Source organism: Neodiprion fabricii, chromosome 4, assembly GCF_021155785.1.
Source record: "Neodiprion fabricii isolate iyNeoFabr1 chromosome 4, iyNeoFabr1.1, whole genome shotgun sequence".
Taxonomy (NCBI): domain Eukaryota; kingdom Metazoa; phylum Arthropoda; class Insecta; order Hymenoptera; family Diprionidae; genus Neodiprion; species Neodiprion fabricii.
The window spans coordinates 11,904,689-11,976,777 of NC_060242.1; the positions used below are offsets into that span (position 1 = coordinate 11,904,689).

The 72,089-nt window shown below is 39.7% G+C and overlaps 1 protein-coding gene and 1 long non-coding RNA gene across 3 annotated transcripts; both read left to right on the forward strand.

Annotated features, from left to right (window-relative positions):
- The first annotated feature begins 28,445 nt into the window (after positions 1–28,445).
- On the forward strand, positions 28,446–31,561 carry LOC124180635 (uncharacterized protein K02A2.6-like). Its single transcript, XM_046566385.1, has 4 exons — positions 28,446–29,555; positions 29,814–30,105; positions 30,757–31,490; positions 31,535–31,561. The coding sequence occupies exons 1-4, from the start codon at positions 28,446–28,448 to the stop codon at positions 31,559–31,561; spliced, it is 2,163 nt and encodes a 720-aa protein (XP_046422341.1).
- Positions 31,562–47,918: 16,357 nt separating this feature from the next.
- On the forward strand, positions 47,919–48,933 carry LOC124179699. 2 transcript variants are annotated; one of them, XR_006870139.1, is made up of 3 exons: positions 47,919–48,034; positions 48,300–48,449; positions 48,876–48,933. It is a non-coding gene; the product is annotated as an uncharacterized LOC124179699 (long non-coding RNA). The 2 variants fall into 2 exon arrangements; XR_006870138.1 differs by lacking the exon at positions 48,876–48,933 and adding an exon at positions 48,617–48,673.
- The last annotated feature ends 23,156 nt before the right edge of the window (positions 48,934–72,089 follow it).

A 72,089-nucleotide genomic window follows, 5' to 3' on the forward strand; every position in this document is an offset into this window, starting at 1 on the left:
ATCAACTAATGAATTCCTAAACGTAACTTGCGAGAGAATACAAAATACAAAATTATGAGAGGGTGAGAATTTCGGATAGTTTACAAAATAAAGAAATACACTAAATACACCGCAGTACAGAAGAATAATTCGCAGAACGTAATTTAACAAGATACAGAGAAAGAAAGAACAGGCAAAAATAGTATAAAATTGCCAATAGCAATAAAGAAACAGTGCGGTAATATCTGGGGGCTGATTCTACGCTCGGTTGTACTCCAAGGAACTCGATACATGATACAATAGGCACAAAAATAAATAAAATATAATAAGCAATAACAGAAATAAAATATGAAGCACACTACTATTACAAAAGAGTATGAAATGGAATATAAAGCCAATAGCGCTCAAAATACGATAGAAAGTACAGAAGCAGGCTAATAGAGAATCACAAATAATCAGAAAAATCATCAATACAAGAGAAATAATTATTCGGCAGTTACGAGGTCGCTCAGATTCGAGAATAATAAATTACTGAAATCATGCAGTCACACGGCGGCTAACTGCGACTTCAAGCCGTGGACCATGATTCACACAAAGTCGATAAATACCATAAGAAAGAATAGAATTTATGAGCAACTTCGTAACGATACACTTCAAAGGCAGAAGCCTTACCTTGACTGTTGACTTTAGGCACACAAACTGACTCTAATTTGAATCAAACTTAGAATAATAAAACGAAAGTAGAAAGGAAGGAAAGGACTTGAATTTACAGGAGGAAGTTCACGATAGTGCAACGATAGAGAGTATGGAAAAACGGTAGAGACAAGAACGGTGGAATGAGAGGAAAAAGGATCGGTAGCTCAAATCGAGAGAATAATCGGAAGGATGCGGAAAACAAAGCTGTCGCTCAGCAGGTCAAGCGTAGAATAGGAGGTCGTAGTTCGTCTCGCCGATCTCGCGGTTGTCGTGAGGTGATTCTTCTTCTTTGATTGGTTGGTTGACCCCCACCGCAAATAGGCCATCCCCCTGTGGCAAATATTGGTTACGGCGTGGTCATAAGTTTTCCAAAATTACCGCTAGATGTGGCGTAATGTGCTGCTCGCGATTTCGTCGTTGACACCAACTCGTACGATTTTGTAGCTGCTTCGGCTTACGGACCAGGCTGCCTATCATCGGGGACTTCTTTGACAGAGGCATACACAGGGTGCCCCTCGGCCAAAGTTACCGGGTGGAGAGTAACGCCTCATTGTTCACCTCCACCGGCTTTTTGCATTGACAGTAGCTAGCTGCCTGTATCTGAGGTCGTGCAGTCAGACGGTTGGCCAAACCGTCGACCACGACCCACACAATTAGTCCTTGCCGATAGGAAGGCAGCGTCGATCCTCGGAACGATGGCTTTATCAACCTGAACGTAGTGGTTTGGGGTCGGTCCGGCACCAGGCCGGTAAGTCGGAGGATGGCAGGCTACGGTCTGCCCTTCACGCCAACCTCACGGCATCCGATAGAGCTGGCGGCTGGTTCCTCTTCGAGAAACGGTACGCTCGGCCGCCGGAAGGATTTTTATCTCCCTGTTCACCGGCAGTCGAGGCGATACGGATGGTACGGGTGGATGCTACCCAGGTGTATATAATGGTGCACCAAGGTAGCCAGTATAGTCTGATTAGACCGTCGGTAGACGTAGTCGTCAAGAGCTGCAAACGGTAGCTAGTGATCCCTTGTTGGTCGGGATCGTTGTCGTCCAAGTACCTTATCAGCTTGCGCCGAAGCGCGAAATAAAGAATTCACAAAAAAGAATTAGTTAAAAGTAGTTATTGCCTATTTTGTCTCAAGTTCGGTTGGAGTACCCTGCTGAGGACGCGTAAGCTAAAAATAATAACGGTTGTGTGCCCTTGTGACGGGCGATTCTGAAACGCCACGTTACAACTCCCTCCCCCCAGGGGGAGACCGGGCAGGTCTTCTACCTAAGTAATGTCACGAAGGCTCTCATTAGAAATTATGGAGGCTGACCCGTAAACTGACGAATAAGTGGTTTTGTTGTCCATTGACAGTACTAGCAAAAAGAATCAACGGAAATTACGTAAGAGACGATAGAAACGGAAAACGCGTATGCCTACGGTAGTTTTTAACGTATGATAGTGTGCGTCAGTTAATAAAATCAGAAGAGTATGGTAAAAGATCACACGAAAGGCGAGTTAGGTAATTTTGGCTCGTACATCCGAGCGTTGATTGTTAGTTTTTGCTTTCGGTTCAGGAGTTTTTGCCCTTACCTCAGTCAGTGACGGTTTTCGCGAGAAATCAGTTGATATAGAGGGTTGTTTAGAGTGATTACGAGACAGGTAACGTCGACGGAATAAGTCAGAATCGGAGTTTTTTCACGGTAGCTTAAGTCGGTAGAAAGGACGTTAAATTTGCACGACAGCTCGGAACTGAAGTAAAGTCTTAACGGTAGCTTAAAACGGTAGAAATGAAGTTACGCATTTGAGGATAAATCAGACGGTAGAAATTAGGTGGAATTTAGACAATGACTCGAACGGTGAAGGTAGAGTTAAGTTTTCCGATAGCTTAGCGTTGCGGAAATCGAGTTAGATCTTTACGGTAGGTTGACGGTAGCTGAAAACGGTAGAGACGGTAGAATCGGTAGAGGCGGTAGAATCGATAGAGGCGGTAGATACCGTAGATAAGAAAAATCGGTGGTAAAAAAAATGGGTTTACTTAGGGTGGCGGATCCTTAGGCTCCCGGCGCTAGTGTGGGCCCGTTAAACGAGGGTTGTCCGCCTTGCGGGGCCGGACCTGATATCTCTCTAAGAAGTCGAGCGCCCAACCGGCGCGGCACCGCGGACACTCTGCTTTCGTAAAGCCGGGCTGCTTACACCCGTAACAGAACTTCCGCCTCGGCTTCGTACATTGACGGGCAAGGTGTCCCACCTCGTCGCAATTACAACATGCCCGGGGGTCGCGTACCGCCGGGGCTGGCGCTGGTGCCGATGTGGATGGTGCGGGTGGTGAAGCAGCTGCGGCCTTAGATTTGTCCTCATGGACCTTCGGCGTAAAGCCGAAGTCCGGCGACTCAGACCGTGATGGTAGTGGCCTGGTCGTGTCCCTTTTGACGGCCCCGGACTCGGCGAAGCTGACCGTTCGCCTCGGCTTGCGGCTAGTCGATGGTAGCGGGGTCTCGTTGAATGCCTCTTCCTGCTTGTCGCTTATTTCGGGAGAGGAGACTAGGAAGGAGGATGAGGAGTGAAGGGGGACGGTAGTATCGGAAGAATCGGTAGTACGGGTGGAGTCGGGAGAGGCGGTGAAAACGGTAGACGGATAGGGTTCGGTAGAGGAAGCTAGAACGGGAGAGGGATCGCGACAGCGGCAGCAGCACGGCGGGCAGGCAACCGTCTCATCCAGTGGTGCGGTCTGGACGGCCTGGTCCACGCCCTCTGGCATCTCTCGCACAGTTCCCCGGGCCGCTTGGGCCGATTGAAGTATTCGGCAGTCCCCCTCGGCCTCGAGGTACACCAGCCGGATCTCGTAAGCGAGATCCGGGAACCACATGGGCATAAATCGGATGAAGTCTGCAAACGGTTCCAGCCGGCGCCAGCCGCGCAGGACGTAGGCAGGCGAAGGGGCCTCGTCTCCCATGATTTTGGCTTGGCTGTTGAGTTACGAAGGCTGAGTTCTATAGGTCTTTGGGGCTTTTACATGCACTTTTCCCACTACATTATTCCCATCTACTTGTTGTAGTTCAACCACCACCGGAGAGAGAAAACGGGAGATTCGGTAGGGTCCACTAAATTTTGGCGCCAGTTTGGCAGCAACATGTTGAGTAGCAGACGACAGCGTATACTGTCGGTTTAACACAAGGTCGTTCACAGCGAAAGCTTGATCTCGTCGTCGGAGATCATAGTATCGCGCTTGCTTAGCGAAGGCGTTGTCAAGGTTTTCCGTGACCCAGTCCCTAAGAAGTTGGATATGTATCATTCGCTCTGCCCATAATTTCGGAGGTGTGGGTTCTATCTCGATTTTATCGGTAGCCGATCGTCGGTAGGAATTGATCGGTTCGGGTACGCGGCCCAGATTTAGGAAAGCAGGACTTGTATTCAGTGAGGTATGGGGCGCGGTGTTGTACGCGAATCGGAAGTCTGAGAGGTGTCGGTCCCATTCTCGGTGGTCGTCGTTCAAAAAGGTAACTATCATGATCTTTAGAACGCGGTTAACCCTTTCGACCGGGTTGGCTTGTGAATGATACGGTGGTGTCGTGGTATGTTTTAGGCCATGGGCATCCGCAAGTTCCTTGATTGTACGGTTATTAAATTCCGTTCCATTATCCGTGAGCAATACCTGGGGAGTTCCCTACCTCGATAGTACTAAATCTTGGAACGTTTCACTAATCTCTTGTCCGGTAGCTTTTCTAAGGGGAGCGCGTTCGATCCATTTGGTAAAGAGATCTTGCATTACCAGTACGTACGCAAAGCCAGATTTACTCGGGGGAAATGGTCCCATTATGTCGGCTGCTACGACGAGCCAAGGTTGTTCTACGACGCGCCTTCCCATTAAACCCGCGGGGGCAGTTTGGGTCACTTTACATTTTTGACAAGTATCGCACTTTCTCACGTATTCGGTAGCGGTATGGTACATTCCGGGCCAATAATAACGGGTAGCTAAACGGCGGTAGGTCTTCTCTATTCCCGGATGACCGGACTGAGGGTCATCGTGAGCTTCTTGTAAAACGGTTTCGCGTTGCTCTTCGGGTATGACTAATTTCCAGGCGTTTAAGTCTTGTACTAACGTGCCGATTGAAGGGTCCGTGCGTCGAACGTATAGGTGACCGGTTTCGATTTTCCAATCCGGGAACTTTCCGGGAGTGTCTTCGACGTCGCGTTTCCGGCGGTCGTACCAGGTTAGTTGATCTGGTACGATAGTGGCGGTAGCTTCATCGGCGGTAGAAAATGAATTTAAAGTGACGTCAGATTCCGGGATTCGGGAGAGTGCGTCCGGCATGTGATTCAAGGCGCTCTTTCGGTATACGGTAGTTAAATCAGAGCCAAGTAATTCAAGTGACCATCTAGCTAATCGACCGGTAGGATTCTTTCGCTTGTAAAGCCATTGGAGGCTGCTATGGTCAGTCACGACCGTGAAATGGTACCCTTCGATATCCGGGCGGAATTTTCCGATTGCCCGGATAACGGCGAGGCATTCTAGTTCGGTAGCGGAGTACTCCCTTTCGGCATCCGATAGGGCTCTGCTCGCGTATGCGATCACGTGTTCTCCGTCTTGGTCGGTTTGAGTTAGGATAGCGCCTAGTCCGCAATTACTAGCATCAGTTTGTACGACGAAAGGATTATTGAAATCGGGGCACGATAACGTCGGAGCGGTAGTTGGTCGATTTTTAATTTCTTTGAAAGCGAGAGATTGCGATTCGGCCCAAGTCCATAATTGGGTCTTTCGCAAGAGCCGCGTCAGTGGTTCGGTTATCGAGGCGAGATTTGGGATAAACCATCGGTACCAAGAAGCCATTCCTAAAAATCGACGTAGTTGTTTCACTGTATGTAGAAGCGGATAATTTACAACGGGAGCTATCTTGTCTGGATCTATTTGTAATCCATATTCGTTAACTAGAAAGCCGAGATATTTAACTTCAGAGCAACAAAATTCGCATTTATCAGGGTTGACGGTGAGGTTCGCGTGTCGGATAGTTGGTAAAACGCATTGTAACCACTCGAGGTGTTCGTCAAATGTTTTTGTGGCAATGATAATATCATCCAAATAGGCGAAAGCGTCCACGTCTGGTCCGATTAGGCGATCTAGCAACCATTGAAACGTAGCCGGTGCTCCGGTTAATCCGTACGGCATCAGCGTAAAATGATAAAGTCCTTTACCGGGAACAATGAAAGCAGTTACTTCGCGACTCGCTCGAGTTTAAGGAATTTGGAAATATGCCTGACTTAGGTCGATAGTTGAAATATATCGGGCGGATTGGAGTTTGTCCAGAATGCTGTCCATTCGCGGTAGCGGATACGCGTCCTTTTTGGATGGCTGATTTACTTGCCGGAAGTCAATACAAAAACGGTAGGAGCCATTTGGTTTTTTAACCATTACAATCGGACTTGCCCATTCGCTATGCGAGGGTTCGATAATAGTAGTATAGCAAAGAGGGTTCTACACGCAGATTCCTGTTACCGACACTTACCGACCAAGCCGACCAGTCCGCCTATACATTCTCCCCATACTCAAACCCTTTTTCGCGATGACGTCACAGTCTGCCGTACCGAAGGTCGAAACCGTGCAACCTTACCGACAGTTGTATCGATCGAGGATCAAAATCGTGCTGTTTTACCGACAATCTTACCGACCGAAGGTCTGTAGTGCTCGCCTGCCAACGGTAGGGGGCGCAGCGGGGGCGAGAACTTTTTTACCGTTCCGCATTCTTCTCCCACGATAGGACTGCTGATGTGTAACATGAACCACTCCGAATTCCTTTCCCACGGTAGGACTGTTGATGTGTAGCATCAACCACCTCACATTCCTTTCCCACCTTATCAACCACGCGACATTCCAAAATTAATAGTTCGAAGAATTGTTTTTTATCCACTCGGATATCGCTGACGTGTAACATCAACCACCTCACATTCCTTTCCCACGTTATCAACCACGTGACATTTCAAAATTAATGGTTCTGAGAATTGTTTTTCACTTACTCGGATGTCGGTTTGATATCCAAGGTCGACCGATAGTCGTGGTACATTCAAAGCCGTGGATCTGCGGTGTTGGGTTACTATCGCTCTTGGAATGCTAAAAGGTGCGCGCGCATACACAAACATACGTATTTGATATCAGCCCCGTGACATTCCTTACCCTCCACCAAATTATGTGGTGGGGGAACGTTATATAGGCAAAAAGTGAAAACTTCATTGCCAGTCTGAAGCTGTTTTTCTTGCAAATGAGAAGTGCTCTGGAACAACGTGAATTGAAGAAACGACTAGAACTGCTCCTCAAGAATATTGGAGAAGTAAAACATCCGCTGAAAATCAGATCTGACCTCAATCAACTCACAAGAGATTTCGAGCACCTACAACTCGACCGTAACGATCATGGACTTTTCAAAATTGAACGAAGTCGCTCGCCTGGAGACATTTCTGCCGTTGAAAAAGCTTTCGGACCTTGAAGTCTACTTCGAATACCGGGTCAGTGGCGTTCGTCGGGTCAAAACGAAATTTGGAGACAAAATCGATCTGGACTTGGATGACTCTTTCACGATTTTTCTGCCCAACCGACTGACCAAGGCCCTCCACGAAAATGAAGATTTGTTCCAGAAGGTGACGACAGCCAGTAAGGAGAAACGGTTGCATCTACGCTATCTTGGCGGACCGTACGGTCAACTGGAATTCATATACGTATAATCTGAGTATCGCATTCAAATATCCAATGTTCTGTGTAAGTCTTACGTTCAATAAACAAGAAAAAGATTGGAATTATGAATATTTTTCCATTTATCCATCTTGTATACCTTTGATCCTACGTACGTTTTGTACTTTGTAATTGTATCTAGAATTAAGTCTCAACATCTAAGAAAATGCTACTCCGAACACCACTAAGCAACGATGGAGGGTTTCGAGCTGCGTCATGTAATGTGAACTCTACGATGAGTATTTGGACGGGTTCAGACCAGAGTGCAAGGTCGGCCGATAGCTGCGGTACATTCAGAGCCAAGGATCTGCAGTGTTGGGTTACTATCGCTCTAGGAATGCAAAACATAACTCGGTTTGAGTACAGCTCGGTCAAGGATGGAGAGCAAGGTCGAATCTTACATAGGCTTCGTATTGTAAAAAATTCTCTCTTGAGAGCTAAGGTGAAGGTATAAAATTATTTCATAAATATTCTTTAAAAAAAACAGTTTTATGGAGTACAATTTTTAGAGTACGGTTGACAATTACTTCACAAAAGTAGCACAATAATTCTATTCAACAGTATCATGACCAGGGTGATATATTCGCCAGGAATGCGGGACCGTTCTTGTAGACGCTTCTGCGCAGTAACACAAATCGTACACCCTCACCATCCGGACAGTACGATGATTATGTAGCCAATTCTGAAGTATGCAAACGTTTTGTGCTGCACAGATTGCGTTGGGTATTGTGTAAAGGTCGCATCTCAGAGACACAGCTGAAGTTTTTTGCAGGGTTTCAAGTGACGGGCAGTCAAAGTCAAGCATATCGATGATTCTAACTTTCGGAACGATTTTGAGCAACCAATCTCGTTTTTCTTCTCCTTTTACGTACACGGTTTGAGCTTTGCACAGCCTGTCTTGAATGGTCCGCTCAACTTCCTCAAAAGGTATGGTTCCACAGCTACAACGTAAGCCGTGAAAATCGCGTTCTAACCAAGAATTTTGGCTTTTGTATTTGACGTCCAGTAAATTCCATTTGTGAGGTGGCTTGAGGAAAAACACTGATGGAGATGCTTCCGAGTAGATTGAAATTATAGCCAATTCTTTTAATGTGAAGGTATTGTTGAAAGGTCTATGAAAGCCTTGTATGTCAACGATGAGCTCCATCTTTGAACTGTGCAAGATGGTGGGAACGGGTCAGCTTTTATACCAACTTTTTCACCCCACCATTGAGCGGGTTGTATTCGACAATACGATCGTGAACGATCAAGCAGTACGCCGATGTTTCAGCGGGAAAGTTGGCTTTAGCTACAAATTCAAGCCGGATGTCGACGGGTCCGTACTTCAAAGATTCGTTTTGTTTTGAACAGTCGATAACGAATAAGGGGACGTCTCGAAGGAATTCACTCTTTCTCAGCAACGGCTCGGGGTTCTTGTCGTAGTAGGTAGCTTGGAAGTTTGCGTACTTCTCGTACAAGAGCGCGTACAGATTACGACTCATGTTGAGGTTCAGGTTACCGTACGAATAAGATTGAGAGTTTAAAAATAGCTTGACGTCCGTGATATTGCAATGATCGAAATGACTTGCTTTCTTGCCGGTCTTGTTCTTTCTACTTGTTTGGAAACTCAAAATGACGTACCGAGGTTTTTCAAGCTGAGTGGAAGTTTTCACAGTCCAAACGTGTTTCGATGTTGTGGGAAGTAAGGGATATTCTTACAATTCCCAACTGCGGAAACTCATCGAAATAGGCGGATCTCTCTGAATGAAATTTAGTAGGTCAACTTTTTTCTGATCCGCGAGTTTCAAATACGGTATTAGCCATTCCACTGCATTGATCGTGATTTTGAATTCCTCCTCCTGAGTCTGCATGATTGCGTTGACGTCAGTTTTTGATCTCGTCAAAATTAACTCATGTTTAGCGTTGACAACGATCTTGCGGTAGTCTTCAGCGAAACCCAATATCATGCTGAGCGGTATCAGTACGTCAAAATTACCCTCGGCAACGGTTAATTTTTTCTTCTCTTCCACATCGAGCTATCCAGCGTTCTCCATCAGCCAAGTCTGACCATGGTGCAGGGAAGCGTAACCCTTCATGAGACTTGTCAAGCCAACGTTCTTGCTTCTATCAACCTCAACTGCGTTAATTTCGTAGCGAATTTCTTCAAACAGATAACAGATGGCGTTGTTTACGAGCTGTGTGTTCACAGTAGCTGTACCATCAGGTTTGAGGAGTCGTCCGTGGATATGTACCGAACTTTTGCTGGGTAATATGCACAAATCCTGATGCTGAACGGTGATTCGAATTTCATCGCTGTTGTTGAAAGTTGACGAGGCGTAAGGTTTGTGAGCGTGAATCTCGTAATGCGCAACGGATTCGTCAAAGACGACTGGTGTTTGAATGCTCAAGATTTCCTCCTCCATGGCACGTAGCAGATGATAAAAAAGCAAAATCGGATTTTTATTTGTCGGAAATTCCTCTTAGAAAAAGTGTCAGTTTCAGACCCAGAGCTATCAGGAACTCCACGTTTCGAGGTGTTAGCGGTTGGGGAATCGATCGACGACTGACTTGATCGGGGCATGTCGACTTACTGATATACCTACTCTTTGACAGTCTGTTATATACAATTCCCATCGTTTATTGCGATTTGATGTGTAGTCTCACAGTAATAACTTTTCCACGAAAATTAACCAGGTCTCTGTCTTGATCCACTAACCGGAGCTGAACGTGATCTATGGTCTTGACGGTGATCGGAAGGTTTATGACGTGCGACGGTACTTCCGCGATCTTATATCCTGGTGGGACGGTCGGGAAAAACTCGTGAATAGTGTGTACTTTGTGTCCATTGACGTAGGCGCCCGTTGTAATGCTACACTCGACTCGCAACGCGCTGACCTTGAGTATAGTTACAGGCACGTCTGATTCGTGAGTTTTATCAACCTCCAATACACGTGGTGTAAATCCCAAAAGTTAAGCAATGGAATCGTTCGGCTCAAAGTTAATCGTGTGGTTGCATGTGATTTCGCTGCGTAATGTATTATTGTTGGGTTTGATGGCGAGCCTGATATCTGTATTTCGTAGCACGTTTTAAAGATACTTTTCTATGTCCTCGATCTCGTAGCTGCCGGTAGGTATGGTGATCACTTTGTCAGCTACGTAAATTTTATTGTGTCCGACATCAACGTTGGGAATCGAATTAAAGGTTAACAATTCTACCAAGCCAAGAGCATAACTTTTATCACGAGCAAGTTCGATCGGTGGGAAATATTGTGCCTCGAGTGTCGAAGAGGTTCCCGAAATCGTTAACGTTAACGAATCATCCATGACTGCGAGTGGTAGACTGACTCTGACGAATCACGCACCATGTTTATATAGCTCACCACTTAGAAATTTCAGACACAAGTGTCCGCATTCAAATGTATCGTAATCCTGGTACCTCTCATGATTGTATTTGACGCTACCAACGCCGAGGTATTTTATGAGGTCTGAGGGTGGTTGAAGGTTGCCGAAACTGTCAAAGTAATCGATATTATTGTCGCGTTTCTTGTATGCAACCCAGTGTGTTCCCGAACCGTCTTTGTCGTCAAGGTTGATTATAGATGACTCGTTTTTTCGTGGACCGTTTTCGGGCATTTCGTTTCGCATGAAAACACCGCGGAAATGCGGAACCCTCAAGATTTTTGCATATTTCAACAAGTCCCAATCAGTCAACGCTCAACGTGGTAGCATCGCATCTAGTTTTTTGAAAGATGGAGACCAAGACCTGTTTTGTACGGTTTCATATGAAGCCCTTTGCCCAACGCGATAGCTTTCATAGTTTTGTTGTGTCGTTTGCTTTCCTCCAATTCTCGTTTAGCCGCGCTCGCATCGTTCACAGCTTTTGCTATACCTGCTGCACCACCGGCTAACGCACCCGTAGCGCTGAGACCGGCAAAAATAGGAATCAGAAACGGTAGAAAACCACCGACTTTCGAAGGTACTGGTAGGATGCGAGGTTTTCGCACTTTACATTTACCACCCGCTTTTTTTAACGGCGTTCTCAGCTCCCTTCAGCGCAGATTCGATAGCTACTTTTGCATCGTTGCTTGGAACCATAGAACGTTTTGCAGCATTTACAATTTTTCCCAAGGTCACATTTTTTGACTTTCGCATTCCCATTCCGAGTTTTGATTTGACTTTCATTGTATTAGCTATTGCTCAAGCGGCGGCCTTCTCACCCAAATTTGCGTCATTTGCGAGAACCCGTTTCCAAGCTTTCTCAGCCAACACCCTATCAGCCTCGTTTCTAACCTCAAGGTTCTCACGATTTTTCGAATACGCTATATCGTGGTCCTTACACGCTGCATCGAGAGGATTGATACCGGAATCGCCTCTCGCGAGTCTTTTCGTCAACTTGGTGCCAGGACCGCAGCACTGGTAACCGGGAACATGCAACTCGATCGGAAGTTTGTTGATGATTTTATTCATCAGACCCTTGCCACGATGTTGCCGCCTGCTGCTGCTTCGTTTACTTCTGTACGCGATCATGTTTGTGCGTTGACTGAAGAAAAGTCCTTTGAAACGGGGTATTTATAGCTAATCCGTTCAGTCATGTCCGAGATGCGGTTTGAGAAACAACCCACCAAGCTTCCCATGATGAATTTTGACAAACTTTCGGAGCAAAATGTCAAAAGGCACAAACGGCACGGTGAATTACTCCCGAACAGTGTACGTGCGATATTCTGTGGACCGTCGAATTGTGGTGAAACTAATGCGTTGCTCACACTTATAACCCATCCCAACGGACTCAGATTTGAGAATATCTACATCTACTCGAAATCTCTCAACCAACCTAAATACCAATTGTTGAAGCAATTGCTGGACCATGTTGAGAATACGGAGTATTTTGCGTTTACCGAGCGTGAGCAAGTGATTTCACCGAAAGAAGCACGGCCCAACTTAATAATCATATTTGACGATGTAGCGTGCGAGAAGCTGGACAATATTAGAGCCTACTTTTGCATGGGTAGACATCACGACGTTGACTGTTTCTATCTCTGTCAGACGTACGCGCGTATTCCCAAACATCTCGTGCGCGACAACGTAAAGTTACTCGTGTTATTCAAACAAGACGATATGAATCTGAGACACGTATACAACGACCATGTAAACACCGATATGTCTTACACAGAGTTCAAAGACTTGTGTGCGGCATGCTGGAACGGTGACAAATATGGGTTTCTGGTGATCGACAATGACAGTGAGCTCAACGAAGGACGATACAGACGGGGATTCGATTCTTTTGTTAGCCTGGAAAAGGAATAAAATCTAGCGTTTTCGAGCGAGAGACGCAGTAGCGTTGCAGACTCAGTTGCGTCAACATGCAGAGCTCTGAAATTTCTAAGCGAAAAGATGTCCTACATCAGATCGCTCAAGCAAGTGCTGCGATCCGTCGAAAACACAGATTGCTTAAGTCGGGCAGGGAATCTACAACTCAGAAATTGAGTGACGTTTTCAAACCAGTAGTGACTCCGTTGCAAGAACTGGTGAATGTTACAAAAGATACCAAACCTGTCAAACAAGAGGTGGAAGAAATTAAAGAAGAAATAAAGGAGATGAAAAATGAAACGAAAAATGAAACTGTCTCGGAAATGGACGATTCCTTTGCTTCGGCGGGGGATGAAACAGTCGTAGAAACACCGGTCGAGGACGAGTATTTTGCACTGATGAGAGATGCGAAGACAAAAGGCGAATTGGACAACGTGTACGGTGTACGCAATCTCTCAAACGGACTAATGATTGGTGATTCGTTGATATCTTTTTGAGAGTGACTACGTTAGTATTGGCGACACGCGTTACCCGAAAACGAAGGGTTTGCTGGAACTTTTGTTCAAAAAGAAGCCTGACGGTTCTTCTGTGAGCGCCGGAGATCGGGAAAATTTTAAAAACATAATCCTCGCAACGAACGCGCATAAGAAGTATTACTCATCCGATGGAGCTGTTCGAAACGATAACAGTTACAAATTTAGAAAAGTCATTGCCGAATCAATGGATTATTCCCCATCACCTCGCCGAAAGGGTAAAGGTCTACTTCTGCAAGCTATGATCACTCGACAAGGTGTTGAAACGATATACGTCTACTGGCATGATCCAAACGAGTTAGTGGAGCGTCTTCGTTTACTCCTGGCATCTCAGGCAGCGGGAAATCCGAGTCACAATAACGAAATAATCTCCATTATCGAAGAGCTACGCGAAGCAGGAATCATTTATTAAGCAGCTCCCGTCATTTTTGCATTCATTACCGAGATGAGCGTCGACGTGTTTGGACGTCAGCTGAATGAAAACACGACCGCGAGCACTCGCGGTCCTCCGGGTGTCGGGTTTCAAATAATAGCGGACGGGCATTACGATATACGGAACAAGGAACTGTGCAACGTCGCAGATCCCGCAGAGCCGAACAATGCTGTAACTTTAAAAACCTTAAGACGAAAATTCAGCGTGCTGCAAAAACAAATCGTCAACCTCGATCAAATGATTAAAGCTTTGGAGATCACCGCGAAGAAAGCCTTGGATACCTTCTACACAGACTTTGAAACAGACAGAGACTTGTCGATTCGAAACGCGGAAATCATTCCCAAATTGGACACTAGACTAATAGCGTTGGAATATGAACGAGAAAAAGCAAGCACTGGCGACGGAACTGCATAAGCCTGCACGCCGGAATTACCCGCGTCGACGTGTAGACGTGCGCGGCATCGACGAGACCTGGCAGGCGGATCTTGTTGATATGACGTCGTACGCTGGACAAAACAAAGGTTACAAGTACATGCTCACAGTCATTGATATCTTTTCAAAGTATGCGTGGGCTATACCGATAAAGAGCAAGTCTGGAGATGATGTTACGAAGGCAATGGAATCTGTGCTTGTCCAAGGACGGGTACCGAAAAATTTACACGTCGACAGAGAATCGGAATCTCACAACTCAAAATTCGAATCGCTTATGACACGCTACGGAATCAAGCTTTACTCCACGTACAGTAATTTGAAGGCTTCGATCTGTGAACGTTTCAATCGCACGCTGAAAGGTAAAATGTGGACACGGTTCAGCATGCAAGGAAGCTACAAGTGGCTTGATATCTTATCCGATTTGGTTTCGGCTTACAACAACGTCAAACACTGAACCATGAGAATGAAACCGTCGGATGTCACCGTTGCAAACGAGAGGCTGTTATTACGACAGGCGTACGGAGGGCTTCGAGCGATACCTACCGTATCGACAAAGTTCAAATCCGGCGACAAAGTTCGAATCAGCAAATTCAAAAATGTTTTCGAGAAAGGTTACACTCCCAATTGGACGACCGAAATATTCACGATAAGTCGAGTGGAAAATACTCATCCTGTGATGTACAAGCTCAAAGACTATCGAGATCAACCCATCGCTGGTGGTTTCTACGAACAAGAGCTCCTCAAGGTTAAGCATCCGGATATCTATCTGGTGGAGAAGGTGCTCAAGAAGCGTGGAAGAAGAATATACGTTAAATGGTTAGGTTTTGACAATACACACAACAGTTGGATAAACGAATCGGTCATGTAACTTTTGAATAAATGAATTTTTTGTAAAAACGTATGTCCCTCTTTATTTTATATCCGACACACAACAAGTATGCGCTTTATTTTTTTAGACAATCGACAGACATGGTACAGTTATAAATTACAAAGCTAAGGTGTAGGCTTGTAGCCCCACGGAAGCGTGTCGGTTGTATTTTGAAACACGATCCGCTTGTCGTCATTCCAGCTCAGTGCTACTTTCTGCTGTTCTACGGTGCATACCTCGTGCTTTCGACCCAATATCAAATGCTGATTTAACGATAGATTTTCACGGTTTAAAACACATTCCAAATAATCGTTAAAAGTTATTTTTCTCAACGCTGATCCTTTGAGACCTTTGGCACGTTTATTGTCTTTCTCATCTCCCAAGACTCGGAATGCGTACAACTTAGCTCTTAATCCTACAAATTCGAGCATGATTTTTCCATTATTCTCATCTTTCATCAAGCCGAGAACTTTTTTGTTTGTTCGAGGTATTCCGTAAACGTTGTCAAGCGGATAATCAGAAGTATCGAATTTGTGCAAGTCCTCCTTAAAGGACAACACCACTGTGACCCCCTGTTTTTCTGCCGTTTTTCAAGAATTTTTTTTGTGGGAAAAAAAAGAGATATTCTAAATTTTTTTTTTTTGTTTTGTTTTTTGTTTATTAAAGATACGTAAAAAAAATTTATTCATTCTTCACGCCCCATGGTGGCGCTAGGAAAGCTCCGCGTCAGGTGCTGTTGCCTCTGCAATGATTCGCGGCACGCAGCAGAACTATCTTTAAAGTCGATCTGAAAAAAAATACCGAGTGTTTTCGTTAATAATATGATATTTTGAAGAGAAGTACACAGGGATTTGAAAAAATATTGATTTTTGAAAATTAGGCACGCTTCTGAAATTCAAGGTCGGTTTTCGAGCAAAATTTCTCGTCGAAAAAAGGCTATAATTTTTTTATTTATTGAGATATCGAAAAAATCCTGTGTACTTCTTTAGATAATCTAGTTTTATAGATGCAGTCCAAATTTGAAGTCGATCGGATAAAAATTGCTCGAGTTCTGCTGCGTGCCGCACTCAAAAAAGTGGTTCTGAGAAAAACGCGTTCAAAGTTTGGAGTTTGTGGGATCGTATCAGCAGTGTGGCCCTTCAAAAAATCACTGATTTTCGCGATTTGTTTTTTTAATGTTAAAATAAACTATTCGGTCCGGTTTTTTTCTTCACAACCAAATACATTCATGACGATTACGAAATGATTTTTGTTACGTTTATTTAATAACTCAATAACAGTTAAATAAATTGTGGTAATGACACGCAAAGAAAAAGGTCCTGCACGGTGACCACTATTGCGGCCGCAATTTTGATCCGAAACAAAAATTTCAAAAAGATCATCAATCTGTACAAAATTTGCTATGAATTTCGATTTGAAAATTTCAGAGAATGTTTATTGAAGTCCGATAATGCATAAAAAAAAATCGATTTTTTGAAAATTTCAAACTGAAACGATCCCTCAATTTATGTGATAAATTGGAAAAAAATTTGTTAACCTATTCAGCGATTCCGGCACCATACATCTGGCCTTCAAGAAGCAAATCGAGGTCCCCAGCATCTTTTCTCGAACTTGTACAAGCTCTTCTTGCCTCTTTAGCAGCCTCCTTGAGCGAGCGCTCCGCCTGCTTGATCCGCATTGCGTCGGTTTCGAAGCAAAAATTGGAACAATTCGGGCCGATGGTTACCCCCAACGTCTCCATAACTTTCATCAGGCTTCTCAGGCCGTCGCTGAATAATAACATCGCGATATCAGCGGCAATATCGACGATTCTTTTGCTCCCGGACTGACACTTGGGGGCTATAGCCCAAACTGATTTGTTGTAGCTTTCGTTATTGTTTTGCGTAAAGCCGCCCAAACAATGCTCCAGCAAATCGTCTCTGCTCAAATTTTCACACACTGGCGTAATTGCCTGCAATACTTCCTTAGGAAGAGGCGGCTTAAGGCGATATTCAGAAATATTACCGCTTGCTGAGGTGGCGCGGGACTCCGAGCGTCACGGAGCGCTACATCGCTCCACAAAATATTTAATATCTCCCAAAATAATTATTTTTTCGACCTGGGACCAACGGCATTCTATTCTTGAATGTATTCTAGATTTTTCTAGATGGTTTTCAAAAAATCGATTTTTTGAAGCCATCACAGTGGTGTTGTACCATGTGTTCGTAGATGTCGGGGACGGTAAAATTGTAAATCAAACTGTCGGTATCCGTGTACATTAATTTTGCTCGGTTGCCGAATTTCTGCTTAATGTAATTGTAATGAAAATCGTAGATTTATGTTTTAGCCAGATCCATGATGGAGAAACCTGCGTACAATGGTTTATTCAACTTGACTTTCGTCTTACTCATTTCAACGATAATTATATCTTTGTCGAAAACGGTGCAGCTGTGAAAATTGGGTTTGGCTATAGTAGCTCTAGCACCGTATCTTCCATCCCATTTCGTAATCAGCCTGACATCTCTATACTTTCGCACGTTTTCCATAGTTTTGCCAAAAACTGCGTTGTTCATTAGCTTGTAAAAATTTTTCTCAAATTCGTTGTCAGATTTTTTCCGCAAATCGGTATTCAAATCTATATATTTTTTGAGCCACGGGGTTTGCCTGAATTTGAGAACTCTATGAATTTTGAGTAATTTTAAGCCTAATTGTAAGCATTGTTTCAAAACCCTGTAGTGAACAACGTAGTTTTTCTTGGAAAATAGCGTGGGCGTCAATTTCGGTTGCTTAATATTCGAGATCGGAGGTATGTAGTGCTCTGGACACAGTGGTAAATCCTTATGAATTTCATGCAGTTCCTCAGGATATTCCAAATCAACCTCCAGTATGTAATCAAACTCCGCGTCGTCCGAGATGGTAAGAACGTCGCATTGTCCGAAGTCTGATAACCATTCGAAGGAACTGTATGGCAGAGCAAAGCTCATAGCAGCACCGTACAAATTATTAACGTCAAAGTACATGAGATAAGATTCTTCGACCTCAGGATCGAATTCCTCTCCCATATATCTATTGTTGGCCTTCGCGTATCTGTTCGAACACTGTGACACACGACCTCAAATACCCTTTTCAATAAACATAACCATGTCTATATCGGTGAGAAGCTCGAGTTCGATGCCTGTACATTTTAACATTGCATCAAACGACAGACCGGGCGCTGTGTAGTAATGTAACGGGTCCAGTTTGTACGTCGTCCAACAGCTCTGTCGAAAGTTTTGAAAAACGTCGGCCAGTAAAAACACGTCCGTCTGTAAATACAAGTCCGAATACTCTCCCAAAGTTTGAACGTTAAAAGTTTGCCAAACTTTACATGCATGTGCATAGTCGTCGTCTGATATATCCCGATCATTTAATTTTGAGTAAAATTGTTGTTTGGATGGTAACCGTGTGTCCTCGAGCTTCTCCCAACTGTCTATATATTCGTACGGGAACACTCCTTTTCTGGTCAATAACTGAAATTTATCTGAGCTATGATAAAATTTTTGTCTGATTGATTTCTGATCATCACCGAGATACGTTGCTAATTTTTCAAGACTACTGGGCATGAAGCGGTACGAATCTACGAATCTAAACTTTATATCTGTCCCCTCGACATATTTTGTAAATGAAATGTACTTTTCTTTGTTTACGGGTAGAAGCTCAGTTGTGCCGTCGAACGATGTAGCCAGTGCTTTGATCAGGAAATGTGAATCGTAACCCGACAGATTGTGGAATATCACTGGGATAGTGTGCGAATTTTGGTAATTTAGATTGCAACCTCGGTGAGCAGCACCACGGTACTTTCCCGTGAAATGGTAGTGATCACGATGTTTCACGTCTGCGAGTGTAAACGGTTTTTCACAAATGTGACACACTGTTGTTGAGTGAAATTCGTTGATTTGATTGAAATTGAGCGGTTCCATCGGTACAACAGTTTTGAAATAAACTTCCAACGAATGTGCCAATTCCGCTAACTCGTTCACAAACCATTGATCGCAAGTCTCTCCACGATTAATTTTGAATTTTGAAAGCGAATCGTCAAACGCGCAATGTTGATAGTAAGCTATACTATACGGAAGATGCTTCTGATAAATTGTTCTTGTACCCATCTTTTTGAGCGTAGGTTCCAGTAAAAATTCGAGATCCGCGTAAATACAGAATGGAACGGTTTCTTTGTGCTTGAAATTTTGAAATTTTAGAATTTTTTTCTCATCAGTAGGTAAAATAACTTTGGTTTTGTTTAAATTCATGCAATCTACATTGTGCTTTGTCAAACACTCTTCAGAATGAAAGTAAGTCAAACATCTATCGCACAACCAAGTACGACCATTGCGTTTAGAAATTTGGGAACTCGTTAATCAAGACAGATTTCGAATCCATGTAAAATAAAAGATTCTAGTCTTTTCATAATTTTCCATATCTACATCGTCATTGTCGTTTTCAGACTCTATTACTAAAAGATGGATTATAGGTTTATCAGACTTGTTTCGGCTCAAATAAATGGGTACAATTTCACTGCGCTTTTTTTCTTCCGCACTATCTATACGATAAACGTTAATTGAAGGCCGATAAGCTTCTCAAATTTTGAAATGGTGTTTTTGTCTAGAGACATAGGAAACTTTATACCGTCATACCGTAGCACTGAGCTGAAATGTGGGTACGAGCTGGTCGCGTTAGTATGGTTGTTGTCGGCTGGGAACAGAGCTGCGGTGACCGACCAAAGAAAGCAGTAAGAGTCGTTGTTTCTGATGTTTACTACAGCCTTCTTATCACTGATATGCTTAGGTAACGGGGTGTATGTGAAGACACTGCCTCGTAGTGGCACGTACTTGTTGATATTCACAGTCAAATTGATTATTTCAGTCAGCGACCAGTCTGAATCCTTTTCCTGGAAATCTTCCACCTTTTTCAACAAACGCTCCGTCGCGTTTTCGATGAACCATTCGTTGATATCCGTTGTCTGGACGATGATTTCATTTCTCGTATTAAAAAATTTCATCTCTCCCACCGTGCGATCAACTTTTCTAAGTTCAAATTTACAAGCCAGGATAACGTTGGCTTTCAAGCTCCTGTCTTTCTTCAGAGCGTTTTTCAGCCTCGTCACAGCTAGTACCTTTGCGTCTTCTAGAAATCTCTCCACATCTTTATGCTTCAAATTGACGATGGATCCAGTTCAAATTCTACTCTCGAAAGTTGATTCCAAATCTTCCCACCGTACTCGATCGCTCCTTCGTCGGCTTCGTAATCCGTCACCCACTTTCTGCAATTGTTGAAATTTGACTGTCAACGATTTCAGAATTCCAATTGTAGTCAAAATTCTTGTCTTCTCCCCGATCGTTGAGGCGTTGTTGCGTAAGATTTTATTCAAAAGCCTGATATTTTGGCTTCCGAGTCGAATCCATTTTGCAATTTCTGCCGACGACGATTTTTCCGATAAAATCTTGAACGCCGATTCCATAACATCGATCAATCTCAAACACTTCGCGGATTCCATCTTGAGCCTTTTCCTCACGTATACTTGACAGCTTGTGACGTAATGATCGTTTGATGTGATGAGCGTCCTTTTTATAGGGCAGCTGTACGGATGCGCGCGCACCTTTTGGCATTCCAAGAGCGATAGTAACCAAACACCACAGATCCATGGCTTTGAATGTACCGCGACTATCGGTCGACCTTGGATATCAAACCGACATCCGAGTAAGTGAAAAACAATTCTCGGAACCATTAATTTTAGAATGTTACGTGGTTGATAACGTGGGAAAGGAATGTGAGGTGGTTGATGTTACACGTCAGCGATATCCGAGTGGATAAAAAACAATTCTCCGAACCATTAATTTTGGAATGTCGCGTGGTTGATAAGGTGGGAAATGAATGTGAGGTGGTTGATGTTACACATCAGCAGTCCTATCGTGGGAAAGGAATTCGGAGTGGTTCATGTTACACATCAGCAGTCCTATCGTGGGAGAAGAATGTGGGACGGTAAAAAAGTTTTCGCCCCCGCTGCGCCCTCGACCGTTGGCAGGCGAGCACTACAGACCTTCAGTCGGTAAGATTGTCGGTAAAACAGCACGATTTTGACCCTCGAACGATGAGAATTGCCGGCAAAGCAGTGCGATTTTCACCGTCGACCGATACAACTGTCGGTAAGGTTGCATGGTTTTGACCTCAAGTCGGTACGGCAGAGCACGTTTCATCTGACGAGAGTGGGGGTAACCTTCAAGGGTTTGCGTCTGGGGTGCGCGGAGCGGAAAAGGGTTTGAGTCTGGGGAGAATGTCGGTAAGTGTCGGTAACAGGAATCTGCGTGTAGAACTCTCATAGCTATACTAATTCTTAGCCACTTATACTCCAACATTCTCTAGTTTACATAATCTTGTTTTCAAATTTTGGCGTCCCTTACTCCGATTGGTCACCTGCCTTTGAAATCCATGACTTTCGAACATAGATCAAGATCACACGTGATCAACATAGATTTACGGATCGATTCCCGCTAACCTTCACTTCCGTCCGAAATGCTGAAATATTAACAACACCCAAGCATGTACTGGTCGTCATTTTTTGTGAGTAATCTTCTCAAATTCAACTGATCTCTTCCTCAATTCTAATTTCCACATTATTATTAAGTACTTTTTCCGACATAATTCATCTCTCACTAACGTATTTTTCCTCTATTTAACCATCCTTTAAAACCTGACACTTAACCTAAAACTGTCACTCAGACATGTTCTTGCAACTGTTTAATTTTTCACCTATATTGTACAACAACAAGTATTCGTATGAACATATTTCCATGCTTTAATCCAGAATTGTGTTTTGAAGCATCCTTTTTGTTAATTATTATAGAAATTTTTCCTGAGGATGGTCGGCAGGGCCCGGCCGAAACGTCGATTATTATTTTCACGTTTTTCAAATTATTAAACGTTCTTCTCCTGACCGGAATTTCGACTAAATTCATCTTCAATCTACCTCCTGGTCACGAACTTCTTTCATAATCCGTTAGTATTAAGTTGGCGATTAACGCCATTCTGTAGAGGACGATCGCGAGCCGCGCGTCGGGTCCTATTTTGTTTTTGGTTTTTTTTTTTTTTGTGTGCAAATTAGCGGTCACGATTAGTATAGCGACTAGCGCACGTAGGCCGTAGAGGTCTTCTGGATCCCTTCATTTTTTTTTATTAATTATTTCGTTTGCTCGTTCTTTTTTTTTTAAAGCTAAGCGTTTGCGTTTGTGATTGGGAAGACAAACTTTCGCAGTATTGTTAATATTTTATTTTTTTGTTGTATTATCGCTATTTTGAAATATATTGTCTAATTTTATTGCTGCTTTGTGAAATAACTTGTTGGCGTACGTGTGGCGTATCTCTCTCTACCCAAAAATTACCCCTCCCCTCTCCACGGTACTGAGCTACCGAGCATATGGTCACGGTATATCGTATTACCGACTTCGAAGCGTGTTGATCAGGCCAGGCGCCCAACTAATTTCGCGGTATTATTTCAGGTTCAGGGGACATCGTGGACGCTGAATTATTGTGCGCGTGGTAAGTTCTCGGTCATCTTCTCCGAGTGACCGAGGAGCGGGAAAAATCCACGTCACAACATATATATATATATATTAGGGTGCTTTTTTTTGGACTATTTTTTTTTTTCGGTCCCATCGTGAAATTTTTTTGGAAATACAACAAAAAAAATTCCCTGAAAGATTGAGCCCTTAATATTAAGTGCTCGCCCAAGGCATGTAAAGATTTCCCGCTTAAAATACACGTAAACTTCAATTTTTTTCTTCAAAACATTTACAGTTCAGAGGCATTCTATGGTGTAGTCTAGGACGTCAGTAGGTTTTCTTCGGAATGAAATGCTCTACAAAAGTGCTTGTTGCGGTGAAGTCGTAACTCACACCGGTGAAGTCGTACGGGCCACCCAAACCCAATTTTTTCATGAAATTCTTGTCTTTTTGCCCGTATCTCGTAAATAACAAGAGCTACAAAAAAAAAAAAATATACAACAATCAATAATTCTACAATTTAACTCAATAATTCATGAAAATTTCATACTTCCTCACCTTAAAAGCCCAATATCTCAATGAATATCGATGTTAGCAATTTGGTTCTCTGGAACTTTTTTGTAGGATATTAAATTTCCTACAAATTTGTTGTATATTTTTTCTGTAGCTCTTGTTATTTACGAGATACGGGCAAAAAGACAAGAATTTCATGAAAAAATTGGGTTTGGGTGGCCCGTACGACTTCGCCGGTGTGAGTCCCTACTCCTACTGACGTCCTAGACTACACCATAGAATGCCTCTGAACTGTAGATGTTTTAAAGAAAAAAATTGAAGTTTACGTGTATTTTGAGCGGGAAATCTTTACATGCCTTGGGCGAGCACTTAATATTAATATTAAGGGCTCAATCTTTCAGGGAATTTTTTTGTTGTATTTCCAACAAATCTTCACGATGGGACCAAAAAAAAAAAAATAATCCAAAAAAAAGCACCCTAATATATATATATGTAAGTTTGACACCTTATCAAACTTATTGTTAGTCTTCCAGTCCGATACATCATGGATCTGTTATGTACACAACTGAAGGAGACGTTGAGTATAATCAACACAGGCGCTCGTTAGCGGTCATACGGCATAGCTCAGTATAAAACTATACATAATCATTACGAGATACCGACGATTATGATTGATTCAGGTGCGGTGCTAAAGCTAATGTAATACTCATCTGTAATATGAGTTAATGTAATATTATTCAATTGTCAACGTCTTCTTATTAGTTATGTGTGTTTTAAATACAGTTATTTACTGCAACTTCACATATCGTGATTTCTCCACCTTGCCTCGAATTTATCAAGTCTGTGATTTCGACATATACATATACATATATATTAGTGTGGTCGTTATTTGGAGTCAAAATTAATTTTATCCCTTTCGCCCCCCAAATCGGTTCGAAATACGTAAAGAGTAACGCTGTAATTTCTTAAGATTTTTGAAAGAACACTTAACCCTTGACCTCAGGGGTTGAAGTTTTCCATTTAAAACGCATGGGGTTTTCCTGCGTTTGGAGTCACTATTTTACTGTGGGCCTCAATATGTTTGTAAAATCCTGAAATTTTCAGAAATTAGTTTACAAGCATGCTGCTACATGGAAAAAATTTTCTCAATTTGTGTCTTAATTTGCTTCCTCGTTTTTTTTTTATAAATGTATTTAAAATAGAATAATTTCCTACACGAGTTACAAATTCTTAAGTATTGTCTGCTTTTTTGCATCTGGATGTTTTTTTCGATATTCGCTTACCCATTCGCGAGCAGTCCTTGGCCTTCTCGCTCGACCACGACGCGACGCCAGAGGCATTCGTATTGTTTTTTCGCCGGTTTTTAGTCACGGTGCAATCTTATTATCGGTCGGAAAATAATTCATATTGACGCTGCTCTATAATTCACTCAATTATACAATATTTCGGTGCTATCTCAATTGATAGAGCTCTCGTATATTCGGCTTTCGAAATCGCACTATCTTGAACACGATAGTTAGCACTATTTTAAATACATTTGTAAAAAAAAAACGAGGAAGCAAATTGATAAAAAAAATTGAGAATTTTTTTTTTTTTTATTATTATTATTATTATGATAATGTTATACATTATTTTGAGGGCAGGCGTTTCGAAAATTTTTTCCATGTAGCAACATGCTTGTAAACTAATTTCTGAAAATTTCAGGATATTACAAACATATTAAGGCCCACAGTAAAATAGTGACTCCAAACGCAGGTAAACCCCATGTTGTTTTAAATAGAAAACTTCAACCCGTGTGGTCAACGGTTGAGCGTTCTTTCAAAAATCTTAAAAAATTACAGCATTACTTTTTACGTATTTCGAACCGATTTGGGGGGCGGAAGGGGTAAAATTAATTTTGACCCCAAATAACGACTACCCTAATATATATATATTGTAACGTTCTTGACGTTACGTTAATAAAATATGGATCCGCGAGTTTAATTATCAAGTCAAAAGAAATCAAGAGCGTAAATAAAATATTGTGAAAATGCTTTAATGCGTAATATGTGTTTCTCGTTTAAAGTCTGAAACAAGACTGTTTTTGCAATAATGTTGGTTGGCGCAGCAACCTTATTCTTTTTTAAAGACATAAGAGGTTTATAAACGTCCTTTATCTATGCTGACTACTAGATCATTAAAGAGGGGGCAAAACGGGTGATTTCACCCTTTGTAACACTACTCCCCCCCGAGGAAAAGAGTCGTCCCGACTCGGGAAAGATAAAACAATTATAAAGGTGATCTAGCAGTCAGTGCTCAAAGGTGAGTTGGAGCTGTGGCTCTGAAAATTTAAGAACTCCCTTTTTTACTATCTGGCATTTGCCCACAGTCTCAAAGTAAACCACAGAAAACCTTGAGCAGATAGTTGAGCGTTAAATAATTTCAAAAATTTATGTGCCTTGTTTTTTACAAAGGTAAGTGTTATCTAGTGTCATGTGGCTTCATGAATTTGAAGACAACAAAATCATCCGGATCGTCGTCGAAAAGAAAATTCATTCTTCTTCAGGGAAAATAGTCTGGTGAATCAAACACATGAGTTCGACGAGGCGGAAAACCATAAATGGAAGAACTCTGAGTCCTAGGCAACATAAAGGCTGATTCCCTCTGAGAACCGGCTCAGGAAACAGGGAAAAGGAATGGGTGACTGAATCCAAGGCTTCTTCAGAGACAGCACACCCTAGAGTTTGGAGGACAAATGTGAGTGGTGGTATAACAATTCAAATTCACTAAGTGAATTTGGGAGTTGGTGAATTTGGGAGAATACACGAATAAAATAAATTAAATATGTATTCAAAAGAAAAGAAACGATCTTATCTGAATCATTTCTGCGTCCTTCTTCAAAATAAGTCCACCTGTCATCTTCGGGCATCGGGGAAAGATTGGATGGGAAAAGGCTGTGTCAAGTAACCTGAAAAGTACTCACAAAAACTGACACTTAAGGTTAATAAAACGTGAAAATCAAGCAATCGCTCATCGACCTCGAAAAATAATCGTAGCTCTATTCACATTTCTGAAAGAAACCAAAGCCTGTCCGACACAAAACTAGATTCCAGAGAAGAAGTTTTTTGAAAGAAACAATCGAAGAAAACAAATTTCAAATTGATTAGCAACTCAGAAATGTTAACCCATTATCAAGCTTCCGTAGTAAGAAGAACCATGTCGAAAATTCACAACTTAATGAACGCGGGGATATTAGCCCAAACCTTTGACTTTGCTAATTTTAAAAACTCGTCAGAAGAACAATTAGAAAGCAAATTCCAGAATTCATGGAAAAAGTTTTCTTGTGGGTTTTTCGATTTTTGAATCTAAGAAGGAAAAATTGATCTTCTCTGTACGTCATGCTGCACCCGCAGGTAAATGAAAAACAAACACAAGAAACAACCCCTTATTTAAATAGAAATTTAAATTGATTTTTTTTTTTTTTTGAAAATTCCAGTCCTGAACATTTGCGAGGTGAAGTTGACCTCCTCGCAACTTTTCTGAAGGACAAACTTCCTGCACAGTTTGCAAAGATAGCCTTATCCTTATTGAAAAACCGACGGAAGGCTGCTCCGAATGTGAGGCCGTAAAGATTGAATTGAAAACCATCATTAAAACCGCATGCCACTTCCAAATTATTTAGTTTTTTTTTTTTTTTTTTAATGTTCAAATATTCTTGAAAATGCAAATAAAATAAAATTAAATTGAAAGGTTTAACTTTATCCGTGTGTCATTGCAAAACAGAAGCTAGAATAAACTTGATCGGCTGTAGATTCTGCATTGATAACCAAAACAGGAGCCGATAAAGAAGAAAAGGTTTGTTTTACTAGCCAATCTTCATGAACCTCATGAATAGTTCTGAGTAGCTTTAAAGAAATGCTCGATTCCTCCTCACGAGAACGGGAACTAACTCGAGCAAAAGAGATTTCTGGGGAAACTCGCAAATAAACAATCAAATCTACTCTGAGTTCAGACGAGCGAATGAGAAGATCGAAATTTTTCATCAATAAATGAGATTCGAAGTCGCGAAAATTACCTAACCTTCGACGAGCTTCCACACAACAATTGCTACTGAATATCGATCTTTCCATCACCTTGACAGGCAATGAAGTCGTCTGAAAATGTCTATCTAACATAACCATTTGAGCGAAATGCTGAAAATAATAGCAATAACGATCTGGGTTCTGATACATCAAATCTAAAAGATTAATTCCAGCTACATTTCGATATTCCTCAAGAGGTTCCAAAAGTGTACAGACCTGGCGATCTGCTAAAAACCTCTTAGTGAAAGTTGTTTTTCCGCATCCGATATTTCCTTCTATAATAATCGTAAGCGGTCGAGTTTTATTTAAACGAATTCCAAAAGGCAGATTCTTCTCACAATCGATGACCGACTGTAAAGAAGGTCAAGTCGATCACAGTCGTCAAGGGTGTTCGTTTGAAGATCTAACCTTGAAGGATGTTCCTGGTTTTGAAGACACTGTTCCAGGTTGATCTTTTTCAAATGGAGCAAGACGATTGTAAGATATGTGATGTACGAATGTGTACGAATGTGTGTATCTATAACGATAGTATAGAATGTGAGAAGGCAGGCAATAAAAGTAGTCGGTCCTGAACCGTAACAGAGCGTAGTCGTCTTTATTTACCTCTTTCTCGCATACACAATAACTGGCGACGAGGATAAAAGCATTGTTCTAGAAACTTCGTCGGCATATGACGAAATAAAACCAAATTAAAGTGTTGGAATGCTGATTGAAATGAAAGGGACTGCATGGATCCAGAATTCAACAAAAGTCCAATTGCAAAAGTTGTGTGAATTAAATAATATTGATGGTGAAGACGATAATATTAATGAGTTACGAAGAAAATTTCGAGAATTTGTGAAAGAAAAGACTGAGTGTGGCCAGCAAAAATTAATACGGATAGCAGATATAGTGGATAAAAAAACGTTCGAAATAGTTGATCTAGATAGTATAAATGAACAATTAAACAAAAGCATAATGGAACGTAATGAAAATTTGGATTTTGATATTACCAAAAATGATTGGGAAATGTTTTGTGATCGACTCGAGCAGTATTTTATTGCAAACAAAATAACAAATGCTGAAGAAAAAAGAGCAATTTTGTTGAGTAAAGTGAATGCAGAGACGTACGAAGAGATCGCAAAAATATGTAAGCCCGTTAAGCCTAACGACAAAACCTATGAAGAAATTATAACAAAGGTCAAAGATTATTTGAAACCGCCAGCATCATACCTTGTATATGTATAGATATGAATTCAGACTCAGGAAGCAATCAGACGGCGAGGGTATAAAAGAATACGTCACAGCGCTGAAGGTTATGACAGACAAATGTAAATTTACGAACGAAGACGAGCAAGTACTCGATCAAATGATTTGTGGCTTAAAAAGTAAAGCAATAACGGCGGAATTATTAAAACTAGAGAAACCCGATCTGGAAACAGCATTAAAAAAGCTATGGCATCAGAGGCAGCTAGTAAAGGCGCAGAAAAATTGCAAGAAACAAATGCGGAAATTCAAGAGGTACACATGCTAAGTCGTGGAAAGTTTTGGCGAAAGCAACATGAGAGAGATCGTAGACAAGGACAACGTACATGGACTAGAAGGGGAAGAACATTCGGCCGGCGAGCACAACAAATACCGGGAGGCTCTGCTTGTTACCGTTGCGGGGATTCAAGACACTTCGTGAAGGATTGTATGTATAGGGAAAATGTAGTATGCCATACGTGCGGTGATAAAGGTCACACTACTAGAGTTTGTACGCATAGAGCTGAAAAAAAAGATGCAGAACAAAAGCCGCGAGTAGGTTACGTAAGTGAATGTGGTAGTAGTAGTAGCTCCGATGGTGAAATGTCGCGAGAGTTGAGCCACATGTATATTGATAATAAAAGAAGTCTGTACAGTCTGTATGTACCCGGAAAAACTAGAGTCGAGTCTCAATATGTAACGGTCGAAATAAATAAATCTAAAATTAAAATGGAAATAGATTCGGGCGCGGAACCAGCTATAATTCCAAAAGAAATTATAAAGAAATGTTTTCCGAAAGAAACAATGTATGAGCCAGATATAGAATTTAGGAACCATGATAATACAGTCAATAAGCCTGCAGGAATGTTCAAAGGTGTAACTGTGAGTCTGAACAATAAGATAATTAAAGCTGATTTACATGTAACTGAATCGTCCGGGCCGCCGATAATAGGCAGAGCGTGGCTCAAAGCACTAGGATTATGGCCATTAGTTAAAGACCTAGATCTGCATATAGTTAAAAATAAAATTGATGGTAATGACAGGCTGAATAAAATCTTAGAAAAACATGCTAAATTTTTTGAAAATTCTAAAGGATCGTTCAATAGGGCCAAGATCAGGTTAGAATTAAAGGAGGATGCTAAACCGATATATGAGTTAGCGCGATCTGTACCTTTCGCTTTAAAGGATAAAATAGAGAAAGAATTAGATAGATTGGTAGAAGAGAAAATATTGGAACCAGTAGAAATGAGCGAATGGGCTACCCCGATCGTGCCGATACTAAAACCGAATGGAGATATTCGACTTTGTGGAGCTTTCAATGTAACTATTAACCCTTTATTAAAAACAGTTCGCTTTGCACCACCGAACTTCGATCACGTTATGGCTCGATTAATAACAAAAAATATTAATAATAAAAATAAGAAGCGGTATTCGAAAATTGACCTAAAAGAAGCTTTTTTACAAGTTTCCGTTGAGGAAAATTCGCAAAACTTATTAACTATCAATACTCATAAGGGCTTGTTTAAATGCTTGTATATGATGTACGGTATATCATCGGGACCTGGGTATTTTCAAAAGCAAATGGAGGAAGTTTTGAAAAATATAAATGGAGTCGCGGTGGTAGCAGACGACGTAGTGGTAACGGGAAGTGATGATGAGGAACATTTGCAAAATTTAGATATAGTATTAACGAGTTTAGAAGAATGCGGTTTGAAAGGACGAGTAAACAAATGCGAATTTTTCAAAGATGAAGTTAATTATTTAGGATATAAGTTACGGGATGACACTATTACAGTAAATGAAGAAAAGTATAGAGCAATAGTTGATATGAAAGAACCGGAAAATCACAAAGAATTACAGTTCTTATTAGGTGAAATCAATTATTATGGCAGGTTATTTAAAGATCGTGCTAAAATTCTAGCACCATTATATAATTGCAGTAATTCGAGAATTTTTGAGTGGGATCAAAATTGCAAAGAAGCGTTTAAAAGAGCGAAAATAGAATTGAAAAGCGTGCTTGTAAACTACAATCCATCTTTACCATTAAAATTAACATGTGATGCGTCCCCAAAAGGGCTGGGTGCGTATATCAGCCACTCTTATGAAGACGGCGATAGACCAATAGCGTTTGCATCAACGAGGTTGACAGCCGCGCAAGAAAATTACTCGCAAATTGATGAAGAATCAGCTGCGATAATATTTGGAGTAACTAAGTTTTATGATTATTTATTCAGACGTAAATTTCTTTTAAAAACGGATAGTAAACCGTTATCTAGGATCTTTTCTCCTGAAAAGGGTATACCAAAAATGGCTACGAGTAGATTGCAAAATTGGAGTTACTTTCTATCGGCATTTCATTATGGAATAGAGTACATTAGTACAAGAGATAATATTGTGGCTGATACTTTATCGAGATTACCGATAAATTATGTAGAAAATAATGATGTTTCAGAAACTGAAGGCCGATTTACGTATTTACACTATGTATATTCAACAAACATGACATGTTTAAACTTCAAAGCAGTAGCACGCGAAACTACTGAAAACGAGACTCTATCCATCGTGAAGCGGATGGTAATAGAAGGATGGCCTGACTGTAGTCTTAAAAGTTGGCCTAATGAGTTGCAACCATATGCACTGCGTAAAGACGAAATTCACGTCAAGAAAGAATGTTTAATGTGGGGACAGAGAGTTATCGTCCCACCTAAATTAAGAGAAAAGGTAATCGAAAAATTGCACGAAAGTCACTTTGAGATAGTTAAAATGAAGAGTTTGGCAAGGTCGGTGGTTTGGTGGCCTAATATAGATAAAAATTTAGAAGATAAATCTAAATATTGCAAATGGTGTGTTGAATCTAAAGACAATCCAATTAGAATGGAATTAACTCCATGGCCATGGCCAAGCCAACCTTGGCAAAGACTTCATGCAGACTTTGCGGGGCCATATTTGGGGCAAACTTACCTTTTAGTCATCGATGCCTATTCTAAGTGGCCTGAAATTTTCATTATGAAAAATATATCAGCAGAAGCAACGATAGAAAAATTCCGAGAAATGTTTACAACGCATGGGCTACCGAACCATATTGTAACTGATTCAGGAACGCAGTTTACGAGCGACGAATACAAAAAGTTTCTCAAGCAATTAGGAATAAAACAAGATTTTTCAGCGCCGAAACACCCAGCGACAAATGGAGCTGCGGAAAATCTTGTAAAAACATTTAAGCGTAAACTCGAAGCGATTGTACAAAGCTCGAAAGTAGATGTGAGAACTGCTATACAAATGTTTTTATTCTCATACAGAACAACAAAACATGCAACAACGAATGAAACTCCGGCCAACTTGTTGTTTAAAAGAGAACTGAAAACTCCTTTGTTATTATTACGGCCAGAAACAAGATATCACGTTAAATCAAAGCAATATATGCAAAAAAAGCACTTCAAAGGTAGTAGAAAAGAAAACTTTGAAGAAGGCGACGTAATAATGGCAAAGGATTTTCGAAAACATCACCCGAAAATGTCGGAAGCCAAAATTGTTAGGAAATCACCTCCAAGAAACTGTATAATAAAATTTAAGGAAGGAGGAGAGAAAGAGCACAAAAGACATTTCGATCAAATGCGACATTGGCGGGAGAGCGAAAATGATCAAAGTAAAATAGATGTTAGTACTAATGTGTGAGATGATGTAAGCAGCGAAAATTCGGCGATAGTTTTAAGAAAATCAACTGGATTAAAGCGAAATGTAACACCATACGATGCTACGCATTATTTGTAGAGGTATAATGTCTATCAACTTTGATAACTGAATAAAACGGGGAAGGGTGTAAGATATGTGATGTACGAATGTGTACGAATGTGTGTATCTATAACGATAGTATAGAATGTGAGAAGGCAGGCAATAAAGGTAGTCGGTCCTGAACCGTAACAGAGTGTAGTCGTCTTTATTTACCTCTTCCTCGCATACACAATAACGATCCAAGTGTACCACTTTCTGACGTGAATGAGATCTTCGGATTCTATAAACAACATCATTTATCCGGTTAACCACGAAGTAAGGGCCTTCCCAATTTCTTTGAAGTTTTGGACATCGTCCTTTCTGCCTTCGGGGTTGAAAGAGCCAGACGGAATCTCCAGGATTAAATTTTAAATCTCTGGCTCAAATATCATAGCGAGTTTTTAACTTATCTGAAGCCATAGAAATTCTACTCCTAGCAAAGTGATGAATTTCTTCTAAACGTTGTTGTAATAAAAAGGCATAATCTGTTTGATGCTGTCTTTGCACAGGAACAGGGCCTTTCTCTAAATCTGACGGAAGTCGAAGATTTCTTCCAGTAAGCATGAGGGCTGGCGTCTGCTTCGTCGTCTCATGAATCGCAGATCTATAGGATAAGAGGAAGAAAGGGATCCAGGAGTCACAATCTCTCTGATTCTGCTCTACGAAGGACGTCAAATATTGCAGCAAAGATCGATTCAGACGCTCTATCATGCCGTCAGATTGAGGATGCAGAAGAGTCGTTCGAGTTTTTCTAACCCCTAAAATCTGAGTAACTTCTTTCATTAAGGTTGACTCAAAATTTCGGCCTTGATCAGTATGAAGTTCTAGAGGAACTCCGTGTCTGCAAATAAACTCTTCAACGAATGCCTGTGCTATAGTGGAGGCTTCTTGATCAGCGAAAGGGACCACTTCAGGCCACTTAGTAAAATAATCAGCAATAACCAGAGCATATTTATTTCCAGAATGGGTTAAGGGAAGAGGTCCGAGAATATCCATCGCTATCCTCTCAAATGGAGCTCTCACGTTGTAAATTTGAAGAGAGCTTTGTCCTTTCGCTCGAGGTCCTTTCTATGCCGCGCAGATTCGGCATCTTCGGCACCATTCCTCAACGTCCGTCCGGCAACGGGGCCAAAAGTAAAAGTTGCGAATTCTGCCCAGAGGTTTATTTAAGGTGCCGCTGACCTGAATCTAAAAGTTGTAATCGATCGAAGCGCCCTCTGCGTAAGTTTCCTAGGTTCCAAACCATTCGAAGGTGGTACTCTCCACCGGGGAGTAGCGCAACACAATATTAGACAAAACGCGGTCGGTAAGAGGCCTGAATCTGAGTCGGTAACCATACCAACAGGATTGACCCGAATTTTGCATGCAAATAATGACGTCATGTGTGTAGCGATTGCATCACGACCGAACTGATTATTTTGATAGTTTTACGGTGAATATAGCAAATTCAATTTATTGTTCCGTGAAACACCCTTGAATATGGGACATTCTTTGACGAATCGGAGAGATTTAGATAAAAATCGACCGACACAATTATGATGTAGCTTAAAATTTTTTCACGGGTTCTATATCGAAAAAATAGGGATACGTATTCGAGGATTTTTTTATTTTACATATTTCGTAACATAGAGGGGATCGAAAATTTCATAATTTGGTGTTTTCTGGCATGGAGAACTCATTTTCAAAAAATCATAACGCCGGTTCTGTTTGAGCTGAAAAGTTCGTTTTTTCAACCCAAAGCTAATAAAATGAATTTTAATGCAACAATTGTTTCATTCACGATTAACCGAAATTTATATTGTTATAAATAATTAATATGTTTAAATCGATTTTTAGCAATTGCCTTCACCTCGTAGCGAGTTCTCAGCACGACCATCGTATTCTCCGTCAATTCAAAATATGTTATGGATAAAAAATTTGACGTAGAATACGATGGTTGTGCTAAGAACTCGCTACGAGGTTGGGGCAATTGTCAAAGATCGATTAAAACATATTAATTGTTTATAACAGTATAAATTTCGGAATAATCGTTAATGAAACAATTGTTGTAATGAAATTCATTTCATTAGCTTTGAGATGAAAAAAACGAACTTTCCAGCTCAAATAGAATTGGCGTTATGAATTTTTGAAAGTGAGTCTTCCAAGCCAAAAAATACCAAATTATCAAATTTTCGATCCTCTCTATTTTACGAAATATGTAAAATAAAAAATCCTCGAACACGTATCCCTATTTTTTTCGGTATAGAACTCGTCGAAAAAAATTTCAGCTGAATCAAAAATGTGTCGGTCACAAAGGTGTTTGGTTGTAAAAGAATGTCCCATATACATTAAAACGTATCGCGCAATATTAATTTTACACAGCACGAAGTATTTTCAAAATTATTTTATAAATATCACCATTCACCATTCGTAAATATTTGGAAATATGTTCGAAAATTACGATTGAAACAAAACGGGTACGAATCGTTGTGGTTTCGTTTTATGAAGTTACGCCATCGGTCGCCCCCCCCCCCCCCCCCCCCCCCCCGCCCAACTCCGCTTCTCCTTGTCGGCAAACTTGAATGGTCATGTTTATTTTCCGTCCGTGCATTACATTGTATTCGATTATTCGCTCAGTCTACGGATAGTGACTGTGCGCGAGAAGAAAAACTTTGTGTCGGCAGACGACTGTGCTCGACATTTTATATTTCCAAAATAAAGAGTATTTCTCATTCTTCTTCAGAGGTTTTCTATGAGGTACATACATGATTATCTCTGGTGAGTATTTATACATATATATATGTACATTATACAGTCGTATAAAACGTGCACCCCGACTTACGTTTTTTTCGACTTACGCCGTCAATGCCGGAACGACCCATAGCGTAACTTCGGGGTATTACTGTATCGGAATCATTCTGAAATTGTACATCGCTTGTTACACACATCTCTACTGACAATAATGAAATAATTTTATGTTCGAAGCTATTTTACTAGTGAACAGGGTTTCAAAAAATGATTATATATAATATTGTAACACTTTATTCATGTTACTATGGATATATGAAACAATTGTTTACATCGACGTTGAGGATTATTTTTATACCCTCTGAAATATTAAATGCAAGGAAACAGTATCTGAGATTCGAGGTACTATGAAGCTGCGGGTTGTGCGAAACAGTTCCTTCTCCCGGTTGATGGGAGTTTCTAACATCCTTTGCGAAGTAATGTAATTTGAACATAGTTCACCACTCCATGAAGATATCCTCGCGGCATGTGACATTGCGTCCGTCCAACGGTTACGACGAATTATCCTGTAAAATATAAGCGTGTTCATTTGGTTGTTTCGCTTTTTCAATGCAGAATCCATAACATGATGAGTACTTGTCGATAACAATATACTTTGGCAGAGAATTCGTGCCCTCCCCTCCTTATCATATAAAGACACATACAATTACATGGGTCCTCTTCTGTTCTCTTACAACCATGTGTCGGCGCCATCTTACTATACCCAAAAATGTTCAAAGTGAATGGTCGAATCTGATGAAATGGAATAATGTGATTAAAAATTTGCATGGTCTTGATTAATCCGAAAAGTTGAGATAATTCTTTTGAAATTAAGATATTCATTTTTTACGACTCACTCTAAATTTCACCGTGTTCAATATTTTACTACCGATAGCAGATATCTAACGTATGGTCATTCGGAATGAATATGAATGGGAAATTCCTCGTCAAACCCGACGGATTATTTGTAATCGGAAAGATTTTTTACAGAATGTATAAAATGGTAGAAGCCTCGCCAAAAAATGGTACCATTAAACAATTCGTTCGTTAATAACAATTACAATGTTCAATGTTTCCGGATAAACCAAAGTTTTCAACGAAAGCTTATCCTCTCTGCTCGCGAATGTGCTGTGAATCATTTTTCTACGTCAAATAGAACCGGAGATGAGATATTGATTCTTCAAGTTTACTGCGCGCTCATTTTGCAACAAAATTAAATGACTCGGCGCTTCCGGAAAAAAAATCGTAGAAATAGGTTTTGACTTTTTATGCTCATATATCACTTCGAAAAAGCTTTCATTGTTTTGGAAAATACGCGGCCATTTTTTGTCAGGATGATATTTCGGACTCAAGAACCTAAATTTTGTCCCAACTGACGTTTTATGGTTTATATGATGAAATAATAACAGTCGTATTATTTATTTTCCTCAGGATTTGAAATTTCTCGCATATTTGCATCGTACTTAGGGTATATGTCAACACGTGTAAATTTCACCAATTATCTGGAAAAAATATCACCGTACGATTATAATTGAACCCTCCGAGCATTCGAATCTAGGCTCCGATAAAATTCTTGTTCTGCACACTCCTAACGAAAAATCAAAATGATTATATATCAAGAAAACAGAGGAAAAAAACTTTGCAACACGTATACAATTTGGTTACTGAATATCTTAAAAAATGTATAACAAATCATTTGAACATTCACAAGAAATTACCGGCAAACCGCTGATGCGCCAGTAATCGATCTGAATCTCCGTAGGTCGTAATTTCAATCGAGAGTGGGTGTCGTTCTAGCTGACAGTCGTATGACAGGCTCGATAAACATATTTCCCATCAGGATGTTTAGAGATTCTAATGTCTTTATGCCATTATTCATGTAATCATTTCCTGGAATTCTTGTAACGCGTCGCGGCATGCTCACAGGAATGTGTAATGGCTATGTACTTAAATAACATAAAATGGTTCTAATTTAAATAATATTCTGATCACCTCCAATAATTCACAAACGAATATCACGCACAGTACTACAAATTCAGCAACAGAGGCGGGTGAAATATTTTAAATACCTCACAACTAAATACATATGATAGATATATTCGAAAGCTTGATTGTATGGAAAACTCAAAATTATACTAGTATGGAATTTTGTATTCTAACGATTACCTGCACCACAATAAATGTACAACACAAATTACGTCACAGGAGATTCGTCACGAAGAATTTTTATCTGTCACACGACTGCCCGCTAGAACGATATAACCCTATCTCTCGATTGAAATTACGGACAACTGTGAGTAACTGTGATTTGTACATTCATCAGAAACGTGGTACGAGGAAACAAAACTGAAATATTATTTATTTGGCTTGGTCCTTTGCCTTACTTGCAGCCCTGTTTACTTTTTCCTGACGAGCGTCTAAAATGTACTGTGGTTCTCTGATCTCCATATTTCTTAGCAGGCGGCTGTCAATGATCTCAGGTACCATACAACATTTATAGAATCTGGTCAAGAAGGGTTGCATTTTTTTGGACCAGAAGCCGGCGTTGCTGTCAACGACTATACTTTTCATACCTCGTGGTGTCCAAACAGCAAAGATGCAGTACTTTCTATGGGTGACGTGCAGCTGACCTTGCACTTGGTAGAAGTACTCGTGACTCTCGTTCATGTTCTCGCCTCGGCTGTCAAAAATACGATGCACGTTTCCTTTTTTTTGTGCGATCGCTTCTTCCGGGGCGAAGTTCTTTATGGAAAACGGGCACTTGATTTCCACAATCCCATCGTCGCCGATTACACCGTCTGGCAACGCGCCGATGTACAGTAGCTCCTCATCGATGAACAACCCACACTCCGTGATGTTGATATTGCGCTCGGTGGCCAATTGTTTTCGCGCCTGTTCTTCGCATTGCCGGCCATATTCAATAGCAGGAAGCCGCAACGGTGTCAGAAACAGCAGCGATTTGACGGTGTTTTACACGATGTATCACTTCGCATGCGACACACGCGTCTAAAATTCGATGCAGTCAATATCTTTTTCCGTATTGACAGCCAACGCTCGCTTTGTCCTTGCTGCCTTGTTGTCCGTTCAATTTCATCGCGGTTCGCTTGCCATTCGAGCAGCTGATCGTAGTGATACTGCGTTTTTATTGCGTTTTCTTCCGCCGATAAGTCGGGACGTTGACAATTAGGTCCGTAGTCTTCGGTTGTGTTCGAACGTCCAACTTTTCGCGATGTTGCACTCGAGTCGTTTTTCTTTTCAGCTTTTCGTTTCTCGGCACACCTGTCTCTGCTTGCTGCTTTCTTCTCATTCCTCCGAATGTGCCGCTCTTCCATGTGCCTCAACGTCGCTGTTGGTTCCTCATTGACAGCTTCACTCAATACGCTCAAAGATTTATTCGTATTGAACTGTATGACAGCCGCGGCACATCTTCCGGTATACGAACCTCTGGTCCCGTAATTTATTCGTTTACCACCGATGTATTTGCAAATGATGGAATTGTACCTCTCCACGCTATTGCTGTTCACGCCTAATATTATTTTGTCAGAGTAGCAACGTAGACTAGAAAAGGCTTCCTGTATCTTGTCGTACAGTCCGAAAGCCTTTAGAGCTGGAACGTGGTTTTCTTCGCCTTCTTTCAACGATCCATCGCAAAAGTACCCCAGTTCAGCGCACTTCTTATGCTCACGAAACACGTGGCTCGGGATATTCAAAATATCTCCAGAAAGCTTCCGGGCCTTCAGGCTTGTGGGACCGTCTTCCGTCGATCTGAACTTTGCAGCCTTCGATACGGCAGTTCGCAGCCTGAGTACGCTACCTTCTACAACTTGGCGCAATTTCCCTATGCGACCTTTATTTTTCAGCGTGTCTTTTATTTTCGTTGCCAGATTACGCAACAAATGATTGATGCATTCGACCTTCTTGACAATCTTATTCGGGTACGGATTGCTGTCCAAGATCTTCTTGTACACGCTACTGTCTCCATCGGCGATCAAAGTGGAGTAGATAAGTCCATGCGTATCAATGCTGGACGTGAATCCGTCGACAATAGCGTCACTCTCCATGCTGGTCGAACTGCGGTTTCGATCCTAATTTTTGTAGCACGTGTGCTCCGTAGGTTCCTTCCCAATACGGGCCGCCCTCTCACACGTGGCACAAAATTTATCACGCACTCCGATGAAGAGGACCTTCTGCGTATGATACCCGACGATCGCTCCAACTCCAGACAGAGAGTCGTACTTTCCGGTTCGGTAAGATCGTTTCATCCAGCTACCATCCGCTGCGACGGGAATATGAGGGATGCCATCAACGACGTCACCTCGCTTGAGAGCTAATTCCTTCTCAAGTTCTCCAGCAGCTCGCATTTCATCGTGGGCGGCATTCATGAACTGGACCGTTATATCGTTCTCGTACCTCAGATAGGTCCGCTGCGAGATGTTTGGGATATCAACCGCTGCAAGGAGTTGTTCCAATTGTGAATACCCTATTCCGCTCGTTATGCATCCGGCCACCGCGCTATGATGTATGTCCATGGATTGAAGATTTTCCGATTCAGTCCAGACGCTGTCTTTGTAAAGGCACATTAGGCATTGAAAAAATACTTGTGTCTTCAAGCCTTGCCGGCGCGAATCCACGATTACCAGGGAACGCATCGGACAATTTAGGGCCGGTGCGTGATTCCCGAATTTCCGGATGAAATCAGTGAAAAGATGCTCCAAGTTTACAATACGGCGGCCATCGATGTGCGCTTCTTTCAAACGGTACGAGTCGGGTTCAGCGTCAGATACAACCAACTCGTAATCGGACAGGCCGTCTTCTTCAGGCCATCTTCTTCAGGCCATTCAAAGTCGGATACTGCAGCGGCTCTCTCTATGTCGCGAACGTTATCGTGGTCCCCAAGTTCTTCGTCGCTATGATCATCTTGTGATCGCAAGATGCGCAATAGTTCGGGAGTCGACATGCGTCGGCGAGTACCTCCAGACGTGCTCGGTTCGTCGAAGTTCAATACGACCTCGAGTGGTTCACCTGCCTGCGCAGGCGGGGTCTCGGCGTGCGTAGCAGCAGCTATCGTGGCCGAAGAGTTGGCGGTCTCTTCGGCTGTTGCACGATTGAACGCCGCGCGGCGCCGCCTACACAAAGAGAAGATGGACAAATTCATTAGCAAATACCTCGCGGGCCTCACTTCTAATTATCTTCGGAAACTAAATTTGCCGAAAATAGCTCATTGCCCGGTATAATCAGAGATACAGAATAACAAACAATTTCTCAACGGCACGGAAAATGAAAGCCAAAACAAGTTTTCTTATCTTATCAACTACCGGCGTTTGTTGTAATAATAACAATAATAAGCAAATTGTTGTAAACAACATGTTGGAACATTTTAATTATTGTATGTCGCGTCACCATACTTTTCTAACTGTGTTACAACTTGATCACCATGCACTTGTCTAACACTATGACAACTTGTTTTGGTTTCATTACGCATCTTCATCCGAAATACACCTTACTGATAATTTTTATAGTTTCTGAAAAACAAGAGGTCATTTTTGTGAAAGCAAAAGATATTTTTTCTTTCACTTCAAATCGGCGTAACTTTATTCAGTATTGATATTTATTTTTGAAACTTTAACACGACAAACTTGAATGTATCCCTCGACTTTGAAGCCCATTTACAATCCTGAATATAGAATATAAACAAAATTGCGATTTTTTTCAAAGATTTCATGCAGGATTCCTTATTATACTATACAATGAAAAAGTTGTACGACGAAATTTGAAGTTTTCATTTTTCAATCACACCAACATTTTAACAATGCTTCGAAGAAGTTTTGTGAGAGTTTTCGGCTTCCTACCTATTATTGTTCTGGAGCATTGTTAATTTTTCTACGAGCGCGTGTCGGGGTCATCTTTATTAGTCCAGGCAAAGCGTGATTTCGCTGAGAATTTTGGGTAGAACGCTATTTTTTTTTTTAATTCTCTGGGGCGTCGGCCATGAGTGTGAAACTCAGTTTCCGGATCCGAAAGGGTTAGCGAACGGCCGCTATCTTGAAATCAAGGGTGTGATTGGTTTTTGTTATTTACCTCCGTAACCGTAAGGCTGACAAAAATTTTGTCAAGAGCTTTTTTGTAGTTGATACAATTACCCATAACTTTTTCCCATAACTTTTTGCACTAATGTTAATAATAAAAAAATTATAAACCAAAAACGATGAAAAATTAGGGAATAGAAAACTTTGAGGCAAGATTATTAATTAATTTCCAATCTGACAATAAAAATGCATCTAACCTCTTTTATAGAGGATTTCGTTCTAAACAATTTGAATTATCATTTTTTTTTTCGCTTCGTTGTTATTGATTCTTACAGTAATTAAATTCTATTATTTCTTCTTCATTTAATTTAAACGGAATACTTCCGAATTCCTTTCTTCTTTTATTTGTTCCTGAAAGTAAATAATAATAATCCGAAGTTTAGCAATTTATAAGAATATAAAACTCGTATGATTATTAAATTCTTAATTATTCGTAATCGAGAAAAAAAAACTGTCGTTTCTCGAAAGTTTATTCGTTCTGTTTTTAGTTTTAAAAGGTATCCATTGCTTACGGATTATTGGAATTTATTATATGACGTTGAGGTTAATTATTTTTTTATTCAATTAATTTGAATTGACTGAATGTTAATAATTCGAAATGATTTCTAATAGAGAATTTTTAAATTCAATGATTTGTTTGAATTCATTCAGATATAATATTTTTGTTTTCAAATATCGAATTAATATAAAACTGTAAAAACGAATTCTTTAGTTGTTTTTCGCTATATTTAAATTTCAAAATAGTTGATAAGTGATTTCGAGCCGTTTTTTTTCTTTTATTATATTGTTCTGTTTGAAAGTATAATTTACAAATTATTAGTCAGTATTTACCATAAGAATCAATAACAACGAAGCGAAAAAAAAAAATAAGAAGTCTAATTGTTTATAACAAAATCCTCTATAACAAAGGTTGGATGCATTGTTATTGTCAGATTTCAAATTACTTAATAATCTTGCCTTAAAGTTTTCTATTCCCTAATTTTTCATCGTTCTCTCGATTCCAATTTTGATAAAGTTTCGCCCTGTCAAGTATTTGCTGTGAATTACGAATCACCCTGCATAGCAAGTGCAGATTTGCCAGGATTCTTGTAACTGATATCTATAATTGCATAACAGAAATTTGCAGTATATATTTTTTATAAAACAGTTACCATTGCAACGAACGATTCGTTCGTCGGCGCGTCAAATTTAACCTTTTTTTCGATTCAGCCGTGCGACGTGACTTATCCATTGTTGCACTCACAAAATTATTGTTTTTTGTAACAAATATATGTATGCACACTGGCTGCGTGAAAATTTGCACGTGATTAGAACTTGTGACACGGCAAATTACCAAAACACTCGCGTTTGCTTCGTTAGCCGCGAAAAGTGGATGTAGACGGTACGCGAGCAAACGCAGAAGTGACGGCCGCGCGGATAGTGGGGGACAGTAGCGTGTGTGAAGCGCAAGCGTCGCCGCCAAAGGACACCGAAGAGAGTCAGTCGTTCACGAACCATTGGCAACGATGAACCGTAAGTAATTTGTTACCAATCATAATATTTGGCGCGTAAATACTTTTTTCCACGCAGAAAATGCATTCTTTCGCATTATTGGTGTTATCGAAAAACATCAATAGCGTACAAAATATTTTAAGGTAGTAGGTCCAATCCAATACCATTCGCAAAAAGCCAAATTCCGTAATAATCAAAATTATGTTAATCCTCACATAATACGTGAAAAATGTTGATCTTACATCTTTTTAGGTTTTTTTTTATGTAATGTATGTATATCATTTGAGCTATAAATAACAGGGTGGCTACTGGTCAGGGAATTCTGGAAAACCTGTAAAAGCCTGTGAATTCGGAAATTCTGGAATAGTCATGGAAATGTCGTGGATTTTTTTTCGGAAACTCCGGGAATTGTTAACTGTGTTTTTTATTATGAAAATACGTCCCACTGTTTTCATTGTGAAATTCAACATTTTTTAAGTCGAAATCCACGCGAAATTATCGAAATCAAAAATTTTGTACTCGTTAATCATTTTTTTCGCATACCTATTCTATGCTCTCTGTTGTTAAATATTTAATAACATATGACAAATGTTGATTTTCACACATGTCTGAAAATAATTAACGGTGAGACGAATGGTACGTGGGTACGATCAACGATACACATAAACACTGTGAATAATTAAATGACAATAAACTTTGCAATGTACCATCGCAGTGTTAGCAAAATTTGCGAATAACGCGTAATATTCCGTTACCGCAGCGCACGAACGCTGTACAAGCCGCTCGCACACTGAGCGTTTTTTTATAAAATCATTCATAGTTATAATATTTATAACCTGATTACACTGAAACTTTCGCAGTTACCTTCTCTAGTACTCTGGTTCGCTTTACTCACAGCAGCAATACGCGTTGCAACTTCCCTTTCTGACGTTTCACTTTTCTTGAGTTAGATCCCCATTACAAACGTGCGTAAGAGCTTTGATTTGGAAAGCTTCGCTTCAAAAAGATCTTGCGGATAGAGAAACGCGATCTTAGTTTATTCAGGTTTTGAATTGGGGCGTTAATTTTTCTGTTTGTTTTTTTTTTGTTTTTTTGAGCCACCCTCTATTCAGCTTCAGCAGCTCGAGAATATTTATAAACCGCACTAAATTAGGGATTCGAATGCACAATTTTAGTAAAATATCAAATGATTGATTAATCGATAAATTATTACCGATTCAATCGAGTCTTATTCCATAATTTTTTTTCGACTCGATTAACCGATGCATCGATTATTTTCAGCTCAGTGGCCATCGCGATCCGGTATATAGGCTGTGAATTCGGGACCAAGATTTTGAATGAATTATATTATTCGTGAGCGATATATTTTTCTGTATCTCCAAGTACTGTATGTATACCTAAACACCTGGCAACTGCCGCACTAGCAACGCAGATGTAGGGAAGGTCGCTCGCGTTGATTTTGATAAATCGTTGATTTGGCATGGGACTAATTTTGCGAACTTTATTTTTTAGCAAATAACAATCGAGGGTATATAAATCCGGCGAGGATTCGGGTGGACCCCGACCAGCCAGCACCTCCGGGCGTTGAGGCGCAAGCTCAATGGCCCGGAGGTGTGAATGTGCGGCTGAGGCCCCCGGTCCCACTCCAACAGCCGGGGGTGGCGTGGGGGGTCACCCCGAATCCCCAGCATCCGGGATACCACTGGGGCTACGCGCCGCCCCAGTGGTATGGATGGCGGCAGGCGCCCCAACAGCCCCTAACGCCGGTAAGTAATCTTGTGTTTTCGTACGCAATTACGCGTGTGCTTATGCATTTTCTTTGCCTAGATTCCGGAATTGTACGGCGAGCGACAGGGGCTGTTGATGGCGGCCCCTATACAGCCGCCACCGCCGCCAATCCAGTCCCCGACGATGGTTCCGCCCCCCTCACCTGCTGCCGCCTCGGCGGCAAGGCCAGATCGCGCGGCTAGCCCGACGCTTGAGGTACGTCCCCAACTACATATTTGATTGTTTCCAATTTTTTTTTTGCAGTCATTGAAAGAGTCTGTCTAAGAATTAAAAAGTGGTTTAATTGTGTCATTTTCAAAAACTATGCAGTAGCCAGTATAATGTAACGATGACCGTCAGTAGATATCTTCGCGAAGCATACCATATTTTTCTGACACATTTTTATTGCCCAAGGAGTTGGGATGTTATACCCTCGCCGCGTGTGAACCGCTGTATACTGTCATTGCCGTGGCGAAACAGTTTTACTTTTCACTGTTTTCGTATTTTATAATTTCATATAGAATAGCTGCTCAGCGGTCAAATATACTCGTGACATTGGATCACAATTATTTGGTTGTTGATAGGAACGGATCATGGAGGCCGTCCGGGTGGCGGTGGCAGCCGCGATGGCCACCGGCGGTACCGTTCCTCGAGAGGAAGGCAGCCGCCGCAACCGGCACCGCCGCCGTCGTGGAGGTGGCAGGGGAAACCGAAGGGGCGGGAGTAGGGGGCGGAACCAGCCAACATTTAATTTTTATTAAATTTAGTCACGATATCTAATAATCTTTCTAAATAAAAACTAATTTTGTAAAATACTCTCCTTGATCTGGTCAGTACTATTCATCCCACAACTTCCCATAATCCTCCTATTTACGAATCACGTTGAAGAAAACCCTACCGTGCAGCCCGAGAGGGAAATAACTCGGTGAATTGTCGTGCCGATCGGTTTGTGAATTCATTATAATGCACCTGAATCAATGAAAATTAATTGAATTAATACGAAATAACTGAAAACTGAACTACTAAAAGTTCTAACTGAAATAATGAGAATTAACTGAAAAATAAATGAATTCTGGAAAATGAAGTCAAGCTGATTTGAATTAGTTTAGATTCATGCCCGAATCATCTGTTTACTGCGAAATAAAATTAAGGTATTACTACGGTAAGCTCTGTGGTGTGTAATCGAGCTCGGTTTTTTTAAAACTTTTCATTTGGATAACGATTAATATCTTTACAAATTTTTAACACAATTGTTTCATGCATTTACTAGAAAATCAGGGTTGAAGTGTCAGCACTCGTAACACGTATTCCCTATACCGATACAATAAAACGCGAATGTTTTTTTTATATTGTACTTTACCCGTCCGCGTCAATCTGATGGAAAATAAATATCTGGCAGAGAAGAAATGCAGGTAATAATATTTGAAATATTAGGGATTTTTCATTCATAGCACTTATTGATACACACGTAAAAAGTCCTATATTCATGATAAAATCTCTCGTGCGATGGTTGAGGGAATCAATTTTACTTATTGATAAATTTTTTATTTGTGCATTGTTTGGCAATTTCGCCAGACATCATAGATGTTACATAAGTTATTTCGTCATTAGAAAAATTGCTTCATGAAAGTTCCTCATTTGATAGAAATTCACGGAAAACTGTTATTGTTTCACATTCAATAAACTAGAGGAAGGATTAAAATATAAACGAGTGGTATTGAATTTCAAAAAAGGAGGGATAGTACTTGGAATCCGAAGAAGTTGATTCCTTTGAGAGTTCCAAATTTCTGTGAAATCTTATAAGATTGGAGTGAATTCGTGGAAAATTGTAACGTCTTCGAATGATTTTTTATGGTTTTTCGTTGCAATTTCCAGTTGGGCGCATGATTGATCGTGCCGGACTTTGATGTACAGCAGTAATACATACCCTGACTTTTCGTAGGTCGTATACGATGCGGAAACCAACCCAAAACTCACTAGCGTATCCGTAGCGTATACCACCTACGAGAAGTCACGGTATGTAGTTTTATAACGATTTCTACCAAATGAGTAACTTTCAGGTAATTCGTCTAATGTAGAAAAAAAATTTGGTAGCATCATTCAGAACTAGGCGTAATTGACCAATGAAATGAAGCAAATTTTAGTATGAAATCGTTATTTGTTGAGAATTAAAAACAGAAAAAATTGGCAAGCAAATCTTCATCAGAGTTTTAACAAGGATCGGCCCTGTAAAATACTTGCACCGAATCTTGAACCATTGTATGCGGTAATTGTATGTATGTACAGTGACATAGATTTTTTGCGGGATGTATTTCTACTATTGTTAAACACATCCGGTTCAGAAACATTTTCACGTATATATTAGGGTAATCTTTAAAACAGGTTCGGACGATTGTCAACCGGCCCCCCCCCCCCCCTCCCCCAAATTTGCTATAAATAAATAAATAATGGTCTGTTCAAGAGCACAATTTTTTATCTCAACCCTAAACCCTCATGCCTATACTTGCATGTTTTCTGCAATTTCGGTATTAATTTTACTGCCGCATCTAATCTTTCGGTCAATAATCTGTAAGTATGACAATTTTGCGGACATCGATACTACTATTAGATAAGGATATCCGGAGCGTATATGGGGCATTCTATGTCAATTATTCTCCATTTATATCTGCCTTTTCGACGAACAGAAATTAAGGGATAGGTATTTTCGTTTTTGTTAATGATTTTCTATCAAATCGATGAAAAAAGGCAGATTTAAGTGGTGCGTACTCGATGTAGAATGCCCCAAAACCCTTCAATAAAATGAAAAAGAATAATTTTTTTTGCGGAACTACGACTCAAAACGAGAAAAGAAACAGTATGTTATTTTAATATGGGGTTTTGGAAAAGCCATGAGCATTTAAAAAAAAAATTGTGCAAAATTTTGATAAATTAAAGGTGTTTAGATGGGTTGAGACAAACATCTAAAATGTTTCAGAAAGACTGCTTTTGGCAGGTACAAGAAAGTGTAAAATTTTCGTTAGAATCAAAATTGGTCGGGGTCACGGGTTGGTCGGTTTCGCATGGAATGCCTCGTTCACATACAGTCGGGCTACGTGCGATTACGAATAGTTACCGCGATTGTGAACTGATGTTACAATTTCCAAACGATGCCTTATGATATGCACGAATTTCAAAATCTAGCGGTTATGCTGAGTGAGTTGTACATTTTTTCGTATCCACCTAAAAGCCTATGCTCTCGTCGGCACTGCAGATTGTTGCTTTAACAGAAACATAGGACGTGTGCGTATTACCATGTCGTTTTACCATCTGGTACCGCTTCGGTCGACTACAACGCTTCTGGAGGTTCAACGTTGAACTAAATTACAGACTTCTCGTGCATCAGAACGGGCTCCTGTCACCTGAAAATCGCCCACACAAATCGTGACATATTTACAGAAAACTGACTGGTGCTATAGGTTTTCCCGGATTACGTGTGTGTTTTTGTACGTCTGTATCTCCCTGGCAAAAGTGAAAGAAATTCCGATATCGTACAAACGGTGAATATTCAACAAGTCGCTAGCCCGATCGGCCATGTTTGACGCGACGTGATTTTATTGAGTTCATCATTATTTTTATTAGACGTTATCAATAATCTGCGATAGTCGTGACTGAGATACAGACGTACAATTTTATTCAAGCTATCTTTTCAAAATTTTCCCAGTTAGATTCATGCCCCCGTTTTATCAGGATTTGTGCGGGCGATTTCCCCGCTTCTGACGGCACGAAATATATATAGGACATGCCAGGTCAGCGACACCTTAAGGCAAAGTGTCCGCCTGCAGAAGAATCATGATGAAGAGCAAGAATTTCTGGATCTCGTGTCCTGGGAACCAAAAGTTGCCACCTGATTTCTTTCAAGTCTGCAGATTCCCATTTTCGGTATAAAATTCCATCAATTAAAAGGATAGAGTCCCATTGAGCCCAATAAATTTTCAAATCTGGCTCGGCTAAAGATATATCCTGCCAGTCTGGGCAAGTTTCTGCTTCTCTCCAAAACTTCACTTGATTCAAAGTGTCGTCCTCTTGTTGTGATTTTCTCCATTCCTCCTGGTTATTTTCGAAAGAAATCTTCCGTTTTATAGAAAAGGGGTCACGATTTTTCTCTAATCGTGCACACTGTTTACACTCTGGCATTTCCTCGCAGGGTCTTCGAGAGGGAGCATCGGCGTTTCCATGATGAATTCCTGCTCGATGACGAATATCAAAATCGTACTGACCGAGCCTTTCTAACCATCTAGCTATCTGACCTTCAGGAGATTTGTACGAAAGTAGCCACCTGAGAGAAGCATGATCTGTACGTATCAAAAATCTCCTACCGTACAGATAATAGTGAAAATGTACTACTGTCTTAACGACAGCTAAAAGCTCTCTACGAGTGACACAATAATTCCTTTCGGTTTTACTCAAAACTCTGCTGGAATAGCTAATCACTCTCTCTTGACCTCCCTGAATTTGTGACAGAACCCTGCCTATTCCTGAAAGAGATGCATCCGTATCCAAAATAAAAGAAATTTCGACCTCTGGATGAGCTAAAATCGGCGAAGAAATAAGATTTTCCTTCAATTTCTTGAAAGCCTCTCCGCATTCCGGGGTCCAGTCAAAAGGAATCTTAATTCCGGTCAAGTGATGGAGAGGTTTAGCTATACAGCGAAACCTTTTACAAATCTTCTGTAATACGTACAAAGGCCTAAAAAGCTTTGAATTTGTTCTTTATTCTTAGGTGTCGGCCAAGAAGAAACCTTGTCGATTTTGAATGGGTCGGTCTTCACACCTCATGCTGAAATGATATGTCCAAGGAAGCCTACTTCTTTCTGGAACAGATGGCATTTTTTCGGGCTCATTTTCAGACCTGCTTGCTTCAGCCTAGCGAAAACTTGTCTGAGATTTTGAACTTCTTCAAAGTTCTTGCCAAAAACGATTATATCGTTTAAATAAACGAGGCATATTTTGCCAGTGAGCCCATGGAGAACAGCTTTCATCATTCGTTCAAAGGTAGCCGGGGCATTACTCAAACCAAACGGCATAACCTTGAACCGCCAAAATCCTTCTAAACCCGTAACAAAAGCTGTTTTTCCTTTATCTAGAGGATCCATTTCGACCTGCCAGTATCCGCTCTGAAGATCTATGGTGCTGAACTAAGTTGCACCAGCTATCAAGTCGAGTGTCTCGTCGATTCTGGGTAGAGGGTAAGAATCTTTCTTCGTTATATCGTTCAGCTTCCTGTAAACGATACAAAATCGTTTGGATCCGTCCTTTTTGTTGACAAGGACGATTGGTGAAGCCCAGGGACTAGACGATGGCTCAATCACATCGTTCGCTAACATGTCTTCCACAAGCTTCTTCACCTCTTCTCGGGCGTTGAGAGCGAGTCTTCGAGGAGCTTGTTTAATTGGTGAACTCTCTCTGACGTCGATCTTGTGATTGACAGAAGTACATCGGCCCTTATCACCACTATCTTTGGCGAAAGAATCTATAAATTCTAGCAAAAGAGATTTGAACGATTCTACCTGAGCTAAATTTAACGAAATCGAAGATTTCTCAACAAGGCTCTGTAAATGTGAAGGGAAATGTTGTTGCAAATCATCCTTTGAAAGTTCTATTTCCCGAATTCTGGGAGGAGTCCAATAAATTCCATTTCTATTTGTACAAAGAGTTATTTCGCGATTGTTTGAAGCTAGTGAATTTCTCTTAGTCGAGATAACACAGTTATGAGCTGTAAGAAAGTCTATTCCCAAAATACCTTCATCCTCTATATCTGCTATAAAAACCTTATGCGGAGAGTCGATACACCCAAAAAGGTTAATTTGGACAGTAACCTGTCTCAAAACCGGGGTCGTCTCTCCAGTGGCTGTTCGCAGAGATAAAAAGGGAACAATCTGGTCATCGGATTCAAAGAGATCCGATCGAACTACGGTTACTTCCGCACCGGTGTCTATCACCCAAAGACAATCGATGCCATTTACAGTACCGCGCGCGTAAAGACCAGACTGTCGTAGACTTCTAATTAAAAACTGTTCTCTAAGAGGGCTTTCACTCCTAACAATCTGCGATGATTTTCGCCCCGACAAATCATCCGAAATTAGTTTTTTGGACGAGTCCCTGCTGAAGAGTTCGTCTGAGGACTTGCTTCCCCAATCTCTTTATCTTTCTTACGCCAGTTATAAGTGTTTGGATTCGAACTTTGCATCGGCTGCCCGTTAATCTTTTTAATAAGGAAACAATGGTTGGCGTCATGTCCTATTTTTTCACAAAATATACAAGTCAAGCTGGTTTGATTTGACATGGCCGCGTTTTCAATTTCACGTTTGTTTTTCTGGTCTTGGAAAGAACCACGATTTCTTGGTTTCAAATTACTATTGTTATTTTTATTTCTATAATTTTGAGGTTTTGGTTCCTCCGAGTGTTTAAAACTTCGTCTTTCTGAGGTGCCTTCGGACACCTCAATCCGACGAAGCCTGTTCGTCCCAAAATATTGTTTCCGCATTGCCATCACCTCAAGGGCTTTGGCCGTTGCCTCTCGCAGAGAAGTGAGACCCGATGTCCCAACGGCCATTTTGATTTCTGGATCACTAATTGCGTTTAAAAAGGCTTGAGTCGCTAATAAATTACGAGACGGCTCGTGATCTGGTAATGCTGCACGTGAAAGCCGTTCTATATCCTGGCTAAGTGACGCGAGGTCTTCGTCTCGTCCTTGTCTTCTAGTCTGTAATTGAGCCGTGTACAGTTTCGTCAAGTGATCATTTCCATATCTCAATTTGAGTGCAGAGCTAAGTTTCTCATAATCGGAAATTTCTTCCTCAGACAATGCCGTTAAAACATTTAAAGCCGGCGTTCGAAGACAAGAGGCAAGACTGTGGGCCCTCACGGCGGAGTCCCACTGATTATGCTTTGCAATAGTGTTAAATTGACGTTCATACTCTGCCCATGGAATCTTTCCATCAAAAATTGGCGGTTTCAAAGGACAAAAGGGTTTCTCATAAATCTGAGAAGTAATCCTAGGAAGTCTCGAGTTATTCAATTGACTCAAATGAGAGTATTGAGGCTGAACTTGAGACAGAGGCTCGGAAAAATCAACCTCATTATTTACTCTGTTTCTACAAACTGGGGATTCAACTACTCCCCTAATAAAAGGCACAGACCTTGAGTCTCGAACATCCTGGATTCGTCCTGGATGTCGGATCTCTTGAACAACGGGAACAGGAACAGGCGAGGGAACAAGAGAGGGAACAGGAGTAGCGACACTAGAACCTTGTGGTGTAACAGCCGGTTCTCCAGTGCCACTCATTTGATGAACGGATTAAAGGGCCGCCACAGTCGTCCGAAGAAGGTCTTGAAGATTAGTTTCTGAACGCTCTCGAGCCTCCCCTTCTCGCCTCCGTTGTTCCTGTTGCTCTTGAAGCAGCTGGATTAGTTGTTGCTGTTGTCGAGTAGCAGCTTCTTGTTGTTGTCTTGCCGCTTCTTGTTGTTGTGACAAGATCTTCAGCAGATCAAGCTGAGAGACCGCCGAAGGAGTTAAAAGAGGGTCCACTGAAGGTGATGAAATTTCTTCTGGAACCCTCGGATTTTCCATGAGAGAAGATTCCTCTCCGCCACTTTTCCTTCGACGTGAGCGTGTCATACGACTATTGCTCATAGTTTATTTCACGCACTGAATCGACTTAATTGAAAAGAAACTCAAGATCCCGCTTCTGACACCAATGTAACGTTGTTGACGTTACGTTAATAAAATATGGATCCGCGAGTTCAATTATCCAGTCAAAATAAATCAAGAGCGTGAATAAAATATTGTGAAAATGCTTTAATGCGTAATATGTGTTTCTCTTTTAAAGTCTAAAACAAGACTGTTTTTGCAATAAAGCTGGTTGGCGCAGCAACCTTATTCTTTTTTAAAGACATAAGAGGTTTATAAACGTCTTTTATCTATCAGTCGAGGAAATAAAGCAATGGACTGTCGATTTTTTGAGCAGTACGACGGATTTTAATGCGGTTTTTTGCATTCGCTTTGTAGGAGCGCCTACAAACTTTGTGAACTAAATTGATTAATTAATTTTTTGAAAATGCATTATGGCATTAATAATATGCATTTCGCAAGTGCACTTCCAAGAGACTCGGTAAATATTAATGGAAATGAGTCCAGTTTTGCTACGCGGGGGTTTACCTGGTGCCCAGGGTGGACAGTATCAACGTCTTCTCCTAGAGTTTTGTGGAAAATTGTGACCGAATGAGTCGAAACTCGTTGCATGGGGGTTTTTGGGGTCGCTGAACACGAATATCGCCACGGCAACCGTCTCCGAGGTACCTGGTGCCCAGGGTGGACAGTATCAACGTCTTCTCCTAGAGTTTTGTGGAAGATTGTGACCGAAGGAGTCGAAACTCGTTACACGGGGGTTTTTGGGGTCGCTGAACACGAATATCGTCACGGCAACCGTCTCCGAGGTACCTGGTGCCCAGGGTGGACAGTGTCAACGTCTTCTCCTAGAGTTTTGTGGAAAATTGTGACCGAATGAGTCGAAACTCGTTGCTTGGGGGTTTTTGGGGTCGCTGAACACGAATATCGCCACGGCAAACGTCTCCGAGGTACCTGGTGCCCAGGGTGGACAGTATCAACGTCTTCTCCTAGAGTTTTGGCGAAAATTGTGATCGAATTTGTCGAAACTCGTTGCTAGGAGGTTTTTGGGGTCGCTGAACACGAATATCGCCACGGCAACCGTCTTCGAGGTACCTGGTGCCCAGGGTAAACAGTATCAACGTCCTTTTCTGCAATTATCTTGAGTATTACCATTTTTACCTCAATTACAGTATGTTTTTCTCAATTATTTATTTAAATATGGTAAGAAAGGTGTGAAGTGAAACAATGTTTTGAAAAATAATGTAATAAAGTAAGTATATTTTCAATCTTTTTACATATGTTGTTGTTTAAACAAATATCAAAAACTTATAACTGTATTCTGCTCTCAGTTATCGGTCTCTCCTTCGGTCTCTTCCTCTGTGCATTCAGTTTCAGCTGTTGATGGTTTTTCCGAATAATTTTCAATATTCGTACAGTTGCCACCTGCACAATTTTTGCATGCAAGATTGCAGACTAATCCGTGCTTTCTGCATCCACACGAATTGCCGCAATCTTTTTTGCAACTGCAAAAAATTAAATTTATAATACTAGGTGGACCAGGAGACTGTGTCATCTTAATTGGGATTAAACAATTTTCAACGATTTCCCAGCCCCACTCTGTCGGATTTAAATATTCTCCGTGCAACCAATTCTGCACTTGTAAATATACTCTTTTTAGATGCTGCGTGAATGCATCTATAGTAGGTATTATTTTTCCTAAGTTTACTCTTTTATTTTTTGCAATGGCCATTAAATACATTTTGTATCTGTAAGTTTCAACCAATTGTATATTGGTTGGCTTGAACTCGTCAGGTACATTCGGCATTCTAAAGGTGAATGGAGCATTGTACATTGCCAGTAGTAGTTGACAACCGTGTTCAACCAAGTTCTCAATCGATAAATTCATTTCTTTAAATTTTTGTGCATTTACGGCAAGATCCGGATTATTTTGGAAAGTTTTTAAAAATTTTGTTTTTCCTTGATAGAAGGTAGCCGATACTGTATCGCAGCCTGTGAACGCATGAAGAAATAAAATATTTTCCGAAATAGATGGAAGGTGACGTAAACTCTTTGAAGAGTATATTTCTTCTGGCCTATTTTGTCGAGCGGCTTTAAGAACATAAACATCAGAAGTGGTTGGAGTGAGAGCAGCGACAAGAACTAAGACGTCAGTATCCTCTGTTACTATAACCACTTTTTTATTCACGTCTTCTGCTACTTTCATTGCAGTTGTAACGATCGTTCGGTCTGCATCAGCTGCACATCGAACGGAATGCATTCCTTCTCGATCAAGTTTAGCTCTTAACATTTTAATAATATTAATTTTGTTCTTCGTATTGAGTAGAAAATTTTCTTGATTAATTTTGAGCATCATATTTTCGTTGAAAAAAACGTCAGCTGAGGCTTTCTGTTTTGCGCGTCTATTTCTTTCGGTTGCTTTTGTTGTCAGACTTTCATACCCATCGAATATTACAGTACAATTGTTACCATAATTATTCTTAATGTATTTAATATAATTACTCATGATGGATGAGAAAATTTGACCAAGCGTCCATTTGACCTTATGAATCAAGAAACCTCCATCTATTACAAAATGTGTCCGTATAGGATCATGAACATTAATACTAATTTTTTCAAAAAATGAATACAAATCCGATTTCGTATTTTTTAGCATTCCAAATATGTTAAAATAAGCTTGAGGAAAGGGTGACAATTCCCACTTCAGATAATCTTGCATTTCTTCATCCGATTTTTTCATGACACAAATTCTATGAAATAAAACATCAGGCTCAATTTCTATTGTGGTTTTGTCAATGGTAATTGTGGAATTTGATGAAGCGATTGTTTTTACAATTTTGGATCTTGATAGTTTTAAATCTTTATAATTAGTTCCACTAATATCCTCCATTATTTTTATACCTTCCTCAAAGGCATTGTGACAGTTGGAGTTGTCATTTGCACTTATACCATTAGCAATATTTATCAAGGTTTCGAGTGTTTCAGAAAAAGGATCGTACTGCTCAAAAAATTCTTCAATTAGTTTCAAACATTTCAAATCTAATTGAATCCTACTATCAGATGAATCCTTATGTTGATAGTTTTTGTCGAAAGAACAATTAGTAAATTTTTCCATGCCTTCGATTACGTCCTTAGTAAAAACGAATCCTCTTATCCATTGGTACGCGACACTTTCCGTTACACCTCTTCTGAATAAACCACCTTCGAATTTCAGTAGTCTCATTAAAGTTTGCTCAATAGTTTGATCAGTAAAAATTCCGGAAAAAAATCTATCACGCCTTCTTGCGGTCCAAAATCCACCCGTAGTAAATTTTTCATACTCCGTACTGTCCATTTTCGTTTTTAGCGATGCCATATCATCCAAATACAACTGAGCTGATTTGGCGTAAGGAAGATGTCCAGTGGCATGGAAAAACGGTATCATGCGCTCCACTGTTTTCAAATGAAGTTCCCAATTTCCACTTTTTTCGGCATAAATGAAATCTTTTACAATGAAAACCATTCGGCAATATTGTATCCATAACTTGCATGTTGGATTTAATTTTTCTATACTATCCAATTCTCTTTCAAAATCAGCTGTAACACTTTCAAAAACATCGTCAGATTGCAGTTGATTCATGTCATTTGGAAGCATGAACCAACATTCTTTCAAAAAGTCAATATGTTTGATGAATTCAGAATTTTTTTTGGCAATTCTAGAATATATTTTTTTTACTAAAGTCAGAAGTACAAGCGTATGAGCTCTTAAAGCTCGAGCATATTGGTGACCACTGAGAATTTGTTTGATAGTGTTTTCTCCATATATACATAATAACACCTCTACAAGTCCACTATCTTTGATAATAAAACCAATGCTACCTAAAAAGGACATTAGCGTGTGAAAACCACCAAGTCTTATAACAACCATAACCTCACTGTCCATTTTTGACGCACCTGTAATGAAATAATCATGAAAATATAAGACAGTTAACTTCATTAAATAATTTTATAATAATTATTACGCACCTATTATATCGCGAGATTTTAAGTACAACGGCTGGTCGAAAGTAATAATGCACGTTTTCATGTTCAGTTTTCGTGCGTGTGATATTGATTGACTAATCGCAGTAAATAATGTGCTATATTCTGATGGATAAGCGTGGATGAACGGTAAAAAATTGATTGCGGAGACTTCATACTCTGTGTTTGTAGTTGTTAAATCTTCAATGAAACCATTCCATCCCTTTTCAAAAGTTGGTTTCACATACTTCAAAAGCATCCAATAACTATTTAATTTAGTGGCATCTGTCATTACGTGATTCAAATTTACATTTGGTTTCCGAAAGTAATAAAATTTCAGTCCCTCTAATGGCGGAAAATCATAATTTTGTATGGCTATTTTACTTTGAGCAGTTATTTCAGATTCTGATACAAATTTCAAGCGAGGGAAAGGCTTTTTAGGCAAAACGTAAGAAGCGGGTGTAATAATTTCACAGCCACCCAAACTATGAAACGTCCCTTCACCGTCCAATGTTTCGACATTCCAATCTGCATTATCTGAAACGAACTGAACAAACGCATCTTCGCTGACTTCAATTTCTCCTTGCATTGCAGCTGATATTTCATACGTGCGAACTTCATTATATGAACAGCTGAAACCCATCGCATGGCACATATCGATCAATTCTCTGGATCCAAACTTCCTATGTAGTGCAACGCCAACAGCAATGTGAAGTGGCGAAAGCATTAAGCGTGGGAACATTGCTGACATAATTGCATGAGCTATCGAAATTATTGACGGCGCGTAAGATCCTGGATTCTTTTCTTTTCTATATTGGTTTAGAATAAGCTTCTCCAAAAAGTATTTGAGCTTATCTGGTATTTTTTCAGCTTTAAGAAATATTTTATCATTAGGTGGATATTCATTCAAATCATCAGTAGTAGATTCTTTGATTTCGTTAAAAAGAATTTTGACTACTTTGTCAATAAGTTGATAATCGAAAGAATCACCTTTAGACTCCTCATGATTTTTCAGCAGAATATCGTATCCTTTGTTTTTTAAACAACAGTAACCTTGAGCCCCCTTTTTATTAGTAATCACTATATTATTTTGATGATGATTTCTCAAGCGATTCCATATTGTTTCATTACTTGGCATAAACATTTCTTTTCTAATTAAATGATTCTTAAAATCTTCAATGTTGAATTCATTTTTTCCGGATCATCGATATAATTAAATATTTGCTCCATTGAACATTCAATTTTTTTCTGTAGACCTGCTTCCATTTTAGTACGATCTTGTAATCTTATTTTTGATGAACAATTTTTCCGGTGATACCTGGCATTAATAGCACTTAAACCATCCGCACATAAAAGTTTATTTACGATTTCGTTGCAATTACTTGGATCCAAACTTGTATTATTTGTATGGTAATCTATAACCATTTGCTTCGTTTCACTCCTGCTTAAAACTGAAAATTGTTGAGGAAGATGAATTTTTTTCGTGCAAATAATGCAATGAATGTTAAAATCAAATTCATTGTTTCTTGCTTCACTCTCATCCGAACTACTTTGATAATCAGACGAATCCGTGACTTTGCGTCTTTTTACTTCTGCTGTATGAATTATTGTCTTGATATAACTTAAACGGCATTTTTCGTGCACCATGACAGATGATTTTTCTTCAATATGATTGTGTAGGCCGTCTTCGCGACTTTCTATAGAAATCTTACATATTTTACTGATTCCTCTTTTCCTTACAATGCTTAATACATCATTGTCCGACTTACTCTCCCAATTTTCCACATATTTACAAAACACGCAAAAGTCTTCGTTATCTGTTTCATTCATTCTACAAAAATATAATCAAAATCAACAAAAGAAAACAAGAGGATTTATACAAATTATATGTAATGTTTACTTACATTATTAATTTATTTTTCGTAATAAATTGAATGTATCTGAAGTGTAATTTGTTAATACTATAATAACTGAAAATATTGTTGTTCACAATAACGTAACTGAAAACCAAAATATGTAAATATTTTATTCACCTTGCAAGAAATAAATCTGATACGTATTATAATATAAAATAATTACGTTATAACATAGTACCTGCTGAATAAGCTAGTCTTGATGAACACAGCTATTAATACGGTTTTTTTTCAATCCTCTGCAATACAACTTGTACAAACAATAACTGCTTTTAAGTGTTTACCCGTATAATAAAATAAGTGACCAGTAATTATGAAGGGACAATAATTCAATTATAAGCGAACACAAGCTGAAGAAAATATACATGCACTGTATTCATATTGTCTAAGCTATTGCATCAGACGCTGAACACCTAACCTGAAGGCCCGTTATACGTCATATCAGTGCTGCCAACTTTATTGAAGGCTCCAAATTCAAAAAAAAAAAATTAACTGCAGAAGACAAAGTCTATACTTCTTGTCACCACAATCTACACAATTCTTATAATATTTCAATAAATAATTAAGAACAATATACTTCAATTGAGGTAAAAATGATAATACTCAAGATAATTCCAGAAAAAGACGTTGAAACGTTCACCCTGGGAACCAGGTACCTCGGAGACGGTTGCCATGGCGATATTCGTGTTCAGCGACCCCAAAAACCCCCGAGTAACGAGTTTCGACTCATTCGGTCACAATTTTCCACAAAACTCTAGGAGAAGACGTTGATACTGTCCACCCTGGGCACCAGGTACCTCGGAGACGGTTGCCGTGGCGATATTCGTGTTCAGCGATCCCAAAAACCCGCGGGTAGCAAAACTGGACTCATTTCCATTAATATTTACCGAGTCTCTTGGAAGTGCACTTGCAAAATGCATATTATTAATGCCATAATGCATTTTCAAAAAATTAATTAATCAATTTAGTTCACAAAGTTTGTAGGCGCTCTTACAAAGCAAATGCAAAAAACCGCATTAAAATCCGTCTTACTGCTCAAAAAATCGACAGTTGGGCCGTTTTTAGTGCTTTATTTCCTCGACTACTATGCTGACTACTAGATCATTAAAGAGGGGGCAAAACGGGTGATTTCACCCTTTGTAACAATATACATATACATATTGTAACCAAATGTTTTTATAAGACGTTGAGGGTAAAACGATAGAACGATAATTGGTTACCCTACGGCGCAGTCACTAACCTAAATAATTAGATAGAGAGAGAGATACTAAGGGAGAAAGGTACGATTGTTGGGCGCCAGACGCACATGCGTCAAAAATAGATAATTAGAGAAAAAGACAAAGGTAAAGGTAAAGGTAATAGATAAAGGTAAGGTCAGGTTCTACGACAGTTTTGCACAGTTCGCTCAGAGAGACAAGATAATGGTAGAGGGGCGGAGTCGAATCCTAGGAGTATAATAAGCATGGTGATTCGGTCCGGAAAGATATTTAAATGATCCTTAGAGGATATGTTGGTACTAATAAAATAATAAGATCCTGAAAGTTTCAGATCTTCAACTCAATTGGTTTTCGAGAAAAAGCAAATTGTGTAAAAAACGGAAAATTTTTTTTTTCTTAAGATTGACTGGACCGATTGATCTAAAAATTTATCATGTTTTGGGGGCTGAATTTCATTCTTTCACCATGATACAATTTTGTGCACAATTCTGAAACTATTTTTTTTCCATGCCTTATACATATATTACCCTACAACGTTGTGAGCTTTTCAGATTTTGGAAAAAAGTATATCACGGTAGAAAAAAATGAAAACCATTTTTCGGCTCAAATAATGCATTTATTTAAACGTTTTGAGCTTTAATTCTCTTATTTTCATGCATATTTAAATAATTTATAACTATTTATTAGAAATAATACTTCATATTCAAAACAACAACAATAATTTTTTCGTCAAAGTAAAAAATTAAAACAGGTAAAAATAAGTAATCAATTATATATTAATTTTAATAAATATTCTGAGGAACTTTTTTTTTATTACAAAGCTCGATTATTAATATATTTTTATAAACTTATGTCATGAATATAACCAAAGTTTATTATATTCGTGAAAGACAATAAAATTTATTTTTATTTTTGCCTTGACATTAAGAATTTAAAAAAAAGAACGTATGGGGCATTCCATGTCAACTCAACTAATGATTTTCCCTCAGCATTTTCGATTTGCTTCCCGATTTTTTATACGATTCACCGATCTCGAAAAAGCACTCCTGAATTTTTTCCGATTTCTTCCTCGAACCGTTAATTTTTAATTATTATTCAAACCCATCTGAAAAGTGGCATTTTTTTAAAATTTCAAAAAATTATCGCAAATTTTGTTTTTAATTCCGATTATTTTAACACTCACTCCATGATCGAACCATTTTCGTCCACTTATTTCGCCCTTGCAACATTTTGAATCAACAAAACACCAGGAAAATTAATCGGATTGGAGAATAAAATTTTTGCTAATTTTTGAAGAATTTGCAAACGTTAAAATATGGTCTTTCGTTGAGTAAAAATGTTTAAAGTGCTGAAAAAAATAGAAAGCAAGTCAGTCCCATCATGGGAGTGGTGCAAAAATGATCGAAATGAAAAATAAATTTTTCAGCATTTTTTGAGAATTTTAGAAAATGCCAATTTTTAGATGGGTTTGAATAATCATTAAAAATTAACGATTGGAGGAAAAAATCTCAAAAAATTTAGGAGTGCTTTTTTGAGATCGGTGAATCATATAAAAAATCGGGAAGCAAATCGAAAATGTTGAGGGAAGATCATTGGTCGAGTTGACATGCAATGCCCCATACGTTCTTTTTTTTTTTAATTCTCAATGTCAAGGCAAAAATAAAAATAAATGTTATTGTCTTTCATCAATAAAATAAACTTTGGTTATATTCATGACATAAGTTTATAAAAATATATTAATAATCGAGCTTTGTAATAAAAAAAATAGTTCCTCAGAATATTTATTAAAATTAATATATAATTGATTACTTATTTTTAACTGTTTTAATATTTTACTATGACGAAAAAATGATTGTTGTTGATTTGAATATGAAGTATTATTTCTAATACATAGTTATGAATTATCTAAATATGTATTAGAATAAAAAAATTAAAGCTCGAAACGTTTGAATAAATTTATTATTTGAGCCGAAAAATGGTTTTTATTTTTTTCTACTATGGTCAGCCCCCTGACACTGGCCTGCTATTCCTATGAGATAAACGAAACGCGTTTTGTCCTCGCTTTTTATTTCTCGAAACCGCCACTACACAGAGCTGGCTGTCACCAGACCGGCAGCACCGGCGGCACCGGCAGGCAGCTTTCCAGGCTCTATCAGCTGACCATATCATACATATATATGCATGCCGGTCAGGTGACTACTAGCGCCACAGTACGGCGAGGACATTTTGCGAACCGTATTTATCGTCCAGTTTCAGGGGGCTGACTATGGTATACTTTTTTTCAAAATCTGAAAAACTCATAACGTTGTAGGGTAATATATAAGGCTTGAAAAAAAAACAGTTTCATAATTGTGCCAAAATTGTATCATGGCGAAAGAATGAAATTTAACGAAAAACATTTTTTTTCAAGGATCTTATGAAGCTAAATAGCTGTTTATTTTTTTCTTAAGAGCTCTTATCAGCCCCCAAAATATGATAAATTTTTATATCAATCAGTCCAGTCAATTCTGAAAAATAAAAATTCATTTTTTACACATTTTGCTTTTTCTCGAAAACCAATTGAGTTGATGATCTGAATCTTTCAGGATCTTATTATTTTATTAGTACCAACATATCCTCCAAGTATCATTCAAATATCTTTCCGGGGCCGAATCACCACACTTATACCCCTAGGGCCTTTCAACCCCGCCATTTCAATTAAGGTCCTAGCGGGATAAGCATGTGAAAACGACCTCGAAAGGGATTCGATCGGGGCTCGCACTGAAATTTTTGTTGTCATGGAAAAGAAAATTTCCCAACGTTTCAAACTCCTAGGCCAATATTTGTAGCCACAATGTCAGAAAATGTGATTTTTGGTTCTCATTTCTTTTCTCTTAAACCTATCGACTTACAAACAATCAAGAATGACAATCCAAATGAAATACGTGAGTTTTTTTTCATTCTGGCGCGAAATTCTAATTTTTTAAAATTCCAAAAAATTTCAAATTGTGATTTCCGCTCCACTTAATTTTATTTTGATAAGCCGAACAACTTTGTAAAAAATGTTTCAACGTGATACTGATAATAGACAAAATTTCGACTTGAAACTGATTTTCTTGACTTATTGTGTCGAAAATTGCATTGTACACGAAAACTTACTATCGTATACATGTAAAATCAAAACTTATATTAAACTACCATTAAAATTTTGTTTAATCAGAATAATATACATTTGGAAGAATAAAATGTAACGATATTATGTACAAAGAATAAACTAAAATCAATTTCAGGTTTAAATTTTCTTAATTATCCGTATCACGTTGAAGTATGTTTTACAAAGTTGTTCAACTTATGAAAATAAAATTTTCCTGCAATTCAAGTTTTTTTGTTCGCCTAAGCCTCTCATGTAAATTGGATTTTTTGTCTGGATTAGGTGGCCAGTTTGATTAATTAATTTATTTTTTTGCTTATATTTTTATAAAATTCGCTATTTGTTCATATACTACGATATTCGCAAAAATTTAAAGTACAATTCGGGTCTTGATTATTTTGATAATGGCGCAGTATTCAGAAAAATTTGAAATGATTCGTAGTGATTTCACGACGAAAGACGGTGACGTGAAAAAAACCATCATCTCTAGAAGTGGAGCGTGAATGACAATTTGCATTTTTTATTTATTTTTTTTGGATTTTTTACAATTTGAGTTTCGCATTAAAATCAACGAGAAAAAAAATGGTCTCACGTATCTCAGTTGGATCGTCATTCATGATTGTTTGGAAGCCGATAGGTTTAAAAGATGTAGAGAAACGAAATAAAAACCAAAAATTACATTTTCCAATGATGTGGAAAACAAATATCGGCCTACGAGTTTCAAACGTTGATCAATTTTTTTTCCGTGATAAAAATGTCAGTAGGAGCCGTAGGCCAGTCAGCGTAGGCAATTTTTTGGCCTTAAAACGAAGGAAATCCAAAGGAGTTGAAAAAATTCAAGGTGGTATGTGGTGCTATTCTGTCTGTAATTCAAATTTTGCTGTAAAAAATCTCGTTCAGGTTTATAAAAAAAAATTCAAAAACAGTCAAACATGAGCAAAAGCTTCTGCATGGACAGCTTCCGATCGAGACGCTGCGTAATCGGCTGAAGATAAAGCAAAAATGTATAAGACCAAATTTGTAAAGCGAAGAATTCAAAAAAAAAAGTCCACAAGGGCATATGTCCAACGTCAATGGCGTTGGCATGGGAGGCGCCCGAACTTGGGCGATGAAAACTCGTATTTTTTACGATTTCGACGCGCTTCAAAACGCGTCTTCGGACGATCTCAAACAGAATATCGATGTCCAAACGTTTGATAATAGTACATTACGATACGAGTACGATAAAACTTAATGAAACGTTTGGACATCGATGTTCTGTTTGAGATCGTTCGGAGACGCATTTTGAAGCGCGTCAAAATCGTAAAAAAAAAAGATTTTTTATCGTCCAAGTTCGGGCGCCCTTGCCAACGCCATTGACGATGGACATATTCCCTTGCAGACTTTTTTGGTGAATTTTGTGCTTTCCAAATTAGGTCCTATACATTTTTGCTCTTCATCCGTTTTCGCAGCGTCTCGATCGGAAGCTGTCCGAGCAGAAACTTTTGCTCATGTTTGACTGTTTTTGAATTTTTTTTTTTATAAACCTGATCGAGATTTTTTCCAGCAAAATTTGAATTACAGATAGAAAACCACCACATACCACTCTGAATTTTTTCAGCCCCTTTGGACTTATTTCGATTTAAAAATACCTGGCGCCGGCCCTACCCCGTTAGAATCCCTTTGGGGGCCGTTTTCACATGCTAAGCCCTTTCACAATTTCCTTTGTTGAAAAATTTTTCATCCGATAAAACTACAGGTACGGTGAATTGTACAAGAGCCCGCGATTGGACTCTTTTTATTGGAATCATTTCACGTCGATACGCTCCTGTCATGCAGCGCTCACTACGTTGACTTCCATGAGAATTTGTCAATGTGTTGCTATGGAAGTAGAAAATTACCAACACCCATCACCACTTTGTTTTGTGATTCTGTATTACCAGCGATCTCGCAATGGACAGCTCGGAAGAAGATGCATTCATCGTCGCGCTTCTGTGTGCAGAAGCCTGCAAACCCCAAAAACGAAAAAAGAAATGGGTGCACGACATTTGTCGGAAAAGAAACGTTCACGGTGAATATCACACCCTATTCCCAGAACTCGCCCGTGATGGCACAAAATTTTATCAGTATTTCCGCATGACGCTCGAAAAATTTCAAGAGTTGCTCAGCCTTCTACAGAGTGATTTAACCAAACAACACACATCATTTCGAAGACCCATAGGACCAGACGAACGGCTGGCAGTATGTATAAGGTAAATATAAATAAATTGGCGTTTACATTGCTGAATGATATGAAATTTACAACACGTTTACCGTACGATGTCATATGAAATTCTCAAACTAGCGTGTATAATGCCCTTGTATGACTGAACCCATAATTGAAGATTAATTTTTAAACACTAACGTGGAATTTAATTCACACGAAATTCAATATTAAAAACCCAATTGAGATTTTTTTGAAGACGTAACGTAATAATAAATAGCCTAGCCGGATAAGCATGTCAAAACTGCCCTCAAAGGAATTCGACCGGAGCTTGGACTGGCCAGGGAAATAGTATATTATGCACCTAGGGAGGAAAAGTAGGCTATTCCAAACTGCGTGTGAGATTGACAACCAAGCCGCAGGCGACGGTGGCAAGAACGCAGTTTGGGATGGCCTTTTTTACTCCCGTGTGACGTATAATATTTTTCACCACCCCCTGCATCGGAAAGTACAACTTCCCGTTCACGCGAGGGGCCGAAAGTTGTACTTTATGGTGAAAAAAAAATTTCCCCAAAGTTTAAAACCCGTCGGTAAATATTTGTAGTCACAGTATCGGAAAATGTGATTTTTCTTTTTTATTTATTTTTTTCTCTGCATATTTTAAACCCACCAACTTACAAAATCTCTCGAATGACGATCCAACTATAAACATGATAACAAATTTTTTGCGTTGATTTTGGCTCAAAATTCCAATTTTTAAAAATTCAGAAAATTTTCTAATTGTGATTTCTGTTTCACTTCTATAGGTGTTGGTCACGTTTGTTTTTCACATCACCGCCTTTTATCGTAGAATCAGTACGAATTATTACAAATTTTTGGCATCACTGCGCCATCATCAAAATCAATAAAAATCACATTTTAATCTAGATTTTTGTGAATATCAAAATGTATGAAAAAACAGCGAATTTCAGGAAGATATGACCAAAAAGACTGATAATACACGACACGCTCACTCGAACGAAAAAACTTGAGATGCAGTAAAATTTTATTTTGGTAAGCTGAACAATTTTTTGGAAACTCACAATCGTATGTAAAATGCAATTTTCAACAAAATGAGTCGAGAGAATTATTGTTTGGTTTAAATTTTTTGAATTATCAATATCACGTCGAAATATTTTCAAAAAAGTTGTTTAGCTTACCAAAATAAAATTTTACTGCATCCCAAGTTTTTTTGGTCGAGTGAGCGTGTCGTGTAAATTGAATTTCGTGCTTAGATTAAGTTATGAGTCTTTTTGGTCATATCTTTCGAGAATTCGCTACTTTTTTATACATTTTGATATTCACAAAAAATTTGTAATCATTCGTAGTGATTTTACGATAAAAGGCGGTGATGTGAAAAAGAAACAAAACCAACACCTATAGAAGTAAAGCAGAAATCACAATTTGAAAATTTTGGGAATTTTTTAAAATTGTAATTTTCCGCCAAAATCAACGAAAACATTTTTTTTACCATGTTTTTTAGTTGGTTCGTCATTCGAGAGTTTTTTTTAAGTCGGTGGGTTTAGAATATGCAGAGAAAAAAAATAAATAAAACGAAAAATCACATCTTTCGATGTTGTGGCTTGAAATATCTACCGACGGGTCTCAAACTTTGGGGAAATTATGTTTTTCCGTGACGGAAATGTCAGTCCGAGCCCCGGTCGAATCCCTTTGTGATTCCTCAATTTATCTATTCTTACTGTATCACTTCTCAATATCTCGAACAAGCAGTTACAAATTTGTAAAAAAAAGAAATCACAACAAATGACGCCGAACCTAGCATCTATAATTTGCAGTCGAACCTACCAAATCTCTTCAGTTTAGGACAATACAGTAAAAAGACTCACGACTGGAATTTAACTTCTATTGACAACATGACATGACATTTGATCAAATTTTGACTGTCAGCCGTCGTTACCTCATTTTAACCAACGTTAGCACGTTCAGCTACTAAATCTGGCTGCTTGCTTTTGCAAATCCGTTACTCCCGTGAGAAACACAGTTGAATGGTTTTTGAAAGCTTAGTTCTCGTTGGTCTCACTCTAGCAGTAGCACATCAAGTTTACTAGAAAGCTCATTCATACAGCAAAAAAAGGTCATTCGTACAGTCGAAAAAGTTGAGAACATTGCACAAGCATCATAGTTATATTTTCACATATTTGGGTACGTAAAGGTTTATAATACAAGACTTTGCTCGTTGAATGAGGTGCTTGAATACTGGAAAGCCACAGTCGAGGTTGCAGTCGTGCATCGACCCGTGTTGAAAGTAATTGTCATAGATAGAAACAGAATATTGATTCCAACGTTTCGTAATAGCCAGTTTGATAAGACAATAATAGTCTAGATTAAGTTTACATTTTTATTATTCGTTACGGCAAGCTAAAAGTATTTATTTTAATAATTGAAATATTTTTTCGAGTATTATATGAAAAAAATATGATCTAGGAATTACACCGCTGTACGGGATTATGGGTAATTGTGTTACACAGGCTTGTATAACTATAGTGTGAATATTAATTCTATAAATATACGTCCATAAATTTCGTAGACCTCATTTGACCGCGATTTAGCACTATGTATATCACGATGTTTATTGTCAAACGTGTTGTGTACACCTATGCCATTATTGCGAACGGTTGAGTTCACCGCAATGCAGGTCGAGTATCGCATATCGTTAATTGAAAGTATTTTATAACTGATACAACACGGGGGTTGCTGTGTCCGAAGTGTTGTCAGCGCGGGAGGTATATGATGGTGCATGTTCATCGATTACCTCGCTGACGGTGGTTTGTGATGGTGGTACTGAATATCTATCATATTCATTATAGATCGTATCGTCATTGTGTCGATGGGGTGCACGATGACCAGATTCGGAGTGTGAATATGATACGTTCGGAATTCGTTGGTGATGAACAGCTTCCATCGTGTTTGATTCACGACGAATCTGTGGTGAAGCGGGTAGCCGGTCGCTCTGAGAACCAGTTAACATGCGCATCTCGTATTCGTTAATTAACGTGAATATTTTAGGTTTAATTTCCACTTGGTATCGCGGTGGAAATGTTTCCACCGTTTCCGCCATCGTGGTAAAGAATTTCAATAAGTTGGAGCTGTTTTCTTTAGGTTTCTTTTGTTTGGTGCTTAAGTAATCTGACAGCACACTCGCAACCTCAATTGCTGGATTTTTGTCTGGTTAAACGGTCTTCTTATTTCTATTCCGCAAACCTAGTGTAGACATTGGACGATGCGATACCATGCCTGGAAAGTGAAATCGTTACGTTTGGAATAAAAAAACGGATCTACCAAGGTGGTCAGAGGTGGTTTGGCCTATTTGATGTAGATGATGCCAGAATAAATAAAAAATTCTTTTGATTCCTTTCAATAGTAATAACGCATTGTTCAAGTTTCATGAATTCAAAATAACTCAACTACGAATGAGTGAAATTCAGAACTTTGTTGTTGAACGTTGATCAAGATTTACCGCCATCTGAATACATGTAGTATTTTCAAAAGTTTCATAACTTTCAAACAAGCTTCATTAATTTCTTGATCATTTATGATAAACACATTAATTGGATTGATTTTATTAACCGAATAATTCTTACTTTTGGGTATGAAGCACTTTATGGTGTTATTAAATCAAAATTTTCTATCAAAGTGACTTAATTACACGAAGAACCTCATGTCGCGGGGTCTACACTTTCTTAATCCCTTTGCTGTCAAGCAAAAAGGAACATTTTCTGCAAAAAATGATTTCAGATTTGTATTTAGTGCCCTCAAAACCGTGAGATGCTCGTGCAAGATGACATTATAATAGTATGGACATGTATTTTTCAATATGCACTGTGACGTGGGATTTTTCTGCACCTCGGTTATTCGGAGCAAATAACCGGGAACTTACCGCGTGCACAATAATTTGGCGTCCGGCGGGGTATCCCGGACCTGAAACAATATCGCGAAATTTGTTGGGCGCCTGGCGTGATCAACACGCCTCGAAATCGATAATACGACACACCGCGACCATATGCTCGGTAGCTCAGTACCGCGGAGAGGGGAGGGGTAATTTTTGGGTAGAGAGAATTGCAACACAAGTCAACCAACGCGTGAGGTGGCCAATTCACTATAAAATTACAATGGTATATTTCTCATCAGCGATGTTACAAAAACCAAAAGAAATAAAAATAAAAATAAAAAGAATGATAATACGACTACGCCAGTCGTCCTTCGCGATTCCAAATATAATGTTAAATTTTATCTAGACTAAATCAGAAAGGGAGAAACACACCAAATAATAAAAAAATAACAAAAACAAAAAAATAATAACAAAAAAAAAGGTGAATAAATTTAGGAGACCTCTACGGCCTACGTGCGCTAGTCGCCGTCTTAAGGGGGTATTCTAGTGTAGAAATTTGAAAAAATTGATTTTTTTTTTTTTTATATTTTCAAAGCTTAACATTTTAAGAATGTGTCCTTGAAAGGACAAGTCAAAATTTCAATTATTTTCAGAGATATAGCTATTTTAGTGACACGTCTTCAATACTGGCTCGGCTGGAACGAATTTTACTCGAAACTTTAAACGCGTTTTTCTCAAAACTACATTTTTCAAAACGGTTGACATGATTTCTCAAGTTCTATTGAACCGATTTACTTGAAATTTGGTGAGAATCTTCTCAATACATGTCTCTATCGCACGAACTATTATTATAACGAAATAATAATTTTTACTATTTTTAAAAAATTCAGAAACGTCCAAAAAAGTCAAAAAAAAACGTATTATTTTTTCGGATAGCCGTAATTTGGCAAAAAAAAATTTTTTTTCGACTTTTTTTTGGTTAGTACGATAGCTGCATTTATGTAGATTGATAATCTTTTTTTTTTCTGAATTTGAAAATGCTTGCAATCGTGACAACATTGGCGCGCAATTTTTTTCGTACCCCCCACTTCAACAACTCATAGCACTTTCAATTTTGTATTTTTTGACTTGTTTTTTTTTTTTTTGTAATTGTGAAATGATAATAAACGCCTGATAAAAAAATGGATGGTAAAAATATTTTTTGTTTTTTGTTTATAGCACTTCAAAAAACACCTCAAATTCATGCCTCTACACTAGAATACCCCCTTAATAAGACCCTAATTCATAAAAACCAAAAACAAAATCGGACTCGATGCGTTGCTCGCGAACGTCCTTTACAAAATGGCGCTGATCGCCGACTTAATACTAACTGACAATGCAAACAAAAGAAAAAAAAACTAAACTGAGACGAGGCTGGTCGCGACACCCGCGATCCTCCTCGAAAAATGCATATTTTTATCAACGCGCACCCGAGCTTCACTTTCTCGGCGACGGCGGGACGCAGTCGCGAATTCGAATGCTCCCCGTGACTGCTCGCGACCTACCCGAGAATGGAGGATATACCGGACGAAGTGAAATGACCCCGTGTAACGGACTTCGGTCACACTCAAACTCGAGACAATAACGTCTCGGCTCAACCCGTGGCTCGACTCGATTTCCTGGATTCCCCGTAATTAACGCTACTTCCTTGCGCGCAACTCAGGCTACGGTCACCAAGCAAAAGAATCGGCAAACGAATTTCGAGTACTCTTCGACACGCAAACTACAAAACGGCTATCCTTTATCTGATCAACCTTTACTCAATTACCCTCGAAATTCGATCGCGAGAATGTTAACAACGCTTACCGCTCCACATCCAGTGGACGAACTCCCCTACGCCCTCGTGACGATTCATTTCCCTCGTCCTCGCAACGAAACCAGTTTTTCCTAACGCAAAACCACCGCAAACGCTATCTCGAAAACAAATCGACCACCTGGTCCACTCGCCAGAACTAGAGTGATCTCGGATGGTCGCAACGCCGATCTCGTCGCGCTAATTTTTCGTGACGTCATCACCCCAAGAATACGCAATAATCGATCCGTCATCGATTTCGTCGATCGCGCAACTTGCCGCGCACCTCTCGTCTCTACGCGGCGCAGAACTCAAGGCTAGATCGCGATGTCGTCTCCTGCGCAGCTCTACGTAGTCCTGGGGTTGGGCGGGGTGGTGCTCCCTCGTCGCTAGCTGGTACCTCGCGGGTGCCTTGGTTGGGCGTAAGCGGGGCGAGCGGGGAGGCTGCGGCGCGCCGGCCGCCAGCGGGAATCGCGTCCGCCTTGGATTCCCGCGCTGCAGGGATCTGCGTTGCCTCCCCCTCCGCAGCCTCGGTCTCCTTCCCGCGAGATGTCCGTGGTTTCGCCTTGCCTCGAAAGATGTTCAGCGTCGGAGTCGGTCGCTGTAGGGTAGCCGGTGCACTCGAAAAAAAAAAATAAAAACAAAAACCTGAAATATCTGGGTCGCAATGCTCTATTTCGTCCCTGTCGAAGCTCGGGTGCGTGACTCCAGTTCTCGCGCTCTCTAAGATTATTCCACGACTCGATTTTCTAGACCCTGATTCCGGGATCTCGCCCAGGGTTCAGGGAGTCTCTTGTAACGGGCAGGCCTAACCGAACTGCCACGTTACAGCACATACGAGTACAATGCGTCATGAAGCAAAACTGGCACTACTTTTTTTTACACATATATGTGTCACCGACAGTGGAAGAGTCAGGGAGCCCACACGTTTCTCCCTCTCCGAAACATGTCAATAATCAAAAATGGTTTTCAAAGTTAACTTTTTGTCCAAATATTTTTTTTTTTTTGTGTGTGTGTGACGGAAAATGTATAAAGCCTAGGACGAACATTATTTTCAACGAAGTCATTGTTCCTCATGAGATATGAAATCTACCCAGACGGTGGGAATTATTCAGGTTGTCGCATTTATCCGAAACGGTAGAAAATAGTTTTTCAGTACTCTAACCTCAAAATCGCAACTTTGTCGCGATTTCTTGGCTTTCGTGATGAAAAATTATGCTCAAAACTCGTATCGATAAGGTTGTTTGACTCGCGTGTTACAGCACTCGCCTTCGGCTCGTGCCGCAAACCTTACGTCTCGTCAAAAAACCTTATCCATACTTGTTAAGAAATGTACTATTGTTGCGTCAGATATTTTCACGTGCAAAAAGCAAAAAAATGGAAGAGATTTAAATTATAGGTTCGATTTTTAGTTACTGTAAAAAAAATCCTTACTTTGGTCGTTAAGAAGATTTAACACATCGTTATCGTCTGCATTATTGTCATTATTGTCCTCAATAGACAAAGATGGGGAATTATCCTCTGGGGTAGTGGTTCGTGACTCTGAAGATGAACCATTCGGCTCTTCAAAATTTGAATGTGTTCTTCTGTCCACCATATATGAAGCTAAAAAACTCATCTGTTTTTCATATTTCCAAGGCCTTATCTTAATTGCAGCTTGTCCACTTTTAGTTTCTCGTACGTTCATTGCCTTTCGATATGCATCACGCAACTTACGCCACGTATCCTTGCAATCTTCCACTGAAAAACATTGTAAAAGATTGTAGTTTCGACGATAGTTTGAGACTCACATTACAGGTAGAGTGAGAGAAAGACTGTTCGGAGAACTAAGTACCTTTAGATTTATGACGTATAGGTTTAGGCTAGCGAATAGTGAACGGAAAAACTTCGTATGGACGCAGGGGTTCATAAAAATATTTAGAGGGTGCATTTTTATACATAAGGGACGGAAAAGCGAAAGCCTAAAGATAAGGAGGAACCCTAGTAAAAGTTGGTTAGAAATGTAAAAAAAAAATGTCGTGAAAGGTGTTGAATCTCAAAATCAGTACTGAATATTGTAGTCTATGCGCGATACTAGGTGTATGTGAAAAAAAAATTTATTTACTGCGATGAAAATTAAGACGCTAGGAATGTTTCAGAGACTTTT

Coding starts and splice junctions, on each gene's coding strand:
- LOC124180635 (XM_046566385.1), top strand. CDS start 28,446: ATGGCATCAGAGGCAGCTAGTAAAGGCGCAGAAAAATTGCAAGAAACA. Junction 30,106..30,756: donor AGAATTACAGTTCTTATTAG/GTGAAATCAATT, acceptor TAAACTTCAAAG/CAGTAGCACGCGAAACTACT. Junction 31,491..31,534: donor CGATTGTACAAAGCTCGAAA/GTAGATGTGAGA, acceptor ATTCTCATACAG/AACAACAAAACATGCAACAA.